At 33.5% G+C, this 72,089-nt stretch overlaps 1 protein-coding gene across 1 annotated transcript; it reads right to left on the minus strand.

The window, feature by feature from the left end:
• Positions 1–24,729: 24,729 nt before the first annotated feature.
• Positions 24,730–56,596, minus strand: LOC128983990 (uncharacterized). The gene is made up of 8 exons (XM_054403272.1): positions 56,524–56,596; positions 35,361–35,595; positions 35,032–35,168; positions 31,199–31,325; positions 28,878–28,995; positions 28,420–28,792; positions 27,156–27,179; positions 24,730–24,921 (listed from the first exon to the last, which is right to left on the minus strand). Exons 1-8 carry the CDS (start codon positions 56,582–56,584, stop codon positions 24,824–24,826), a joined length of 1,173 nt encoding a protein of 390 aa, XP_054259247.1. The 5' UTR covers positions 56,585–56,596; the 3' UTR covers positions 24,730–24,823.
• Between the last annotated feature and the right edge of the window lie 15,493 nt (positions 56,597–72,089).

Below are 72,089 nucleotides of genomic sequence, written 5' to 3' on the forward strand. Positions count from 1 at the left end.
TTTATATGTGTGCTAGTAGTTCTAGGGTATTTAAAATGTTGTACAAATCTTTAAATGAGCATAAATACATCTGCATAAGTAAGCTTAAAATTATTGGCAACGATTGTTTTTATAGACATTACAGTTTTGTTCTGATTGCCTTTTTTTATCAACCTTTGCTCCCCACTTTACAGAGCTGTAGATTTTAAATATGAGGGATTATCTGTTACATAAAAGCTTAAGGCCTTACACTTGTCAGTAAAATGTAATATTGCATTATTTATTGATTTTATTCAACAGTTCTGAAGTTACATGTTAACATATTTAAAAATCTTGACCTTGTATTAGCACTTTTATATCTTGTACAGCCACTTTTAAGGGGCAACAAGTATCAAGGTGTGACCACAAACAAACCTTATAGTATACTACGTGTATTTGTCGTGTATAATCATAAAAATGCTCTATAGAACTGTGTATAATATTATTTGCTTTTGAACGGTGGTACTATATGCATATATCATATTGTATGAAGATAACAATATAATGTATATACACTTAAGATGATAAAAAAAAAAACTTTAATGGTCGCGTTTTACAATTATTGATATTCTTTTAAGGCTATTTAAAATTTACTCGTCCTTACCTTGTCCTTCCCATGTTTATTTTTTTAATTGTGTTCAAGCAAATGTGTTTAAATAGTTTACATTTGTTAAGAGATGGAATAAAACTCTCTTAAATCCTCAACCATATCCTCTACGTATTACGCTGTAAGGGACAAAACTTGTTTCTGCACTTTTTCACCAACGTCAAAACTTTATCACTACACATTTTACCACTTTACCATAAATATGTAAACTAGTTTTAGAGGTCATTTTAACATGAATATCACACTATTGAAGAATCTTTATAAAATTCAAATTTAGTCCCTTGGTTTTTATGTTGGTACTGAAGCCTTGCGTCTGTTTCGTGTTTACACAGGGTTGGGTTTTCTGCACTTAGTAGATGTGCAATGTGCAATGTGCAATGGTTTTCATTGTGTATACAAAGCAAATAATAGTACGTTTCTATGTTAACAAAAAATAGATGGCAAAACTAAAACTTGAATAAGTTATCTTCTTCACTATCCTTTATTCCCTGTTTTTAGCATGTTTCACAATTAAGGAAGTCCCCAAAATCAGAAAACTATTTTTAAACTACCCTGTATACAGTTGCTAACGTTTCTCTTTATAAGCTAAATTGAATCTTTGGATTGGGGTGAACTAGCAGGGCGATAGTGTGTTATATTGATTCTCAAAAAAAAGCGGGAAGCTTGATTTTACCCGGTGTTGTAGCAAAATTAAATGTTCATACCGTAAAAAAAACTGCCAAATACAGTGATTACTTGGCATGAATTATAAACTTTAGTGTGGCTGAGAGGTTATGCTCTTTGGTATAAATCAAAATGAAGCTAGCTCCTCCGGTATAAATCAATTTAGATCAAAACTAGCTTATAGCACTCATAAGTCACAAGTTCTTTATTCCAAAATAACAAATAATAAATTGTATTGGAATAGTATATTACGTTACTAGTCCTGAAAATAAGTGTTTACCGGACGAGTGTGGTCGTTCCCGTGCGAGACGAAGTCGAGTACGGGATTACCATACGAGTCCGGTACACACATTTTGGACGAGTGACGTACGATAGTTTACGCCATACTACTAAATCTGTACAAATCCTTATATATTTCCACCAACTAAAGGACTAAAAATCACTAGTCATTGAGAGGTTATGTTTTTGTTTATAACCACTCATTGCCACCTAAATACTAAATACAGTACAATCAGTTGATTGGTGTCCGGTAAAACTCATTGCAGCACAGTAGTACGCAATGAAACCCCATTTGAATAAGCTGGTGGCAAACAGCTGTTTTCTGGACTAAATACTTGAGTGGGAAGTTCGTCAAAATAATGTAGTGTGGCGTAAAAGTCTTTACAATAAACAAAAGTGAAAACTGATCATTTCTTGATAAAGGTAAATAATATGTACAAAGACTATAACTAAACAATTTGAGTTTTGGACTCAGTGTCTCAAATGATTCATAAGCTGTATATTTACATGCCAAGTCTATAAAATCTTTAATAACGTTGGGTTTTCCATGTCACTAAAAATGCACACTAGATTAAAACATTAAAATAGTACACCTTTTAACTGTTGGACGTAATATTTAAAATATAATTTTAACAATGAAAATAATTCTAGGTATACCCTTTTTTTTATGTAAAATATAACAACAAATTAAGTAGTCTGCACGATTAAAACCCCCAAGTCTAATGAATTCCTGTTGTTAATTTATGTAAAACTCGCGTTTGTTTCAATTCAATTTCATAATGTAAACTAAGCATTTAAACCATTTCCTTTTTTAATTTCAAATCAGGTTTTCAGACAATAATACATTTTTATAAATTGCTAAATTCATTTTGATTTGGTATACAAATATTATTTTAAACCACCATTCTTTTCCGCCACGAGCAACTGAACCTACGCAGAGCTTACGACAATATCGGCCAAAAGGGAAATCTTTGCGAAATCTACTCTGTCGGTAAGGACAACAGTTCCATTTCCTACTAAATTAAAATTACTGTTTTATTTCTCAGGTGTATCAAGCACTCTCCTGATTGATTTGTAACTGGGGCAGTTATATGTTTTATATTATTTGCGCTTAATGTAAAACTTAGTTGTGTTTGACTTCTATAAGAATTATAAATTTGCATTACTTATATTAAAAATATTATTCAATCTAACGAATGTGTTGTATGAAAATACGAATTATTCTGTGTGGCTTAACAATATAATACTCGTTTGATATGAGCAATGCAATTAAATACTCCAGTAAATGGTTATCATATTATTATGCTTGTATTTTTTTTTCTGTACAAAAACTACTATTTTGGAGTTAATTTTACAATTTAACAAAGCTTTAATAATAACTGTTACAAAACTCCCAAGTGATACGCTAAATCATACATATCATAGGCCACAAAACTAACCAATGACAAATACTTTAACTTTGGTCTAAAAATCCTGTAGAAAGCATTTAGCATTGACTGTGTGAATTATCTTGCTGTGAGGTAGCTTCGATAACTTTCCTCCGAAATTGATCAGTAGAGTTTTGTTTGTTTTATTTAGTTGTTTTATTTAGTAATTTTGAACAAATTAGAAGGTGAATATTTTTATTATAACCAAGCATCTCTGAATTAGATTTTAGAAACATCTTAACACTTTGTTAAGTGCCCAGTTAGCCTGATGTTACATTTTATATTCATAAGGTGATATTATAATTTTCCGATTACTTTTATCAAATTTAGAGCTTGAAAACAAATCAATTTGAACTTTGAAACGTTGTTGTACAATGACAGAGGTTACGGAGAAATTTTAACAAGCTGTATATTCTTATGGAGAGTAAAAAACTCTTGACATTTTCTTGTTTATGTATAGATTTGGATAAAACTGCCAAATCTATATAACTTATCCTATGCTGTTTCATATTTCATCATAAAACATTTTACCTTCCCCTTAACAGAAAACCTAAGTACTCATTAAATCTAATGTTTTAATGGGGATAAATATGTTTTTTATGGAATTATGTTTGTTAAAATCCAAACAGACGAATGGAAATTCCTTTAAGTCTAAGGGTTTGCTGCGGCGGTGAAATTGATACTTCTTGTCTTACTATTACAACAAGTCAAAATTGTTTTACTGAAGTTACATATTTCTTTCTACTTAATTTTTCCCATTCGGTTTTGGTAATCATCTACATACAATGTCAGCATTTCAACAATACCCAGTTCACAACCAGGTAACAGCTGGAAGGCTGCACAGAACAGACGGTCAGCGATACTGCGTTACAACATTGATGACATACAACATTGTGTTTGAAAGTCAAACAACAATTGTCGCTTGAAAAGGGAATGCATCTCTAATAGCTAATGCATCCAAACTCTATACAAATCCAAACAATTTTAACTGGAATAATTTCTTTGGTTTTATTCTATATTAAAGTTTAAATGTTATTTTTAGTTGCTACATGTACTAAAAGTAAATATTCTGGAATAGTATAGAGAACCTTTGGTTGTACAGTTTTAGTTATTTGTAGTGATTTTAACAGTATACTTGGGCGGTAAAGTGAACTTTATGGTTTGTTGAGTTGTTTACAAATGATAAATTATTCAAATTAAGACGGCAAGTCTAAACGTAGGCAGATGAAAAATAATTATACTTGCCCTGAGTAACAAGCTGCCTTTATAGCGGTTTTCATTTATGTCAATTGTAATCCAACAGCCGTTTTTTTTTTAGTTTATAATGTCTAACCACAAATATTAGAACAGAAACTGTATGGACTTTGGATCATAATTATAAACATAAACATAAACAAATGATGTCACTGGCCCGGAAGTAAACATTATTTAACATTGCTTAAATAAAGCTGTCCAAAACATATGCAATGTTTTTACTGTAGGATTCATCTCAGTTACCGGTACGTCATTTGTTTATGATCCATACTGCTTATGTTTTATTATACGTGTGTTTAATCACATTTAGATTTTACACAAGAGACGAAATTGTTTATTAAAATGAATTTCAAAAAACTACTATTATGACTTGAAGCTGATTGATATGGATTTGTAAGCTTTTATGGTATACAACAAATTTAATTTACTGTAATTTAGTAATTTTCTTTGCCTAATAACTATTAAAAGCGAACATAATCTTTTAAATGTCAAAGGCAACTGTATTTTCTTGTTGCCTTGCAAACAGGTTTTGAACCGTATTGAAATGCGGAGTTTGTGCACGGGTCCCATCATGTCCTTGTCACATCCAACAAACAAAGAAATAGTTATTTGTGTAACTAGTGGTGAAAGTGGCACTTTGCTGCACACGAGAGCAATGTTTACGCACGAGCCGCAGGCGAGTGCGGAATGATCTCGAGTGCAGCAAAGGCCTTTTTCACTCGTGTTACACATTATATTTTTCCTACAGTCACTATAAAACATAAATAATTAGTCTTTCAAACACTATACAACACGTTTTTAGGTTCAGCTAGCAACACAATTACACAAATGGTGCCCTGGAGAAAGTAGTACCCGTGGTCCGTATCACTCCGCTATTTTTCCTCGGCAAGAAATGTGCTCCGTCTTTTGATAATATAGTTCCGTATGTTTTTGTAATTTGAAGTGGTTTCCGCGCCTAAAAAAAACGCTTAAAAGGTATTTTCTTGTTTATTAAGACCGTAGGAATGTTTTAAAAACGTTTAAAAGAAAAGTCCAGAAAGTTCAGAAATACCAAAACTATAAACACGAAATGACAGGTTAAATCGTAGTTATAATAGTCAATCAGCTGTTCGTTCATAGTATTATTATCTTTAAGTGTTGCCAACCTATTTCCAAGCGTACACGGATTACGTGCATAATAAAACCACGCTGTTTTGTGTTGTTTGGTTGGAATCCTGATGTGCGGCAAAGTATAAACCGTGCGGCAAAGTATAAACCGTGCGGCAAAGTATAAATATGCAGCAATTAGCAGCTTTCTGTACTATAAACAGTACAGGGAAGCCAACTTTGTCGGGTGACTGTAGGAAAAATAAATTTGCTGTGTTGTACCGAAATATGGCCACTTGAAGTAAATGTAAGTAAATACTAAGCTGTAAATAGAATGCATTATGATACAAACTTAAAATGTGAAAACCTTAATTATTTCCAGATTACAAAAACAAATACATCATTCTACCAAAACAACCAAATTACCCAACGACTTAAAAATCTTACGGCTTACGGCACCACCTTTGTAAAACATAAATTATTAGTAGGCCTAAATTGTACTTTTCTTGGTGGCCTAAACATTTAAGACCATACATCTACTATATACGTGTATATTTACATTAAATTAATACCTTAAAGATATTTACTTGAAGGAATCTACCTTAAGCAAGCTTTTCTTGCCTGCAACATTGGTTAAACCTAAAAGGTATAGTTGTCTGTGTTGAATATCGTCCTTCGGTCATGAGACTGGCGACTCACAATATTTAGCAACACACTTTGCCGGAAGCGTTCATGTTACTACAAGTAGCCTATAGATGTATACTGTATAAATAATCTAATAGCTATGGAAAAATCCTAGAAGTGGTTACGAATGCGAGGTGGATTTGTACAAGGGAAAGCTTTTAGTGGAAGTAAACAAGCACTGTTAAGAAGAGACAAACAGTAGTGATACAGGAGCTGTGTAAGTTACTGGTCACTGACTTACTTTATTGGCCAACTAACATTTAAACCGGAGAATAGGCAATATCCGATTCTGGGTCCTTCTCCTGATAATAACCATACAATAATCTATCATTAATTTCATTGTTAAGATATTTATGTTAAAGTTGTTTTATTCATGCCTAAATTACTTTTCTTAAATACGTAAATACCTGGCTAATATTTTTTTTATAAATATTCTTGCACAAGGAAATAGGAGGTTTGAAATTTAGTCATGTAGACTTTTGCACAGTGAACCCAAAATGACGATAACGACTTATTTTTTGAGCTTCCCTTCTGCCATTCAAATATGTATTGACGAATTATTTTTAAAAGCTTGTTTACACGATATATCCGAACAGAATATCTTATAAATAAAAGAATTATTAAACAACTGGTGCATGCTTTCCTCTCCAAGACTAAGCATCAAGTACAACGTTTCGATCGGGTAAGCCGTTTTTCTTGCTTCTTCTTGCTTCTTGTTGAACACGACATTTTAAAATTCTTATTCATACCATTGAAAGAAAATTATTAATTTGTCACGTAAAGATCGACTGGTTTGTTATTTGACATTTCCTATAGCCTATGTTTATTAATTTTCTGCTGTAATTTTTGTTTAGCAAATTTTCATTACTGGGAATAGGTCTCATGGCAATACCCATAAAGTAACACTCATGGTAACAACCCATAGTAACGTGGAAACAAAGGGCCAACCTTTTTGTTAATAGGTTCTAAGAGGAAAAAACTCCACCCATTCAAATTTATAAACACATTATGAATAAGCAACGTGTAAGCCAAAGTTTTCCAAACGAGTCCACGAACCAGCATGTCGGACTATGGAGGTACCAAACAGACCCACAAAAAGATGTTATCTTGTTTTTTTTTAGTTCATTGAGTACCAAAATAAATAAATCCACTAAAACCTTAAACTTGACAATGTTGATGAAAACGTATTTCATTTACCAAGTAGAAATAAAGTGAAAAACTAAATCAGATCTAAAAACATAATAAAATAAATTTAACTAGCATAAAAGTAAATATTATGCAAAACCTCCTATAAATTAATTTGCTGCGAATCTTACCGCAATTAACGTAAGTAGGAGTTATTTTGAAAAGTCAAAGCTGTATACTGCAGAAGGTTTTAATTTTAATCCCATTCAAGTATTGTTTTAATCTAATGTGATCTCTGACACTCGGATAGAGGTAAAGCTAAGCAAGGTTCAGAATATTACCTATAATCATATTGACTGATTTTAAAACAGTTACGAACGACACGTGGGTTTTTTCACGATATTTTTATACAACATATTTAAAACAAAAATTAACGTTAATTCAAATGGTTAATACACAATGAAATTCATTGTCTATGTTAGTAGGCATTTGTTAGTAGGCGCTTTGTCTTCAAAAAATAAATCAAAACAAATATTAATACTCCTGGTTATATACTATACGCCTATGAAATAAAAATTAACTTTATAACAACTCCTCCCAACGTAAAATAAAATAACTTTTAAAAAATATTTATATTGTAGTGCCTGACGACTACTTACCTGTATATAAATCTTTATTTTAACAGATGATATTTATTTGTTTACTAATTCATTCAATTATTATTGTTCACTTTAACTTTTTACTAAATACATGTATTTTTACTCTTGTCTAGCATTTGTGAGTTCACAACTTCAATATTTTTATTTTGCTTTTTGATTTAGATCTAATTTTGCTGGTACTCTCCGGGTTCTTTGAGAGCGTCGTAGTGTTATCTCTTTTGGGTGTGTATAGATTTCTGCATATATGGAGTTGAGTGGGACGGTGGTGTCGTCCTGTAATCCAGCTACTAGGAGGTCATGAATTGTGGATATTTATAGAACACTGTGGATGCGATACTCCCTGTTGTGGATTAATGTACACTCTAGTGAGTACTACGACTATCCGCATTACTACCCCGATAATTAGACTAATTAGTCAATACCAAGGCAAAAAAATGTGGTTCAGATTCCACTATAAACTGTAGGTCCCTTAGTTGTATGTGCTATTAATTACAGCTGTGTCTAAGGAATATGTCGGCCTTAGTCACTAACAAGACTAAGATTGTGCCACTCATCCACATTCATACTTGGCTTAAAATAACTGCTTTGTATGGTCATCATTTCAATAAAAAGTATTAAAGTAAAAGTATTGAAGTATTGAGTATTCTCAAGGAAATTGTACAGTTAAATCGTCTTCTTCTTCTCCAGTTTTTAAGTGACTTCGTCTAAGGTGGTCAGCATGCACAAAACTTATCCGGTATTTTACCTTCACCAAATATGTGACAGCACTTAGTATCTTAGTAACAACACTAGGATGACACCGTTCTATCTCCTTGCGTACCGAACGCACTAATACCTTTTCTCCCAAATCTAATTTTCCAGGCTTCCCTCAATTTTATTTTAGCCAACTCGGTGATACTACTCTATCTTGCTTCACTTCCATTTTAGACCGGGCCTTTAAGATCACCTATTCTTGCCTGATTGGGTTTTAGTAGGTCCAGTTGGGACTTAGGCTTGAATTTAGAGTTTGCAATGAATTGATTTATTACCCCGTGAAAATAATGCATTTAAGATTTTAAAAACTTTAGTGATAGTTTCTTTTTATTTTTTTCAATACAGTTGTTATGGAACAGTTAAATTTTACGATAATATACATTTTGATTTTAAACTCGAAGTGAACAGTGAAGAACAATTTATAAATCAAAGAATTTTTAAGTAACAACTTGTTTTGCCTCTACATTTATTATTATGGCCAATTAGTTGTGACAATAACTCAGAGATTTTGATCCAGACCAAAACGTGAAGGAGGATATCGAAGGAAATTTATATCGAAGAAAATATCAAACGCTGTGTTCCCTAGAGGGGAGGTTTGTAGAGTTGTGATTCGTAGCATGTTACCAGCTTTGGTTGAGAGATCTTCTACGGTTCATTACTGATCTTCTCCATCGCTCGTTAACCTCAACATGGAACAGAAATGTAATTTAACAGTGATGAAATAGTACAGATTTTACAAATAATTTTAGGGTGTCCTGGCTATTATATCTTAATACATTTTGCAGAAGGGATAACTATTAACTTTCTCGATTTATTACCAGTAGTACCACTTGAAGCTAGTACCTTACTCACATTTAAGGTAATTTCACGTATCTATTCATATTAATGATAGTGTTATTACACGATAGAAATTTTTTTTTTATTGATGGATGTTTCGCATATTTTATATTTATTAGTTTACAAATTTGTTCAGATTTAAAAACATTGGTTATTATTTCATAAAAACTGTTCAGTACTAAAATACAACCTTTTTAAAATATGTACGTTATTTGTTCTAATTTTAAATGTTTAATGTTTTGCTAATCTTTTTGTAAACGATAAAAAAACGTGCATATGCTATTTTACTATCTGTAGCTTACCTCCAAAATCACTATATGGAAATAACTAATTACTGTTTGTTCCACTTTGCCTTAGCTATCATAATTTTCAAGAACGGCCAGTCATTGTTGTCTAAATCTACCTTAAATTACAGTTAGAAGTATAACATGTTTATGGTTTGTGGATATCTTAAAATTAATGTTTCCTTCCTTTAGCGGGAACTTGCACTGAAAATAAATTGCGTTTCGGTTTTAGTGGAAGGAGTTCTCAAATACAAAGGAAATTCTACACTTACCTGAGGGACCTATGTTTTTTAGATAGGTGGACCTAGGATTTATGGGTAGGTGGACCTATGTTGTATAGATAGGTCTACCTATGTTTTATAGATAGGAAGACCTATGTTTCATGTACAGTGGACCTATGTTTCATAGATAAGTAAACATATGTTTTGAACCTTAAGGTGGACTCTATGGTATTATCTCATAGCTCAAGGTCATTTGTGGCAGGATTCGAACGCAGGTCTTCCAGTAAATAATCCCGGACTCCAGTCACAAGACCAGCCGTGCCCCAATTGTACATACAGTACGTGTTAGTGTAGCCAAGAGCTTGGATTACTCGCCTTCTTTGAAGGCCAAATACCAATAGGTCCAATCCCAAGTGCGTTTGATTTTACCCAAATGCAATTGTTCTTTAAAATATGAATAAATTATGTTATCTAACAAAATTACGACTTTAGACACAAAAGTAGTAAACCAGGGTTTGAACCGTTCATATAAAAATTGCATTAAATTATAAAGTTTCACGTTATAATGCTAGATGAACCTAGCAAATCTAGGTGTATGATCTATATATCTAATGATTATATTATGTACTCTATACGAGTTTAATTGAATACAAATTAGGCAAAAGTATGGACACCCCCCTCCCCACCATTAACTTTTTACTGGGTTACACCAGGAAAACCAAACTCTGCACTCTGCACACACCTCCATATGACATAAAAGTGCACTTTTCTGTTGGTATCCTATTTTTTTCTTGAAGCCCCTAAATGGGTAGTTTTTGGGGCAGCTCAAACATTTTTAATGTAAAGCCCATTTAAAGCCACATCAAGGGACACCTCTTAAGGCAATTAGTTTAAAAAAACGTCGGTGAAAACTAGAGGTCTCTATACCAACATATTTTTATTAATGGCTGCTTATTTGATTTGTTAAAAGCCCGAGAGGCCCCATGTAAAAATTACATCACTATCCCCTAGGGACGTTGACTTATGAATTGTGCCAGGAAAACTAAACTCAGCAAAACCATGATATGAAACCAAATACTACTTTTTGATTGGATTGACAATTTCACCCTGGATCTCATAATGGGTTATTTTTTAGGCAGCTCAATATTTTTAGATATAAAACCCATAAAGTCGCACCTCATTAGAAAGCCATCAGATGAAAAAATATTGGCGAAACCCAGAGGTCCCCTTATTAACTCAGTACAAAAAAACGGCAGTTTTTAGTTTTTAGGCATTACTTTTAACATTTTTGAGCTGCCGCAATATGCTTTATTTTATGTTCCCAGGGAAATTATGATATCAATAAAAATTACACTGTATTCCTAATAATTCCCCCTGCTGCAGCAAACCTACCTGCCGACTAAGCGAATTTCCATTTGCCAGAATTGATTTTCAATTAAATCTATTTAATTAACATTGGGAACGAGTACCTAGGTTTGCTGCTACAACGAAACTGATAAAGTGTGGTTTTTAGTCATATATTAATAGCTTAGTATAATATAAATAGATTAGCCAAGTCTGATCCAAATATATCCATAAACAAGCAAACTAAATTTTACAATATTCTCCATTAAAATAACATGGGAATTTTAAATTGAGTATTTTTTTATATGTAAAAATTTGAACCAATGGTGTTTTTGGCCTCTGGGGAGATCAAAATGAAAAAGTTAATCGGCTCCGGGCCTAGGTCTTACCGTGCCACCTACGGCACCTACTTCCCTATAGGGATATTCGCTAAAAATCTAAGGTTTATTTTGGGTTCTTGGTACAACCCAGTGAAATGTTAATAGTGGATATTAATATATATATTTTAAATGGAATCTTTGAGGTTGATGAAAAATCAAAACTGCCGCCATTTTGTATTGGGTTGTGATCGGAATCTCTAGTTTCCACCGATATTCTATTATACTAATGACCTTTAAAATGGATTGCCACTTGATGGGGCATTACTTTTAAGCTTTGAGCTGCCCACAAAATAACCCATTTTTTTCTTTTTTTAGCAAAATTAGGATATCGACAATAAAGTGCGTTTTTATGCCGTATAGAGGTGTACAGAGTTTGGTTTCCCTGGTGTAACCCATAAAAGGTTAATAGGAGGTGTCCGTCCATACTTTTGCCTAACCCTGTATGTATAATAAATTAAACATGAGAATGCTTGGACTATTTTGGTATGTAAATGGAGAGAGTTAAATCTAGTTAGTTTCATATAGTAAACATGAGTATAATCCAGCTACGGTTGTCTATTAAGTTGGGTTTTGTCGGCTTCATGTTAAGGGTGTATAATGGAAGGATGACCGCAGCACGACCGCAGCGACCTCTAGAACGGACATTAACATCAGGGATATTACCAAGGCACACTTTGCTGACCATACTCATACACACTTTACTACTAAACAAACCTCACAACTTACCCCTTATATGTGATTTGTTGAAACATTTCATGTAGATGCTGTAATGTTTGTAAAAAGGTTTTTGTGGAAGTTCAGATAATTTCAAATTTAGTAGTTTTTATCACTAGGAGCGAAAGTGGCCCTATTAGGTACGAAAAAGACACTTTTGTTTCTTGTGATGAACAACTATTATTTGTCATCAAATTATTGAAATAACCTTCTAATCCTTACAAAATTAGAACATTTATTAATTTTTAGGTTATACAAAATCGTCATCAATGTTTACTTTGCTGTTGTTCACACACATACGGTAACATAAAATATCGTGTGATTAGCAGCGTTATCATAATGTTTTTAAATAATAAACAACATTTTATAATGTGTCATAAAAATTTTCGAGGTTAGCAAACCTAAGATTTTATGATGTTATGATAGATTTTTTATGTTTTTATGTTCCCTATTATTTGAATGTAACCGAAAACTAAAAACGTTTGTTTTCCAGACAGCATGATTAACAATATATTTTCCTAATATTTCTTGTTTGATTGATTTAAGCTTTATAGTTTTTAACTGTTAAAATCATAATTTAATGACAGCACCTAGGTTCGTAGGGTATTTATATTTCTACAAAGATAAGTATTATTTGAATTCGGATTATGTTTTTTTTTTTATATAATCGAAAGCATACACAAATGAAAATACAATAACAATTTTTACTATAAAAGCATCGTAAATTGGTAAAATTTTGAAAGCAAGTGTAATTTTGTATACAAAAATACAGTAGGAAAAACGTAATTAACCAATAATAAAATAAATTTTATAACAAAAATTATAAAAATATTCTATTTATATTGTCAAAAACATTACTTTAAGTAAAGACAAGTTATAGGCAGTGAAATTGTCCTTATCGTGTTTACTTGAAAATATCGGTTTTTAGAAGTTTTCACCTGGAACTCCGTTAAGTGAGCTGAATCACTTAAAAGTCTAAAGAGATAAGTTTGTAAATTTCCATACTGTTTACCAAGTACTTGATAGAGTTTATTGTAAGAGTAAAGTCTATTGCGATGAAATGTAGTGTCTCCAAATAAGATGATCAGTTAATAGCTAGCTAATCATTACTCATAAATAGTTCATCACCAATACATATCTTTTAAACCGTGTGGTTACATTTTTCAAAACAAATTTTTTATCATTGTTGATATGACGAAATTTTGATTGTATTGGTTAGCATTTTAAAAACTCCAACCAAAGATTTTTTATATGACTTTATTTTATGATTCAGTTGATTTAAGAGTACTTTTTTGCCATCTATGAATGATTTTTTTCTATTTTTAAACCTACCATGTGAAATCCGTCAAAATCGACGGTTACTGTTGAGGTTTCAAACAACACTATTTAACTATCAATCGGTGATAATTACTAAATTTTTTGTAAACAATTTGCGTTCTTCGTGATTCAGCAGCGTGATTTAAACAGCAAGGTACGTCTGATTTTAATTATCAATAACTCAAATGAAAGCTGGCATTGAACCTAATGTTCTTGGATGAAAACATAAAGGATAACGTTATTAGAATTGAGTAAATAGGTCTAATATTGAAATCCATATCCGAGAAAAAATCAAATTTATGTTTTTTTTTATTGATCAATACAGTATCTTGAACTTAACTGATTCAAACGATAAATATCTCAAATTAAAACCTTTATATTTAAGAGTATTTTAAGACCAAGCCATACAAAATAACTCAAATAAAAATGGTATTACGTATCATTGATTGCAGATAAGTCCTAAAATAATAATATTTACTGTTGGTTCGTGATTCGGGTAGGTCCGATCTTAATGATCAATAGTTCAAATGAAAGATGGTATTTCACTGAAGGTTCTTAGAAAAAAATATATAGGACAATGTAATAACTGGACGAATATATCTTTAACTGAAGTAATATTTCGAAAAAAATCAAATTTATGTCTCTTGGTCTAGTAGTACAGTCGATAAATAAATAATGATGCTTGTTTGCAAATTTTTGTCTGCGTACCTTTTATTTCAAATCAAAATATTAAAATCGGTCGGATAGAAGAGCCCTAAATATATAAAATTAGGTCCATCTAAAAATACACATTTATAGTTTAAGGTAATATGTGTATTTAACTAAAATACACCCCCATATTTAGTTAAAATGTAGACGCGTAGTTTGGTGCAGTGTAAAGGATTCAGTAAAACTGTCTAATTTGAAGGGAGATTTAATGTGGATCTGAAAAAAGATGTATTTATTTGCATGCTGATCAAAGGAAAGTTTAAAGAAACGAAAAGCTTTGCATTCTCTTTGGTTCGGTCAGTTAATCCTTGCCCTTATGCCAATCCTGCTTTACGTTCCTTAAACGTGTGTTTTTACCGACCTGTTTTTATAAAACCTAGCCTTTCAATGTTACTTGCAAGGCCTTTTTTAATGAAAAGAACATCAATATTCTTAAAAGAAATTTTCGAACTGAACTTATTTTTATGTTCAGAATTTTTATGTATAGTATTCACAAATATATCTTTCGTAACATTAGTAGTAAGTATGAGCGCTTAAAATATAACCACTGCATGTATACAGACTGTCCCAAAAGTCCCGGACCGAAGAAGATCCCGAATAAGATTTGGTACATCAACACCATACCTAAAAATCTACGTTTTTATGGAACTATAAACTTTTTTCAATATTTTCTAAACGACAACAGATAAATCAGTAAGATTATTGGTACATCAACACCACACCTAAAAATCTACATTTTTAAGGAAATATAAATTTTCTGCCATATCATGGGGACGTCCCGCAAGGAGTCAGAAGTAAATCTTAAATAGAAGCATAGGTTGACATGTACATCAAATTAAATACCTTTACTAGCAGAATATAATGCCGCAAATTTGAACTCAAACAGATAACTGAGTAAAAAATGGCAGCTGTTCAAAGATTTCTTGAATCAGCCATTTTGAATCTTTGAATGACTGCCATTTTTTACTCAGGCGTTCTTTTGAGCTTGAATTTACGGCATTGTAATCTACTATTGAAGACCTTTGATGTGCATATTGACCTATGCTTACGTTAACAATTTTTCTTCCGAATCCTACTAAGGGCTGTGCTATGAGGAGTACGCGTATAATGGCAATGCAAATTAAATGAATCTTTGAACCACTGTCATTCTTGGCTCGGTTGTCCGTTAGAGTTCAAATTTGCGGCATTATATTCTGCTAGTAAAGACCTTTAATTTGATGCACATGTCAACCTATGCTTCTATTTAATATTTTTGTCTGACTCCTTGCGGGACGTCCCCATGATATGGCAGAAAATTTATATTTCCTTAAAAATGTAGATTTTTAGGTGTGGTGTTGGTGTACCAATAATCTTACTGATTTATCTGTTGTCGTTTAGAAAATATTGAACCGGTCCGGGACTTTTGGGACAGTCTGTATAATAACTAGATAGATAGAAGGATAGATAAGTATAGATATAGTATATGTACCACTACTTTCAAGGAGTATCTTTTGGCAATGTTTAGTTAACTGTCTGAGGTTTTCAAATTTGGTTTAACTATTTCCAGATAGTTTCTTGGATAAACATTTATAACACCTAATTTTAGCAAATTTCCCTATTAGTACAATAAAAATATGTTTTGACCGAAAAAAATTAGCACAAGCGAGGAATTTGGGACGGATGTTAGATTTCTCTTCCTTTTGAACATACTAAGGGTCCCCTAAAATTGAAGCTGTGCTACGGCAGCCATATTGGAAAATAGCGGCTTATATCTGTATTTTTGGCTATAGTGACTTTGTTATTAGAGATACAGGATAAACCCAAATACCTATATATGTATATAATATATGTACAATGTATATAAAATTCGGTCCATTTAAAAATACACATTTCTTATCATTTTTCTTCAAGCCCACCGGTTTTTGAGTAAATTGTGATTAAGTATAGTTATTATTTTATTTTAAAAAATAGATGAAACTCGTGGAAATCGACGGTTACTTTCAAGGTTTACGATAATTCATCCCATTTAGTTAAATAGTGTGATACTATAAAATCTAAACTTTATTTAATGAGTAAAACAACTCCACCACAGCTAACCTGCAGACTCAGCAAATTTCCATTTGACTGATTGGACGTTTTATTAAATGTATATAAATAAAAAAATAGATTTAAAAGGTACCTAGGTTTGCTGCTACAGGGGGGGGGGGTAATATAGTGTGTTTTTTTTTTGTGTGATCATAATAAATCTATAAACAAGCAAACTACAATAGTTTATTTCTTCAAATGAATAACTGGGAGTTTTAAATTTACAATTTACAACTTCAAATTTACAAGTTTTTGTTGTGTTTACTAAAAGTACGGTATAGCGATTCTTCGTCAAGATTCAAATACTAACCGAAGGGGTTTTCAAATATTTTTTTAACTATCAATATTTTACATAAAAACCACACTTCATTAGTTTTCCTGTAGCATCAAACCTAGTTACTCGTTAAACCTAATGTTATTTAAATGGAATTAATTTAAAATCGATTCAGGCAAATGGAAATTCGCTTAGATGGCAAAATTGCTGCAGTGGTGGTATTATGTATTAAATGTTCGTATAATGTAAACGTTCATCTATAGCTTAGTTAGATTTTTTATAGATATATTGACGATATCATATAACACTTCTTATAACACTTATTTTGGTAGGCCTACTATCTAAAAGGTGAAGCAAAAACTATTACGAAATAAACAATGATGTTTGAATCTTGGTTGGTCATCATAATTTCAAATAATAATAATGTATGGTGACAATGAAATATGATATTGTTCGTTTATGTATTCTTATATATTTTGAAATATAAATTTAGCACGTTTATATTGATCAGAGAGCGAAGCTGATTCTGTGCTTTGCTGATTCTGGACAGAGCTGAGAGCTGCTTTGTGCTCTCTCATTACACCGGACAACAATCCCATTAGCTGCTTTGTGAAAACTGAAAAAGGATTATCCTTTATCATTAGAAACTTGTGTCGCCTTGCTGACAAAAATGTTTGTGTATTTTCCACGTGTCTCTTTGGCTTCCGTTATGTTAAATGCGACATCCATGTTTATGGTTGTTTCCAGAATTGATGGCAGAAAAGTTCAATTTTGTAGTTTTCTCTGTTCAGATTGATCCACAAGTTTATGATTTAGCAATTCTTTTTAGGAAATCTCACATAAGCCTGTTTTACATTTAGTAGGTTGTTGTTTTAACCGCATGTCGAGATTTTGAAACCATTAAGACTGATGGCGTTATCAAAACGTGTTACTCTTAATATTAATAAATAACTTTTCAGAGTATTCTGATGTTCCTTTGACGTTTCCTTACCAACTATTACTTTGGCATTATTTTGGTATTACTTTGACAAAAAGCTTTCAAAGACCAAATGTTTTAAAATTATTTTTCCAAATGTTTAATACTATTTGCGCTCAGTGTATTGTTAAATGAAATGAAATGAAATGAAAATACTTTTTTATTGAGGCGAACATTAGGACCACATGGTCCTTTCTTACAGTTAACCTCTGTACTAAATATATACTAAACAATGTATTTTTACAAAACTTTTAAAACTATAAACAAAATAATAAGTAAAAACTAAAGTTATAAATCTTTGTCCCTAATATACGCATACACACACACATTCACTCTTTGCCATACCTAGGCCTAACGCACGCCATCCCACCAAGCCACGGTCATCCGATCGAGATAGTACGCCTTCAGCGCCGCCGTCAGTTGGGAACGGGATTCTATACTCCTGATAGTGAATGGTAGTGAGTTCCAAAGGCGACATGCTGTTACTGTAAATGATCTATTATAAACTGTTGTCTTATGGTGAGGAATTTGGAGAGTTGATGAGCCAGAGCGGGTATTTCTTGCACCTCTTTCATTTAAAAATCTAAAATTGATCGCGAGATAATTTGGAATTTTGAGATTGATGGCCGAATGAGTTATATTAATAATGCGTATTTCTCTAACGTCAGACAGTTTTAAAAGAGAAGAATTTACATAGTACGGTGTGACGTGATCATCTCGTCGAAGATCATACAAAAATCTTATACAGTAATTTTGAGCTCGTTGCAATTTTGTTGCCAAAGCCACGGTCATATCATTAACCACGGTATTACAGTAATTGAAGTGGGGAAACACTAGTGACTTGATCAGTAAAAGTCTAATGTGAAATGGTAAAAGTCTTTGCATCTTCTTCAGTGTGTGGACAGCGGCAAACACCCTTTTACAAGTGTTAACCACCGTGTCAGTCCAGTCTAGTGTGTTGTGTATCGTCAAACCAAGACTTTTAACTTTGTTTTGGTATGGCAATACAGTACCATTCACAGTGATGTGAGGTAAAAAGTTTTGGTCAAGTCGGTTTAGTTGTCGTGCGTGGCCAATAATGATTGGTTTGGTTTTGTCGGGGTTAAGTTTTAGTCCATTCTTTGCTGCCCACTCAACAATTCTGTTGATGTCGTCGTTCATTGATGTGATTGTTTCATTCACCACACTGACTTTGAAGTGAGCGTAAATTTGTAAGTCATCAGCGTAAGAATGAAACTTGGCGTGTTGTAAGACTGAACTGATGTCGTTTATGTAGATAGTAAAAAGTAAAGGGCCAAGTATTGATCCTTGAGGAACACCACAAGGCACCTGCCTCCAGTCAGACATAGTTTTGTCATGAGACACACACTGCTTTCGGCCATGAAGATATGATCTCATCCAGGATAATGAACTATTAGAAAAACCTATTATTTTGAGTTTTGTAAGAAGAATTTCATGATTGACTGTATCGAAAGCCTTGCTGAAATCAAATAAAGTTAAGATTGTACATTGGCTACGATCCATAGCAAGGCGTATGTCATCAGTTATCTTTAGCAAAGCCGTTTCAGTGCTATAGGATTGCCGGAAACCTGATTGAAATTCGTTTAAAATATTGTTTTGAGAGAGGAAATCGGATATTTGAGAGTGGGCAACTCTTTCGAGTGCCTTAGAGAGAGCTGGAAGAATACTAATCGGCCTATAATCTTGAGGAAGTTTAGGGGATGAGATCTTATTCAAAGGACGGACTATAGCAGACTTCCATTTTTCTGGGAAAATACCTGTTCTCAGAGAAGAATTAAAAATGAAAGTTACCGTAGGGAGGAGAGCAAACAAAACCCGTTTTATTAAAGAAATTGGGATATTGTCAGCACCATTAGCATCAGACGTAATTCGTCTTATAGCTTTCAAGACATCAGATTGCAAAATTGTACGGAAACGAAATTCAGGAAAATCATAGTTTAAATTGCATTGCAGTTTTAAATCATTTAAATGGTTCTGAATAACTGTGCTATTTAAATTTGTAGAGGCTGATAAAAAATAATCATTCAATACATTTAACGGGACAGATACAGTGTTCGACTGTTCTTGTTTTCCAAGACCAAACTTCTTTAAATTACGCCATAGCACAGAAGAAGCCTGTTTTCTATCTGAAAACAGCCTATGGAAGAAATGAAGGCGAGAGTTACGTAATTGTTGCTTAACTTGGTTTCTGAGCTGACGGTATTGGGCCATTAGCCCCACGTCTCTAGTTCTCCTGGCTCTGCGAAAGACTGAGTCCCGCTGAGCCATTAACCTGAGGATCTCATTTGTGATCCAAGGCACGGGATGCTTCTTATTAACCCTTCGGGTAATGATTGGAGCGTGCTTATCATATAACTGCAAAATCATTTCATTTAGGGAATTTACCATGTCATCAACAGACTCTAGATTATGTATAGATTGCCAAGGTATCAAATAAACATCAGCTAAAAAATTAGCTTCGTTGAAATTTCGAAAGTTTCTATACGTAATGATTTTTTGTTCGGGTTTTGGTGCTCTTATTGAGAGGGCGCAATAGATTAAATCGTGGCGAGATATGGCCGGGACTGGAAGCTGTCCGTGGTGGACTGAAGTTTCTGGATCATTTACAATAATGAGGTCTAATAGAGTTTCAGCTTCGGCAGTGTGATGCGTTGGGTCGACATTGTTAAAGGTCGACTGAGTCCATAACGAATATACTTACAAACCTTAAATTGGTTTAAACACCTTTTGTTTAAATATCTTTATTAAAAATAGGTTTACCAAAGAGGAGGTTATAGTAATCCTGTAAAAATGAAATTTGATCCACTGCCAATCCCAATTGCCAATCCAATTGACCAATTGTTTCCTTTACTCCGAGCTATGTTATTTTTATACTGCATTCACCATGCATGAAATGAAATTAAAAATCATTTATTTACACAGGAAAAGTTAGGGCCACATAGCCCTTTCTTACACTTGACCTGTAATGCATGGTGAATAGTGTTTTAGCGCCAGTGTGTGTGTAAATGTGTCTGTGTGTGTGGAAGTAATCCTGCAGACGTTGGAGGTAATCTGTACAGAAAGGTAATTACCTCAGGCTTTGAAGTGGAAACTTACCTTCAGCAATGACTCAACACCGAGTGACATAATATGGATAAAGATCTGGTCAGTCGCTTACACAGGTGGACAACTTAGGGGATGGTTTCAGCAATTAACTGCCAATAAATTACTGTCAAAATATGTAGTTCTGCATAAATTTTAACCATTTTCTGAACCACTTTTACATATTAGTGCACTTATTAGTAGTGAAATATCTCTTATTGTGCTAGAAATCATTAAGTTAATGATTTTCCATATTAATAGTATATGACCAACAATTAGGCAGCATTTGTTGACTGACCTTGGTTATTATAAAAACAGACTAGAGTGAGTACTTAAAATTACTGGCTGTTTTAGAACCAAGCTATCTTTCAAACCAGTAATTTATGGTAGTAACTAATGGAAATATAGAATAGAGATTCAAATATATAATTAATATTTTTTGAACTATTTAGACAATTTATGTGGGTAAGTACAGTACCAAATGGTGTTAATTAAACGAAAACTAACCTTGGAGATTATCTACTCGGAAAACAAAGAAAACGACGGAGTCAATTTCTCTTACAATCATTCCCTTATTTGTTTCTCTTGTCTTGATAATTTAATACTTACTATTTCCTGAAAAAACAGGACTATTCCGTTATAGTGTCTTCCGCAATTAAAAACGTTACATCCCACATAAAATTAACGTTTAAGGTTAATCAATACAACAATGCAGAAGTTATAAAATATGCATGACAATTAGTCATACGCTATTTTACCTGGGTAAAATATTTATTGAGTATTTCTATTCGAGTTTTATAGCTTATTTTTTTAATAAATTAAAAATTACAGGTTTTATTTGTTTACAGCACAAAGCCTCATACGTGGTAGAGTTTTAATCCGTAATACACAATATTTAAATAAGTACATGGTATTTACGTCCCTTGTGCTTTTGAAAAAATGTTCAAATAGAATTAAGATTTAATTAAGATCGTACGTGTTATTAAATTACCTGAATAAAAGCAAAAATATATACGTCTAATAACACTTGTATTAGTGTAAATTAAGTATTGAAACAAATCTGTATTTGTAAACCAGAAATAGATAGAAATATTCTGTTTGTGGCAATAATTGTTAACAAAGGTTACGCATTTTTTTACGTCAAAAATATTTTTTTACGCCCATAACAGGATAGGGGGTAGGGGGTGACTTGTTTCTTTCAAATAGCAACCCCTATTGAGTAACGCCATATTTTGAAGGATTCGTCAAATGAAACACAATGAAGCGAACCCGAGGTGGATATCTCACCCTTAGCCAAAATGGCAGATATTTCAAAATTTGATTTTCTGTATTTAAAAAAGCATCAACTAAAAAAATAATGGAAACAAATCTGTATTTTTGAAACCGAAATAGATGGAAATATCCTTTTTGTGGAATTGATTGTTGACATAGGTTCCGTAACTTTTTACATCAAAAATATTTTTCAACCCCTTTAACAGGGTGGGGGTGGGGGTAACTATTTTTTTTTTAAATAACAACCCCTATTGAGTGACCCCTCATTTTGAATGGTTTGTTAAAAGAAAGACAATGACGAAACCCCGATGAGGTAGATATTTCACCCCTAGCCTAAATAGAGGGTATTCCAAAATTTAATATATGTGAAAAAGCACCCATTTTAAATACCCGCCATTTTGGCTAGGGGTGAGATATTCACCTCAAATTTGCGTCATTGCGTTTCTTTTAACAAACCCTTTAAAATGAGGGGTCACTCAATATGGGTTGCTTTTTGAAAAAATAAGTCACCCCCTACCTCCTTCCATGTTAGGGGGGTTAAAAAATATTTTTGATGAAAAAAATTGCAGAACCGTTGTTAACAATTATTGCCACAGACAGAATATTTCTATCTTTTTCGGTTTTAAAAATACAGATTTGTTTCAATACTTAATTAACACACTGTATATTTACAATTATACTGTTGACTTACCAACTTTTATACAATGTGATTGATAAGTCCCGTAACGGTTAAATATTTTAAAAAATAATGCAGATAGAGCTAAAATACTTAGTACAAAGTTACAGGGCATAGAACTCTATTTTAACACATATTCAGTGATTCAATAATTCTTCAGGGGGACGGCCCACAAGGAGTCGGAAGAAAATCTTAAATGGAAGCATAGGTCAATATGCATCAAAATCATCAAATTAAAGGTCTTTTTTAGTAGAATACAATGCCGCAAACCGCACTTCAAAAGGTTGATCCTGCACAAAATGGCAGATGTTCAAAGATTTCTTGAATCCGCTATTTTGAATCTTTGAACGACTGCCATTTTTTACTCAGGCATTCTTTTGAGCTTGAATTTATGGCATCGTAATCTAAAAGTGAAGTCCTTTAATTTGATGTGCATATCGACCTATTCTTACGTTACCAATTTTCTTCCTCCTAGGGCTGTGCCCCCTGAGGAGAAAGCGTATAATAGCAATGTAAATTAAATGAATCTTTGAACAACTGTCATTTTGCGCAGGATCAACCTTTTGAAGTGCGGTTTGCGGCATTGTATTTTACTAAAAAAGACCTTTAATTTGATATGCATATTGACCTATGCTTCCATTTAAGATTTTCTTCTGACTCCTTGTCGGACGTCCCCCTGAAGAGTTATTGAGTCACTGAATATGTGTTAAAATAGAGTTTTATGCCCTGTAACTTTGTACCAAGTATTTTAGCTCTATCTGCATTATTTTTTTAAAATATTAAACCGTTCCGGGACTTTTCAATCACACTGTATGTATTTACCCTCTTGTAAGTCAACAGTATAAGTGTATATATATTATTACAAGTGTTATTAGACGTATATTTTAGATTTTCTTTTAAGGTAAAAGTGAGTTTTTACCCAAATATATTAAATCTGTAAAAAATTAAAAAGGAAAAAGGAAACTATGTAAAATGTATTTTTATCAAAAATATAATCGTAAATTTTGAAAAATAATAGTCTTATATATTTTAAGAAGAGTAGAGAAAATTGAAATCCTTTTTAAGATTTACTTAAATGTATTAATTTACAATGGAAACAACCAAGCTTTGTGCAATGGCTGTCAGTTTATTTTTTCAACAGATGTATTTAGATAAAAGCCCAACTTATTTAAAATACTAATTCAAAAAGTTAATTCAAGTTGTTGGTGCTCTTGACGTTTCGCGCTTGGACTCACTGAAGCATCTCTAACATTACGTCAGCTAGATTAAACCTCTCGTAAAAACTGAATAAAAACAAGTCTAATGAGAAAGTCATTTAGCCTGATATAATAAAACCATCCAGACTGGGAAATGAAGCGTTGTGATATTCGCATTACCGTTACGTCTTTGGATCTCACAGTTTATGGTAATATCTTATTCGTCAGTTTTCCATTTTTTTTATTTTTTTTATTTATAAATATTTGTCTTGGCATTTTCGGTGATTTAATATTTAAAATTGACACCAAACTACAAACTGGATGTTGAATGCATACCATTTATTTGTGTCTATTTAATCATAATTTGTGTAACCAGTACGGACGACCTTATAGCCACATCACATCATTTTACATCACTAATGTTATGTTTTTCCACTTTTGTAAATACGTAGGCCTATTGGTTTTATATTATGCATTGGATCAATAAGGGAGTATTTTTAATGGAAGTAAAACGCGTTTTTGTTCATAATGCAAATATCCTCAAATATTACATACTTCTATAACAACTTGTCGTATCTCACAAATCAGGGTGATTCGGCTTAATTTCTATCGTTCGTTTCATTTTTGTTAGTAAGAGACTGTTTTGTAAAGTTGGTATTATGTTAACATAAAAATGGCATACTTACAGCATTCTAATAAAAGTGTTGTTCTTTTCTATAACCTTTTTTGGTTTCTGTAAAAAACCTTTTAAACAATTAATTGTCAATATAACTGTGAGTTGGTTGATATAGCCACACGTTTGATTCTTACGAATAATACTCGTATATTTACATACAATACTGTAGAGTTACAAAATCAATAACTATAACTATACAAGACTTTATAACGTAACAACATTGTAGACTAAACTCTTTGGTGAACATACAAGGTGATGACGTAATACAAGAGAAGGTTCGCTGCGATGGACGGCGACAACGGAGGGCCTCCACTCTCAGCCATGGCTGGGAACAGAACGTATCATTTATATAGTACATGGGGGAAACACAATAAAATCAGTAAGGAAATAATAATGACATTTTCATACTAAGATTTCTTAATCCAAGTTCCATGCTTATCGTTTTCATTTTATATTATATTATTATATTATATGCATTGCAAGAACAGTAAGATTTTATACTGTATGAAATATCAGAAGATACTATTTAAAATAATCCTAATCTGGTTATGTGTAAAAATGATTCCTCAAGCTTATTTATTGGTTTTATAAATGAATTGTATGTTTTGTACTTAACATTTGTTAATTTAAATAGAACACAAACACTAAATTTCTTTTAATAATTAAAAGAAATTTAGTGTTTGTGTTCTATTTAAATTTTGGTCGTTTAAATCTGTTTTTATAAACTATTTATAAAAACAGATTCAAACGACCATTTGTTTATTGTTTTTAAATAAAATAGATAAACTTTGGAAAATGGTTTGTAACCCCCTTTAAAATCTGATTTTGAAATACTTGCATACGGTGTTTAATTCATACTAACCGTTTGTAACTAAATTATGAAAGTCATCAGCTTAGAGCCAAAGCACTGTACAGTGCCAGAAGAGGCAGTCATGGTGGTGCTGATCGCTCATCTAATGCTTCGACTTGCAGCTTTTAAGATAGTATTACCGTATCTCAGCTAAATCCCGATCATTATTTGGAATTTAGTATAGAATTATGTAAAAAAAAATCTTTTTTATACACAAAGCGTTTCAAGCCTTTGGGGTATAATTATTTACATCAAAGATCTGGTAGGGGTAAGGTCTAATTTATTTTGGTACAATACAGAATTATGCATTTTTATTTTCACAAATCTTTATTTTCCTCATCTCCCCTTATAGATTTTCTTGTGCTCAAACTGCTATTAGTTAATTGTATTTCTTACACAGCATAAAACGATATGTAATGTCTCTATGAAAATATTTAATGTGTTGTTGAATCAACTAGAAACATATACAGAAATGAACAACTATAATTTCTAAAGGTGCATTAAGAATTAAAATAGTTTTATATTTGTTGTTAAGTGAAACACTTTTAACAATAAGGTTATTTTAAAAACTTCAATAATGTTACTCTCTATATATGTTTATAAAATCACTCGTTGCTACGAAACAAATTGAACCCTGTTTTTTTCTTCTTGGAATGGAAGCACCAAATCCTTTTGCCTGTAATTGCTACTTTGGGTATAAAAGGAGAATGCATCATGTTGACCTCCAAAGGATTGGTAGAACTAATTGTTATTTAGCTATTATATTTTAAGTAAAATATTGTATTTTGTTCTTAATACTGATTGGTGACAAATGTTAGCCGATAAAATAATGAGGATTGCTATTTGTTGATTCAATAGATTTATCATAAATATTGCGTTGTTAAATTTTTCAAATATAATTTTAAATGTACTTTAATCTAAAAATAAATTAATATAATATTTTCCAAAAATATAGATAATTTGTTACTTTAATCACGGCTTGGTCGTTACTGTCTTCTCAATACGATCGCAGATGTTTAAAGAAAAATTGACCACAATTGTACTGTTTCGAATCTTATTAAATATTGAGAATAGTATTGATTCGTTACGACTATTTTTATTTGATATCGTATGTGAATTAACTTAAGGTTTTCCGTGACATTAAAAAAAAGTGTAGCCTATGCACTCACCTTTCTTATTTTAATACAGATTGGTTAATGAAGAATGGCGAGTTTTGTTTTGTCATAAAGGGTAACACTAAACCTATTCTACATGTAAAAATAGTAAACTAAACTCGCCCCTGACATTATTACATTTTTATACAAGTAACATGCTTCAGACATGAGTCCATTTTCAAACTTCATTAGTGAACACTTAACTTTTTGTTCCTTTTTTTTGTAATTATAATATGTTTTTTAGAGATGATTTTTTAAAGAGACAGGGTTTGGAACTTTTAATTATATATTGATTATCTATTTGTTAAGTTTTGACGAAGATTTGACTATTTAAAATATGACTTGGAATGTTCAGGTATTATTTGTATATGAAGTATTCTTCGCTTGAATCCATTAGTTTTCCTTTGCTTAGAATTTTAACATTAATTTTCAAATGTGTATAATTGTATTATGATATGACATCTGCATGATTAAGTTTATTTTTCAAATTTTGCTGACCAAATACAGAGAACGAAACATTGTTGTAATGGCTTTAGTACTCTTAAATTTACTTACCACTAGATATACTGTCCGTGCTTCCTATAAAATAAAATTTTAGTTAATACACCTAGTACAGACAGTCTATTTTACATTTACACTTTTTTTTAACAAATTTAAAATTGTAATAGCAGTATGTTATAAATAGGATAGATGTTACAAGTAACTTAGTTACATTGCTTATTATATTTAAAATATATTTCCACATTTAAATGAGTATTTTACGAAATTTATCATTCGCAATAGAGTGGTGAGTGCCAAGATCAGTTCACATATGCATTTACATTTTTATTTGAACTATAGAACACTAGGACATAAAGCAGAGAAATCATTATTCAACTGAATAACATTTTGTTTAGGACGTTACAAAGGTACAAACGTGACAATGGTATTTTGCCAGTCGTAACGGGTACAATGTCACATTATACGAATAAAGAGGGAAATGATATACACAAGGAAAACACTTTGACAGTTGTTGATATCTCCAGCGACTATATACAAAGATCTCTTTGTCTTGTAGGTAACGAACAATCGCCGCGCCCCGTCTCACTAGCGGTGCCAGCTCCCAACACACAGACCTTTTTGTTTCACTCTAAATGAGAAGCAAACATAGATCCTATACTCTGACTTTTTACACTGAATCAAAGCATTCGTCAACTTCATTACTACGTGATTTCCACTGATTCATTTTCTTCGTCTATCTTTCACATGACAAATTTGGATTTGTAGGATGTATTCAATAGCAACTGCAACGCAGGAAGGGAAATCAAAAAGTCGAGTGCTTCAAAGTATCGCACAAAGTATACGTACTATGGTATTTTTTTTTAACTAGGGCATTAACTAGAAATAACATTATGAATTATTTTGATATACTGTATAAAATATACATGCAATACAAAAAATATAAGTATAAATAGTAAGACACTCTTACAAGCATATAAATATTTTCATATTTTATGACTTAACTTATTTTCTTTGATATTCAATATACAGTACATAATCCTGGAGAAGATTATAAAGGGTAAGGGTGTAAGACAAGAGGACTTAAAAGACTCGTAATTTCTGAGACTCGCCGATATACGATCGCTGGGGTTATACGCATTATTCCTATTGTTATACACATTGAGGATATAGAAGTTTACTTGAGTTTTGAAACTAGTTTTGAAAGTTTATCGTGCTTATTTTGCCTCTCATTATATATCATTAAAGGGGAATATTAGTTGGGCCTTAACATAGACAGTGCATTCTGGAATACAAGGTTCTTGGTTATTGTAATCCTCACCTGGATAGTAGACAATAGTACTATTATTGTGGTACGATGTTTCAGGTATCCTCAACTCGCAGCAAAGTGTGGTGGGAGTATCCAGCCCCGTGTCTGACAGCAACACCTCTAGCTGTATATCGTACTCCCCGGACCTGGCAGTCGTCTCTACCCTCGTACCTGCCACCAGCGACCTACTGTACAGACAACACAGTAACAGCAACACCTCTAGCTGTATATCGTACTCCCCGGACCTGGCAGTCGTCTCTACCCTCGTACCTGCCACCAGCGACCTACTGTACAGACAACACAGTATAACAGCAACACCTCTAGCTGTATATCGTACTCCCCGGACCTGGCAGTCGTCTCTACCCTCGTACCTGCTACCAGCAACCTACTGTACAGACAACACAGTAACAGCAACACCTCTAGCTGTATATCGTACTCCCCGGACCTGGCAGTCGTCTCTACCCTCGTACCTGCCACCAGCGACCTACTGTACAGACACCACAGTATAACAGCAACACCTCTAGCTGTATATCGTACTCCCCGGACCTGGCAGTCGTCTCTACCCTCGTACCTGCCACCAGCAACCTACTGTACAGACAACACAGTATAACAGCAACACCTCTAGCTGTATATCGTACTCCCCGGACCTGGCAGTCGTCTCTACCCTCGTGCCTGCCACCAGTGACCTACTGTACAGACAACACAGTATAACAGCAACACCTCTAGCTGTACATCTTACTCCCCGGACCTGGCAGTCGTCTCTACCATCGTACCTGCCACCAGCAACCTACTGTACAGACAACACAGTATAACAGCAACACCTCTAGCTGTATATCGTACTCCCCGGACCTGGCAGTCGTCTCTACCCTCGTACCTGCCACCAGTGACCTACTGTACAGACAACACAGTTTAACAGCAACACCTCTAGCTGTATATCGTACTTCCCGGATCTGGCAGTCGTCTCTACCCTCGTACCTGCCACTAGCGATCTACTGTACATACAACACAGTATAACAGCAACACCTCTAGCTGTATATCGTACTTCCCGGATCTGGCAGTCGTCTCTACCCTCGTACCTGCCACCAGCGATCTACTGTACATACAACACAGTATAACAGCAACACCTCTGGCTGTATATCATACTCCCCGGACCTGGCAGTCGTCTCTACCCTCATGCCTGCCACCAGCGAGCTGCTGTACAGACAACACAGTAACAGCAACACCTCTAGCTGTATATCGTACTTCCCGGATCTGGCAGTCGTCTCTACCCTCGTACCTGCCACCAGCGAGCTGCTGTACAGACAACACAGTAACAGCAACACCTCTAGCTGTATATCGTACTCCCCGGATCTGGCAGTCGTCTCTACCCTCGTACCTGCCACCAGCGATCTACTGTACATACAACACAGTATAACAGCAACACCTCTGGCTGTATATCATACTCCCCGGACCTGGCAGTCGTCTCTACCCTCATGCCTGCCACCAGCGAGCTGCTGTACAGACAACACAGTAACAGCAACACCTCTAGCTGTATATCGTACTCCCCGGATCTGGCAGTCGTCTCTACCCTCGTACCTGCCACCAGCGAGCTGCTGTACAGACAACACAGTAACAGCAACACCTCTAGCTGTATATCGTACTCCCCGGATCTGGCAGTCGTCTCTACCCTCGTACCTGCCACCAGCGATCTACTGTACATACAACACAGTATAACAGCAACACCTCTGGCTGTATATCATACTCCCCGGACCTGGCAGTCGTCTCTACCCTCATGCCTGCCACCAGCGAGCTGCTGTACAGACAACACAGTAACAGCAACACCTCTAGCTGTATATCGTACTCCCCGGACCTGGCAGTCGTCTCTACCCTCGTACCTGCCACCAGCGACCTACTGTACAGACAACACAGTAACAGCAACACCTCTAGCTGTATATCGTTGTTTTTTCATTAGTACGTTTTTGCTTTCCGTCACAAAGTTTAAACACTGCATGTTTACTTAGGGGTAAAACACTTTTTTAATAATTAATACTGGAAACAGCCAAACCTCGCTTCCTATAATAATATTATTATATGCATAATATATTTAAGACCAGAGTATTAGGGAGAACGCGCTCATTGGGTCGAGAGAGTTCTCATTCTTTAAAAAAAGGGCAGTGCCAATTGAAACATATGAAAATTGCCAGGACCGTTGAGAACCAATTACGATTTGAATGTATGGGCTCTGAACAGTTAATTTTATTTAGGCAATGAAAAAACCGAGCAGGAGTTGGGTGTATTCCCGGTGTGTCTTTCGAAGTCACAACACTGAATTCAGAAGTGTGACGTGAATGTTATAAACCTAAAATAAATTTATAATTCCCATTGCAGTTAGGAACTTGACAAAAGCAATAAAAACATTTAACCAATTTATTTTAAATGGATGCTGTTAAGTGTTGTATTATAAGTATGACAGGTTGTTTGGTGCTCCAATAAAGTTATGTTGAAGGTTTTCTTGTTCAAGCATCACATACTTGCTTATCATGTATTTTCAGTTATTATTCCTATCCCATTAATCTCTACAACAGTATAAAGTCAATATTCGATCAATGATTATCATTTTAAATAATCTTTGTCAACTTTTTTTTATCAAAACCTTACTTTTGCCTCAGAAATTATTGTTTTAAAATCACAATATTGCACTTATTGCAATAATAAAAACAACCTTTAATTAGTAGTTTGCAGTTATTAAAACTGCAAGGCTTTAAAACTAGCATGTATTTGATTCTATAAGTCATTCAAGTGTAATGCTTACGTTTTGTTTTCAGCGACAATGTATAAAAATAACTTAGGCTCTGGGTAGACGCCGGTGGCCCGACATGACACGTTGACAGTCTCGTAGTCCGCGCGGCTAGACATCAACGTCAAGTCCTTCTCTGGCACTGCAAACATTTCATGATTTACTTAAACCAAGTGTTTATAGTCACAGAGAAGTGTTGTATTTTGAAACATATTTTTAATACACTATCAAAACCCAAACAAATGTTTTATGTATCCACCCACCACGAAAGATATAATTAGAATATTTTGTGTGGGGCTCGATATTAGGACTACATTTTTTGACTCTGTAAACAGTAGGCTATACAAGTTATGTCTATTCTAATCTAAAGTTCATATTTCAGACTTTGTCCTTAATAAATGGTTATTCACTCTCGAGTCAATATCAATTGTGAGCAGCCGTACCCGATGTACGCGACTGTTGGTTCAGGCTAACAGATGCTAATGTATTCACAAGGATCAGGAAATCGACAGAAGTTGCTCACTCTTTGTAAACAGATTTTGTTCCTTTTAATACTTCTTGTCTTCATAGTTGTTTCAAAGATTTATCTAGTTAAATCTTCGATTGCGTTTCCAAGAGATAAATCTCAACCTTACTCTGAAGTGCCCCTCCCACCGACATATTTAATCCTACAGTTTGGTTAGTAAATAATGACATAGCGAATTTAGTTAAATTTAAGCATCACATACTTAGTTAATGGAATCACTTCTTAGTTAATTTAGTCTTTAGTCACATTTTGCCGAAGTATTTTTTATGAAACAAGTGGAATAGATTATTAATGATGACTTGCACAATTAATACAAGGGGACTTACTTATCCAAAAAGGTTAGTGATTTTTAAATGATTTTTTTTTTTTATATAAGTTTTTACACTTTTATTGACCTTCTCAGAGGTATTTATCTAGATAATCTAAATAATGTTTGTACAGGTAACAGTCAATTGTTTTTTCATTGTTTAGAAATTTTTTTTTAATGGGGATTTTCCCATAAAACCCCATAAAAAACCGAAAAATATGATTTTCCGAAAAATGGCCCGAACGGTTTTGATAACAATTTTGTATGTTATAGTCCTTTATATTCTGAACAAAATTGTACAAATCCCATTTCTGTAAAAATTACGGTTCAAAAGTTATTGTAAATTATGTTATTTTCCCATAAAAACCCCATAAAATAACGGAAAAATCGGATTTTCCCAAATTGGCTCGAACAATTTTGATACAAATTTAGTATGTTATAGTCCTTTAAATTCTGAATAAAATTGTACAAATCCCATTTCCGTATATTTACTCTCACCGCTTACACATGATAAAGGTTGTTGACAAACTTATGGGAGAAAGTATGTGTCAGAATACTGATACCGTTTATTTTCTCTGCATTTAAATGTTCATTTCATAGATCCCAAAGAAAGTAATAAATAACATTAAAACATTTCATGTATAGCTCCTCATGTCAATCTCATATCAGATCAATGTTTTGGTGATGTGTGGCAGATATGAAGTTAAAGGCAGGTGCCTTTGAGCAGCCAACTACTGTAGAGACCCAGGGCAACACTGTCAACCTCATGTGGCCCTACTGAATCTCAGATGAGAAGGCCTTAGTAAACAAACCACCTTCATGTAATACAGCCCGAGGATATTTCTTATTAATCACTCATCATCTAGATTCGTTTATTACGCAAATAAGCCTAAAAATTTATGCTAGGTTTATTTATTGTACTCTGTATTTACACAGATCTTCTCACATCATTCTACATTCATCCTTCACTAATATTTTGGTTACAATACGCACCTAGGTCACGTACCCACCTCAATTGATTATTGATAGATAAAATATATAGTAAAAATATATCAATGCAAAATACTCTTAGAATTTTACAAAAAACAATCTAATAGATTGTCAATACAGGTGTTAAAGGTAATTAGTAGCAGTGGACACTGTATCGGACAATGTACAGCATGTGTACATATCATTAGAGCCGTGCAATCAGGAACAAACCTTTTCAAAATTTTGTAGGCTTATACTTTTAGAATAATTTTACCTAACCCGGTGATAATCTTTTGGTGAAGTTTAATGACAAAAACTGGCATTTTATCGATTGATTGACAAATACGTCATTTTTATTCTTTACGTAAAGTAATAAAATAGTTTATTTCATGTTCCCGAAATTGTTTTCAACTGTGGGTTAGACTAAATTAAAAACCTTAAATATTCACACGAACATTTCGTTTATGTTTGGGAACGCATTTCCGACTTTGAAACTTGTCAGTTAAGCCAAGCATTGTTAAATCTCTAGTTCAAAGACAAACTCTGTAAGTCAAACACTGGATCGCTGAACGTGTTTTCTTCGCGATAATACAATTCAGTATTGTTGGAATTAGCATAAAACTGGGGAGGATTCTTGACATCTGCATAATTTACATCAGGGAAACTTGGACTGCTCAGTGAGTTCCATCGACGCCCCGGGACATGCACGGAGTTGCAGCTCTCTCCTTGTGGGGTGATTTATAAACAATTTCCACAAAATATAGCCGTTAGCGAGGTCTGAGAGTTTTCTGGTAACTGACTTAAAGCGAGTGTAACCACATAGACCTAAGTATCACTGTGGTTTGTATAGAAGAACCTATGTTTGGTTCTGATGTACTTTAACTGTCACAAGTCTTCTTCGTTTTCAACAAAATGTTGCAATCAATGTAAATATTTCTATTTAATTAATCCGTGAAGCAGCCCAATTGTTTCACTGGTTTTGATTTTGGTATGTCCCCAAAGGTTTTTTTTATTTTTCAAAACAAATAAAAAATAAAAATAAACTTTCTTTTGCCATCCGAATAAATAAACAAACAAAACAAGTAACTGTAAGTTTAATTTTTATTTAACGCACATTAATTACCATATTACTAAAGAGTGCTAAACGTGATACTGTATGTTGACTTTTGTATTTAATTTTCTTTTCAGTGAAGGAATTTAAAATGTGGTAAGAACTACACTTTTCTATCCAGTGTAGCGGAAACCTAAACACTCGTTGAGTCAATGTACAATATTTGAGTTGAGGGTGGAACTAACCGTATTTTTTTATAATGAGCTTGTTTGAAAATTTAAAACTCCAAGTTGTTAGTGTATTTTAAATCGATTAAGTTTTATGTTGTATGACAACTTATGAGGCAATGTTATTAAGAACACAACTCGTTATAAACAATAATAAGATATTGATTTAAGGAAGTCCAATGACCCAAATAAAAGCTAAGACAATAAAATATTTTTTTTGTATATTTCGTAGTTTATTGCGTCTGTTGCAAACATGGACTGCTGTTTTGGTGTTGAAAATTCAGTCAAATATTTCTTCTTTTTTTTCGTATTCTCTGAAATTGGTGGTTGTACAGTGCCTATTTTAATTGTCAGGAGTTGTACTTTTTACGTACGTTTAACGGCTTAAAAATTGTAAGATTGTTGGTTACTATTTATATAAGTGAACGAATTATGAAGTCAATAGACTAATTGCAATATAATTTAATGTTTCCTGAACAACAGTAAATTTTCAGTTTTATTTATATAATGACTTTTAGTAAATATTTATTTATTAATAAATAATTTGTACTTTTTCATAGCTATATGTAATATTTCAACATAAAGAGTTGTCAATTCGTTACTTTAAACCTAAATTTATTAGTTAATTAAGCAATTACAATATAACTGAATTAGTTATTCAAGTTGTTTTCGGTTAAATATGATTCGGCTTTTTTATTCAAACGTTTAGTGCTTGTTTATGCCTTAGTCACTGAAATGTTCAAGTAATAACTTTTGCTTTTTACTCACCATAAACAATCATCTTTTTTATCATGAAATCTTCGTCCCAAAATGTGGAGACGGCGCACTTGTACTCCCCTGACAGTTTAGGAGTAGGGTTGGTGATGTAGAGAGCGCGGTGCATTGTGGCGTTGTGGTCACTTGCTCTGAGAACGATAACAATTATATAAGATAATTAAAATGTCAAAAATATCAAGACAAAATTTTAAAAATGATTAAAGTTCGTAAAGTAAAAAGTTGAATAAATTATCTTAAAAAACGTATAATATTTTATACACAAACTAGTTATCCTCATCATAAACGAATTTACTTTGACACACCATTAATTTTAAAGATACCTGTATCGGAGGTCAAGCCGGCCCTTAAGCATACCAAGGTCCTGAGGCCTCTGTCCTGGAATCCACTGATACACGGGAGCTGGAGAGTTGTTCCAGAACCACTTGATGACCAGACCAGAGCCTGGGGCCAGCTCAGAGGCAAGTAGATTGTACTCGCAGTCCAGGACGGCGGCTCCAGATCCATAGCGCACCTCTGGTGGCACCTCTAGTGACGTTATCTGGACACACTGGATACCTGGAAACATCAGACAGTGTCATCAGACCAGACCAGAGCCTGGGGCAGACTCAGAGGCGAGGAGATTGTACTCGCAGTCCAGGATGGTGGCTCCAGATCCATAGCGCACCTCTGGTGGCACCTCTAGTGACGTTATCTGGACACACTGGATACCTGCAAACATCAGGCATTGTCATCAGACCACACCAGAGCCTGGGGCCAGCTCAGAGGTGAGCAGATTGTATCGCAGTCCAGGACGGCGGCTCCAGATCCATAGCGCACCTCTAGTGACGTTATCTGGACACACTGGATACCTGCAAACATCAGGCATTGTCATCAGACCACACCAGAGCCTGGGGCCAGCTCAGAGGTGAGCAGATTGTATCGCAGTCCAGGACGGCGGCTCCAGATCCATAGCGCACCTCTAGTGACGTTATCTGGACACACTGGATACCTGCAAACATCAGGCATTGTCATCAGACCACACCAGAGCCTGGGGCCAGCTCAGAGGTGAGCAGATTGTATCGCAGTCCAGGACGGCGGCTCCAGATCCATAGCGCACCTCTAGTGACGTTATCTGGACACACTGGATACCTGCAAACATCAGGCATTGTCATCAGACCACACCAGAGCCTGGGGCCAGCTCAGAGGTGAGCAGATTGTATCGCAGTCCAGGACGGCGGCTCCAGATCCATAGCGCACCTCTAGTGACGTTATCTGGATTTCTGCAAACATCAGTAGTGTCGTCAGACCAGACCAGAGCCGTCACAATATTCCCAGAAGCCATCGTGCATTAAAAGAAGTTAACTTACTCAGCCTTTGCGTCTGCATTAAGTAGAATCGGTTTTTATTTTGCTCTTTCTTATAGTATTTTTTCATAGACTCCATTTTTATAGACTTAATATTTGCAATCATAAATTAATTTCAATTCGTCAAACAAGAAGTCTAGGAACTTTAATAATAAATTTTTAATTTTTATCCATGCTATTCATTATTTTTAAAAAAAACTTTAAATTTAAATAATAATGGTACCCAACCGTTTCCATTATTTTTCTATGAGGCACGCTTACTATGACTTGCATCATTATTATGTACCACCCCGTTAAACGAAGACAGGCAATCCACCTTACCTTACCTTGACCAGATTAGGCTAGTTGAGATAAGCAAGGGTTAATTTTGCCTAGTTTCAGTTCTGAAAGGCTAAGATGGAATAGGTAGGAAAAGGTAGGCTTCCCAACAAAGAAAGAAATAAAATCGTGCATGATTTTTACTGTTTTTTTTTATTTTTTATTAATACATACGGTTCTTCAACAATAATAAAATAACTCATAGCAGCCCTGCCACCAGACACTGTTTAGTTTATCCTCTCTTACAGAACAATGTAAGCTATTACTGATAAACCAAACAATTGATATTTACTGAACCTAGGGGGAATCGCACCTTAATCTTCCAAACCTTTAAATTGAAACCAAGAATTGTGAAAAAAAGTTGTGTCTGCTTACATGTTTATTCAGTAATATAGGCATACTATAGTTGTATTGAGCTTAATGTGATTTAAAACTATTTATTGATACATATTTAAAAAATATATGTTTAATGACAAAATGTTATTTTAATGTCAATGATAGTTTTTTTATATTTTGCTTTGTTTCATTTAACATGGTTGGGTTTTTAAGATACGATAAAAAGAAAGTATTACGACTGAACATGATTAATCCATTGTTTTAAGTGATTCGCACCATACGGCTTTGAAGTACCCTGTAGGATGTTAAGGCCAACTCAAATAGCGCTGATTGGATAAGTGGCTGACGGCGACAATGGTAAGAGGCTGCATCTCGCGTTGGCCGATTTATATCAGACTTTGGGCTATTGGATGCTCTTTCTCAAGCCTGTCACATTACCACAACTACCAAAAACTAATGATTTATTATATTTTACAATTCAAAACCCGAACTTATTTTAAACAACTCTACATGGATTATTGAAGGATGTAAGTTTTTATACGGGTAAAATCAAGTCGTCAATACAAGTACATTCTTATAAATTCTGTATAATTTTTGTTCTATAGTCATGCAGAAATTTTTGAAATAGTCATATTTAACTTAACTTACTGAAACAATTTAAGGACTTCTTCCGTTGATTCACAGTCCCTATTTATATCATGTATGTAACAAAGCACCAAGTTATAGGTAATGTCTCGGTTCTAACCAAACCTAACCCAAGCAAAATTGAAATAGGCCTAACACAACCCTAGACATTATCTGTAGATAAATATAACTGTTGAAAAGTAGTTTAGGTGAATATCATATTTTTACTATATCCCTTAAATATTTAAGAGTTATATTAAATTTAAAATGTTTTCATAGGTCTTTGCTTACATATTTAAATGTGAAATGGACGAGTTAGTTCAAAGTGTCACTTTTTCCACTTCAAGTGAGTACTCATTGCAAGAATAAAGAGAATAACGTGATAATGAGAATACATTGGAGAGGTCACACATTTCTCAGTGTCTGGATTCTCTTAGGACCTTGTGCGAGCTGTGGTCCTTCGGGTTCAATTATTCCAACTTTTTAAGACCTGACAATGGAGAACTTTACAATACATAAACTCGGAAATTTTACACTACAAAGATCGCTTAAATATTTATAGAGCTCAGCGTATTGCATGGCTGAAATATTCAAGAAGCCAAATTGTTTCTGGATCCAGCAGCATCTGTTACCTTGTATAATTGAATAACCAGCTGTTTATTATAGTCTGAATAGATTTGTGAAACTATAGTTATATTTAATGGCAGTAACAGTTTGTTGGTTTGCATACTGAAGATCTTATAAATTACTGCATTTACAAATACCCCCCCCCCCCAACAAAAAAACATTCAAAGTTTATTATTACTGTGACTAACTAAACAGTTATTGGTTAAAATACAAGTTTAAAAGTTATACAGAATCGGCGTAGTGTTAATTTTAAATCAAATGAATTATTTGCCTACAGGTAGATTAAACCGTTATAAGTCTGATGGCTCCAGATCGTGAAAATGTTTTGCGAGAGAGTTTAAATCTAATGTTTAATTCAAAATGGAAGGGTCTGTCTCAATGAACTCAAAGTAAATATCACATACAGTATAAAGTAATGCCACTGGTCTTATAACAGTGTTGATGTATTCATGATTATTTCTCTGTGGTATTAAATGTTTTGGGAGAAAATTTTGCATAAAACAAATAAATTAATAACTATAACAAAACATAATGTTATTTGTACGGTGAGCAGGATTGATAAGTATTAATTCTTAGATATTTATGTAATGATATTTTTGCACTACTAATCTTTCTCGCTAACGAAAGCTTAAAAAACAAATTATAATTCTGGTCACGTAAACAGTATATTTTGAATTTGTGTTGTAATAAATTAAACACTTGAGTAAAAAATAGTAGTTTACGCAACGATTGCACTACTTTACCTACGACCGTTTTTTAATTACTATCAATCTGGATTTAATTACCAACAATCACTACTGATAACTTTTTAGAGAGGTTATGTTTTCGTGTATTGTCATTGCCACTGAAAGTGATGCAACGACTTGTTGTATAATCAGCTGATTTCCTGTAATTACGTGTTTGTTAAATATTACATTGCTAGCAGCATTCTTACCATAAATAATATTGTATCAGGTACAATTCGGCAAATACTTCATTTATTTTTGGACTTCCACCAACTTAATTAGAATACGCGAGTATCAACATGAACAAGTCGGATCAACAATTAAATTGGTCAACTGATCAGCTGATCAGCTGATTAGTTGACGTTCGAAGCATTACAATTTTAATTCTTTTCTCTCAATACTTGAACCTCATTGGTCCGTTACCTGTGTGGATATGAGAAAAACTATGCTGATATGAAATGAAACTATGCTGATATGAAAGTAAACAGCTGTAAAGTGAAACTTTTTAATTCTAAGAACTGGACTGAAATGGCTACTTTAAAAAACTGTCGTAGGTAAAATACTTATAAGGCTTAGGCTGCTATGTTTTTGTTGACAAAAACTAAGCCATCCAACACTTATTCCTCACTTTATTATTTTGTGTGCAATTCAAAATACTAATAGTTTTGGGAACTAAAACTAACTAGTCTAGATATTTTTGATAATTCAATTACGCTATTTAATAAGTGATGAAAGGTTAGATCTAAATGTTTAACTGGAAACATTCCCATCAATTTCAACTGTTACAAAACCAACGTTGACATGTAACAGTTTCAATTGCCAAACACAGTTCTCGTTACACTTGACAATAGATATTTATAAATATTGAACTGTACAAAAGACTAGTTTACTAAATGAATTTTATGGGATTATTGGTATGTTTTTAGATATGTATTACTAAATTGTTTTATGCAAAACACCATTATTTTTAAGTACGGATTGCACTTGATAAACTGATTGAAATGCACAAGTTAATAGTTTGGCCATTCAAAAATGAAAATAGTCTAATTTCTACGTTATAAGATTCTGGCTAGAAATATAGTGCTTGCCTGTTTTGAGACGCAATACAACTTAATAGGTCTGTTTGATCACTGGGAACTTCCTGTGATCTGAAGAAGACTTGGTTGATTGAAACCGACTCAATATGTGGCAGGAAGCGCTCCCAGTCTCAGAATCTTGCCTCCAGCTGATATTGAGTTATTTCACAATTGAGTTTTTCACGTATCAAAACAACAATTAATGTCTTATTTACGTGATATTCCATTATGTTTCAGAGTAATTTAGCTTGAACTCTAAATGAAAAGACTATTAGGTACTTGTTTTACAAAGAAGCTACTCTTCACTCTTTAAAAAGAATTACTATGGTCTACTGTTTCATTAGTCTGATTTTGAGAAAAAAAATTCTCAGCGAAGTAAGTCCGGGCTTAAACGGATATTTTACTTTGGGGCCTTATTTGTTAATTGAGCGGAGCGAGCGAAGCTCTTATACGTTGACTCTTATGCATTTCGTAATACGCAAACTCCTCCTAGACGGCTGAATCAATCGTTTTCAAATTTTGCATGGTGATAAAGACCATATCGGTGAGTGCCAACATCTATATGGCGTTAAAAAAGTCTCTCAGGAATCCGCCCCACTGGGTCTCAAAGTTTCAATGTAATCCTTATGGAAGCAGTATTTGACACATAAACAAAGTCATATGATCAGCTGTTGACTTTTGAATGCAGTAGATAAAGAAATAGCTGATAGCATTATTCCACAGATATTAGAACAGAAACGGTATGGATCATAAATATAATCAAATGACGACACTAGCTTGAGGTTCGTGACGTAGAAAGTGGTGAAGGAAGTAGTAAAGGCTAGTTGTTTGGAGTGTGGGATCTGTTTATGACCAATAGATTAAGGTATTTGCAATCCAATAATGCTAAGGGAAGGGAGGGAAACAGGTCCAAGACGTAGGAAGTGGTGAAGAAAGTAGTCAAGGTGACCTGTCCGGAGTGTGGGAACTGTTTATGACGATTAGATTAAGGTATCTACAATCTTAAAATTCTATGGGAAGAGAGGGAAACAGGTCCGCGACGTAAGAAGAGGTGAAGGAAGTAGTAAGGTGAGCAGTGTGGAGTGTGGGAACTGGAAACCGTTTGTAGAAGTTAGTTTAATGTACCTGCAATGCTGAAATACTATGAGAAGGGATGGAAACATGTCCACGACATAGAAAATGGTGAAAGAAGAAATAAAGGCTAGCAGTGCAGAGTGTGGGCAATGTTTGTGGCAATTAGATTAACGTATCTAAAATATTAAAATGCTATGGGAAGTGATGAAAACAGGTACACGATGTAGGAAGTGGCTTAAGCTATGGTTCCACAGGATGCGGAATCTCCGCCATGCGGTGCGTAATTTTTCGCAGCGGAAAATTACGCAGCGAAAAATCAGAAGGGTGGTTCTACAGACTGCGAAAATAACGTTGCGAAGATTCAGTTCTATCCAAACTAGCGACGAGTATGGATAGAAAGAGGAAAGCCCTTTTGGCTTTGATGCTATATGATGACATTTAATGATGATGTTGTCGATCTTTTATCTTTGTTAGTGTCTAGTCGCAGTGACCGAAGTGACATATTTAAGAATCGGGACAGTGAAGGGGCGTATAACATTCTGGTTCGTAATAATTTAGTTGACAACGAAACTAAGTTTAAGCGGTACTTCCGTGTGTCAAAAGACCAATTTTTCTTTATGGTTGATCTCATCAAAGATTACTTAAGTTACCCACCAACACTACTAATCGAGACAAACAACCATTGATTGCCGAGATGAAACTAGCGGTAACACTAAGTTATGTACCAATATTTAGTATTTTTGCTATTTATTTAACGAAACTTAAGGGGTTTCAACCACGATCAGATCCCGTTCAACACTTGATACCCAAACATCTGCACGGTCACAATATTTGATGGCTCTTCTCCGCTGGCGGAATCCGCACTGCTACTGCTCTCAGACCAGTATGATTTCTCCGCCATGCGGAACGGAAATTTCGGGATGCGGAATCGCAAGTCAGTGGAACCGCACACATGGGAACTCCATTAAACCAGTGTCGTTTTAATTCCGCAGCGGAAAAAATCGCACCGCACGGCGGAGATTCCGCATCCTGTGGAACCAGGCCTTTAGGAAGTAGTAAAGTATGAGCATAGTGTGAGAACCGTCTGTGGCAGTTAGATTAATGTATCTTCAATCCTAAAATGCTATGAGAAGGGAAGGAAATAGTCCCTACGACGTAGGAAGTGGTGAAGGAAGTAGTAAAGGCTTGCAGTGCAGAGTAAGGGAACCGCGGCTGCCGCCCTCATATGTACAGGACGTATGACGTAGGAAATGGTGAAGGAAGTAGTAAGACTTGCAGTGCAGAGTGTTGGAACTGTCTTTGGCAATTACATTAATGTATCTGCAATCCTAAAATGCTATGGGAAGAGAGGGAAGCAGGTCCACGACGTAGGGGGTGGCGAAGGAAGTAGTAAAGGTGAGCAGTGTTGAGTGTGGGAATGGATTAATGTATCTGCAATGCTAAAATGCTATGGGAAGAGACTGTAGACTGTAGGTTAAAATAATTACGAAACACAAATCTATATATATTTCGATACATGCAATCGTTTACAATAGAAATTTACAACTGAGTTGACAACATCTGGTTTTTACTCCATAGAGGATTATAACGATTTTTACTCACAAAGAGTAAAAATACTACTTTAGACCCGCAACGCATGCATTAAAAACGACTGTTTTTACTGCAATATTACAAAAACAATATAATATGAACCCTTGATGACTCCGCTCAATTTTGTGGATGCCTCTGCGAACGCCACCTAGTTATATAAATGACACATTATAAGCATGTGTGTATACCTACATTTACTAATAAGATGTTCCACCATGGGGTTTTGATTAACTGACGTATATATTATTTATCAATTTTTATTACATTTTTACAGCCATTGTTCGAAGTTTGTACTTTGCGTTAGTACTGCTTAAAAATCTTGTTGAGATACTTTTATTGGTGTTTGTTAATACCAGCCATTCATTACAATCTTATTTTACTCAAAAAGAGCGAAAGACTAGTACATTCATTTATCAGCTGAAGACCCTTTAAATTTCGTAGTTAACTCTAGCCTACCCTAAAATGGTATAGTTATGAATTATTCCATGTTTGATAAAAATTTCTTTGGTTATTTTAAACTGAACTTAAAAGTCAAAAACAATCTAGCTATACACTAGTTAGTTACTGAAGGTCATTACTGGCACACTCATCCTATATGATTCTAAATGTGTAGTATTTAGACAAGATTGTTTTTATTCTTCACATAATTGTAATTTTGAATTTTTAAGAAATTACTACAAAACATATACTCAAATATTTCCAATCCTAGCTATTTAAAACGTTTAGACTGTAAGATATGTATAGGGTTATAGGGGAAATTTTAATAGGGGGGTTCTTTACTTCAGTTTCTATTCTGATGTTGCTGTTTATTTAACCCATCTTATTTAAAAATCAACAAGACTGTTGGATTTTAATTCACCCAGAACTTTTAAATCTCTATGGATAAAACATTTAAGTCCAAATAAATGGAGTCTTTAAACAAATTTGGAATTATAATAGTTAAAGTGTTTTCCTAAGTTAACCTTATCCGGGAATTTCAATTTTAAACGGAATTTGAAGATTAACCGTTAGGTAAACATTATACTAAGCTATACAACTTTGGAAAGGCTTTAAAGAGCGTAAGTACGTTAATATTTTAGTATTCTCCACTGAAACATTTAGTGTTTGTGTTTATTTGATGTCCACCCTTTTGATTCGACCACCAACAAGATTTTGATTGCATGCATTAGCACCACAGAAATCGATTTAGTCTGGCAAACATTTAAACCAATTATTTTGGCTTCGTAAATGAACATCGGCGTTTGCACACATGCGGGTAGCTATGTGTGTTTGCCAGATAAGGGGGGGGGAGAGAGACCCTACTCATTTCTCAATTAAACAAATGCTTGCAGAGCCACTTAGCAAGGACAAGCATATTATTTATGACTTCCCTCTGACCCCTGCCCTGTCGTAATACGAGGATTCAATTACTTCTCTGTATCACTCTCACAACAAACTCTATGTATTCGGACTCACGAGTTGTCACGAGTGCCGGAACCGTCGTCATCAAAACTGTGTTGGGTTTAGTAAAGCTCTATCTCTCACGGCTTTCCTGAAATCCTACAGTTTTGCAAAGGGATCTGAATTGTAAAATGATATGCTACGAAATCGTTCAAATCCAACAAGTTGTCACAACTAACGACTTAAATTATCTTAAAAATAAGTATATTTAAATATTTTATAAGTATATTTAAAAGTAAGCATAATTGGTAATTTAGTTTCATGTTTGATTTTGGTTTGTTTGCTATCAAGTGTTTACACAGACTAACATTAGTTTTTAAAAAGTTAATGTTTTTATATACTTACGACTTTTAAGTTCAACATCATGTTATAATATGACAATATTATTTGGGTTTCAGTTACCTTACCTATTATTTCTTTTCTTAATCGTGTCCCTTAATTATTCATCTAAATTAATCGAATCCCTTATAATGCAAAATGTAATCTAAAAAGCTCAAATTGTCAAAAGATTGTGCTTGTAGCTTGGCTTTAATAACTATCTGGTACCATCGTGATAGCAAAAATAGTACAAATCAAAACAGTTGCTATCCGGCATGCATATCGTTGATTAATTATACCGTAGTGCTGTTCGTTTATCAACAAATGTAATACTACCGATAGTATCAAGCACGAATACTAGAAAAATACCGGTATGGATCATAAACATAAACAAATTACGTTGTTGGCCCGAATCCTGTACTTCTTGCATTGAACATATGTTTTGGCAGTTCCATTAAGCAATGTTAAAAAAATTTTATTTTCGTGCCAAAAACGTCATTTGTTTATGTTAATGATCCATACCGGTATTTTTCTAGTATTCGTGGTATCAAGGTAGTGGTTAATATTACGAGTAAAGTTGTTGACAGTTTAGTGACCAGCCAGTACTCTATGCCCATTGATCGTTAGTAGGTTATCATATTGCCGCTAAGCTGCTAACACAGAAATCATGTTGAGGATGGCGTGTAGTTGATTGCCGGACTGTCCGATATCATCAATGACAAATGGTTTTATTGCGTTTAGGATTAATGAACCCCGATTGTCTTGTTGTCTGCACAGTGCACGTCATCCGTCCACCAACGTGTTCTTACAACATATTTTAGAGTTTCTCTAAAATTTGTTGTTACCTAAATCCATTAAGTGGAATAGCGGAAGAAACCATCATTTGCAGTAAAGGCAAAGTGACGTGAGAGGTACCATATTTTAAGGGTGGTAAAAACGTACAGTGAGTAAATAAATACCAGAACTTACCCATTTACATCCACAACAGGTCTACATCTACAACTGGGTCTATCTGTATGTTTTAGCCATTAGTTTGAACTATGTTCAAAAGGATGAAACCTACAATTTTATCAAATTAATATTTAAGGACATGAACGGCATAACCTCAAGAATGGGGTTTTTTGACATAGAACACAAACTAGACGAACAGATGAATTATTTTAGAATTTTCAGCTTTACAAGGTTAATTCGACACAATACAAGGTATGGTTCTCTGTAAAATGGTTCCGACTCCCGAAGAGTTCGATGCGTCTCACGCTTCTGGACACTTACGATAAGTCTACAATCTATACGCCAGTCATCGAAAATTAATATTCACGCCCATTTTCGTCAACTCACGTGTTCTTGTTCCGACACTATTATAGTTGCAGAATCCGATTTTAAATATTAAAAAAAAACTTAAATTTCACCGACTTTTAGACCCGCCAGTTTTTGTCTGCTAGTGACAAGTGGTGAGTATAGTCTAGTTTCATATAAATTAATCCTTTTGAAATTACAACCTTTTTCGTTTACCTAATAAATAATCACGTTTAAATTTACTACCCCTAGACTTGTCGTCAAAGTTCACCGTTGCGGGTGATAGACTTAGGTTTTGGGAGCATCTTGATTTGAACAATTGCCAAGGTTAACCTAAATTGATTTAACCGTATCACGATATATTCTTTGTAAGACATACCAATCAGGCTCCAATACTCTGTAGGGTGTTTCATATTATATTTTGATCAGTTAATTATCGCACAACATAATTTTATCAGAGCCCCTACCTAAACCATTTAAAGTGTAACACAAATGTGAAATTGGCCAAGGTAGAATACTCGTCGGACCCACAAGGTTGATCTGAGAGTTAGGACAATTTTTCGTAAACAATTTAACGGAGGCGAGGATTATATAGCGAATTACCTGGACATCTGTAGGATTTCCAAGCGTTTTTAGAGCTCTGAGTCTTCGATTAAAATTAAGATAATTAATCAGTTAAAACCATGAAACAGCCTTCATCAACCCCTGTATATTATCGGCTCTTTCTGAGCACTCTGTGAAAAAATCAAGTGTAACTGGCTCTGGCAGTAGGTCTAGCCTGATTTGTGAATGCAATTTTATTCCCCTTTCAGAATTTACGTCACGGATGTATATTTTCTTCCAAAATCTGTGATGGTAAGATAAAATAGTAAACGTTGTTCATTTAACCAATTAGACTGTATTGAAACAACTTTAACAAACAACTGTCTTTGATACTTAAATATATTATTTTATAAGGGTGTAATCTTTTTAATTTCTATGGTTAACCACGAAGAATCAATAATACAGTACATTTCAAATTATCATAACCAAAACCAACAGACTCTTCAGTTAAAATAACGTTTATGGGTACTTTGGTATTATACGGAGGCCACTGTTATACAGCGCACTGCAGCTGTTATGTTAGGTTGAGTTATCATAAATAAAAAGTATGACTCATCTGGTATCGTTCGATTAGTAACAAAACGAGATAAGTCCTACAAACATCTCTTTGATTACCTAACCTAACATAACTACCTCAACGCACTGTAAAACAAGTGGTCTCCGTATAATACCAAAGTACCCGTTTATATTATATATCGCTAGCACGCTCAAGGGGGGTTGTTGACCATGGATTTACTTAATATGGCAACTCATACGCCATACTATAACGCGTACTAATCACGCAGTACCCTCACTCATAATGTCAGTCGAGTTCGTTCACGTTCCTGTTACTACAGTTGTTATAAGAGGTGTATTGTTGAGCCCAAAATTAATACATTTAACTGAGTGTTCGACTGACAGAAACAGGCCCTATCCCACATTAACTTGTATGATATACTGTAAGACTACAGACTGTACAAGAGACTTATTTTATAAAACTGCAACTGACATTGAGAATGAATGGAACTTTTATAGAATTTCACTGTGAGATATCGTATGCTATTTATCTAACACAGATGGTTGATAGTGTGCGGAAGTTGACGTTGATGTGGAACCAAGGGCACACACATAAAGCATTTCCCGAGTCCGTTGTCCGTAACACTCCCCTGCATGGTCCGTCGCCCGTCCATGTACTGCCCGCATCACAACGACATAACACCGACAAGCGGGAGGCTAATTAGATTAAACTGATTCTACAGTCACTTTTATTGACTCTTTCTCACACTACACGCGTTTATGAGCAGGACAATTTAATTGAATTTCTCAGAATCACGGAATGGATTTTACCGGTAGATCTCGTGTGTAGAATTAATTTTATTATCATTTTGTTTATTCAGTTTATGATGTTGAATAAATAGGTTTTATTTAACCAGATTGAATGGTGAGCGTAGCATTAAACTAATGGTGTTTGAGAACAATGAATACTATTTTGTAGATTTTTTATGACCTAGTTTTAGATTAAATGGCTCCGAGACCATTTTTTTTTTTTTTTTTTTTTTTTTTTTTTATCAATAAGGAAAGGACATTTTAAATATTCACGCTTCATCAAATACTTATCGTACATTTCAATAAGATTCATTCGCCGAATGACATAATTTGTATTAGGAAATAAACATACCATAAGTGAACCAAGAGAGCTAAAATGATCTCCACCAACTGTTTATTACCAACATTATCATCTATATTATAAGATTCTTAGATTATGAGAACTTATGAATTTTTATCATTACCGTAATTTATATTATTGGGTTGGTAGAATATTAGTTTATTAGATAATTTTATAATTAGTTTTTTTGTATTCGTTTTCTAAAGAATTTTGTAGCGATGGCAAACAAATTTGATGACAATCTGTAATACAATATAGCTTGGTTTTAAGCAACACAATTTATTTTATATTGTGAGTAATCAGGAGGCCATACTAATATGAGCCTGTTCCGAGGCGAGAGGTTGTGAGTTAAATGTTTTAGTTTTAACTATAGACTTTATATTGATCGAGAATTTCTGAGGTAAGCCTGTTTTATGTCAACAAGAAATTCATAAATTGTTGCTAGTGACATAAGATTATATATACATATACTATTTGGCTTCAATATCCACACATTAAATAATCAGAACAATTGTTGTTAGTAATTATAGTAGTTCAAATATGTCAATGTTATCAAGTAATGAAACGCGAAATATTCGGAATCAAGAAAAAGCCACTGGAAAACCGTATTTTAGTTTATTCATACGAGCATACTAAATAATAGATTAACACCATTATATGTTTTAAGTTGGTGCGTTACTCAAGGACTATCCGCAGTACTATCCTGATAATTAGACCAATTCGTTAATACCAAGGCAAAATATTTGGTTTCGATTTCACTATAATGTAGGTCCCTTAGTTGCCATTAGCTGTATGGGCTATTAAATTAACAGCTGAGTCTAAGGAATATGTCGGCCTTGGTCACTAACAAGACTATAAGATCGCGCCACTCATCCTACACTCATCTCCATTCTTAAAATACCTACTTTGTATGGTCGCCATTTCAATGAAAAGTAAAGTATAAGAAAGAGGGCACAAAGCTGGTAACTAATAATTGGTACTGGTTTAAATCGTGTCCGTCCCCAATGACGTTTAGTTCCTAATAGTACCTTGACCAGTTAGTTTAATGTCCCCGATCTTGATAATAACAAGGGTCTACAAGGTGAGGATAGTTTTTACAGTACTGAAGAACCTGTTACACTAAAAGAATTGTGATGGTTATATTAATTAAAGAATGTAAAATGTTTACATCGCATTATCTACGATTGACACTTCTTCTGACAGACAGGACTCAATCACATATAAGGACGAAGATAATGTGGATGACAGAATTAGCGTACCTGTGTCCTCGGTACTGAAGATCATTTATCAGATACTCGAAGAGGCTGCTCCATATTAGCCACATAATCGGTAGAGTTACTGAACGTAATCCTAGGTAGACAAATCAGCCCCTAGTCGACTATTCCCCCTCCCACCGGCCTTGTCTTGTGATTTAGGAAGCCAGGATGAAACACGGTCAAAGGACATTACCTAATTTACCAAGAGCCCATATTTCATCGGCGCCATGTTTCATGTCCCGCTAATTTGCATTACCTGATTGAAAACCCTCTTCGTTCCTCTCTGCTTTATTACCAATTTTCTCCTTGACAGCTTAAATCCATTTTCACACTTTGTCCAAGATGAAATGCTTATGAAATTTTACGAGTTTGCTGGTCCAAAATCATTTTGTAATCTAAGATTCTAATATTTGCAGCAATATCTGTGTTGTGTTGTAATTAATAGACACAAATACAGAACTGTCTACAACTATGATATTAAGTATGGCTATTATACGGAGAACTATCAGACGCGCTTGTCACTTGGATTACGCTCAAGAGCGATCAAGCAGAGAAGACGAATTCACTTTGTTTTACAGAACATGCTTATACATCTTATTTATGGAGTTGATACTGTTTCAAAAACTGTTATGTGTATTGGAAGTTTTAAGGCATTTTTACTGTGTCACACTAAAACTCTATCGTGGATTCCATATTTGTGAGTGTTAATTCCCCCCAAAAACTATTCATTTTTAATTCCACAAACCACCTTTCATTTACTTCAGATAGTTGATACATTTCAGTTAACTAATACGATAAAAACATTTTAGTCATTCAAAAATACAAAGAATAAGCATATAGGCTACAAATTAGTATACAAAAGTATAGCAATATTTGCATGTATCGTGGCAATTAGTAACATTGTAGGTTATAAATCAGATTAAGTTTGTTTAAACATACTTTTATAATTATTTATTTTTCTACGATTCTATAAAACATCGATAATTTTTATGTACTACATTTTAGTATGATAATATACAAATTAGAAATGTCTACAACATCTAGCTGTTGATATGTCAGACAATGCAAGGACCAAAGCAAATAAAATCAATCAAATACATTATCAAGCAAATAAAATCAATCAAAGCAAATTAAATAAGAGGAATAAAATCTTTGAAGGTGTGGATTCACAATCTTAAAGAGTGGTGTCCAAGAGTTAGTTAAGCTTTTAATTTAAATTTGAAATATTTAAAATACACCGCACGCTAATATATGAGTTGATTAAATTGTTATTAATGAACAAAATCTAATATATTCTACCCGTTTCGACGCACAAGTAGAGCTTGTGTTGTCTATTACTACAATATTTTTTTTTTTCAAAATACATGAAAACGAATAGTACGACTAGCAATAATCACGAATACCTTATTGCTAAAACGACACGTATTACCAGAACATAAGGTAGATTTAATCCAAGTTTCGCGCTGTGTATATCTGCGGCTGACGTGTGATTGGTTGTGTCAAAATATAATTGCATCCATTTGGCGATCACAAGCATGGGAATGTAGATTTCATCTTGGGAATTCAAATTATGATTTACTTTTTAAATGCGTTCTTATAGATTAAAAATATGATTTTATCCACTCGGTGATCCAAAAGCTGTTAAACCTAGTTAGTTTTTATTTTGTGAAATTGTATTAAATAAGGATTTAAAGCTTGAACACGCACAGTACTTTAAAGGAATTTATTAAACTTATTGGCTTGGTTACAGTTATTTGAATACAAAGTAAATGAAAGAAATTACTTATTATTAGCATCTACATCTTAAGGTAGCGAATTTAACGGGACAGTAGCGAAATATATCAGTGTAAATGGCCGTTAACTTCTTTGGCTCTCGCCGTCTGTTGTTAATCATTCCATAAAGTTGCCCTGAAATATGATCAAAGTTTCTGTCAGTTATTGTAGTTTTAAGTTTTAATCTCTGTTGTAATATAGTAAAAATTAAATAAATATTTTCTAAAAAGTACGAGTATAAGGTTTATTCCACTTAGAAATAATGTAGAAATGTAAAAAACGTGACGTATTGGCAAAGTGTAGGTAATATGTAGAAGGCTACAAAAGTATATTGATCTATACTGTATTTGTTTCAGATGTTAAAAGAAATTTAATATTTTATTTATAAGCACACTAAATTAGTTGTATTGTCGAAGAAAACATATTCACTATCAACAAAACTGTACGTATTAATTGATTCAAAGAACTATTAATTGAGCTATAGATTGAATTCATTATTTGTTCTAGCTGCTATATCAGAACTCACAGCGTAAAAGTTATTCACTGTGTAATTAATTGAGTTATGATTATAATAGCCAACTCGTGTTTCGCTTTGCAATAGGTGTTTTTGAATGCATGTCTATAAAAAACATAGTTATGTTTATATCTATTTGTACATTTTTTAAATATCCCGTTAAGATTTTTCGTTTCTTAACCTAGAAATAATAACTTAAGTTCAATGGTAAAATATAAATCTTTGGTAATTATATCGACCTCCGGACCTCACGCGAAATTAAAAATTTCTTTTTTCAAAATGGTCGAAATTTCACGCTGATTTCAAAAATGATTGTCGTTTTTTTCGGAAACGTCCCGTTTTCCCGGAAAATGGGAAAAACGGGAAAAATATTTTTTGCTCAAAACCCATGTTGTGGGTACTCAAATTATGCGGAATTTCCTCCTGGACAAGAATATGTAAATTGTATTACGATCGGACCACTATTAAGTAAAATATCACCGAAAAACGGGAAAACGGGGAATTTTTTTTGCTGAAAACCCATGTTGTGGGTACTCAAATTGTGCGGAATTTCATCCTGAACAAGAATATGTAGTTTTTATTACGATCGCTTTTAAGTAAAACATCACCGGACAGGTTAACTAACCTAACCTAACTTAGGTTTAAATTAGGTTAGGTTAGGTTAGGATAGGTTAAGTTAGGTTAGGTTAAGTAAGGTTAGGTTAAGTTAGGTTAGGTTAGGTTAAGTTAGGTTAGGTCAGGTTAAGTTAGGTTAAGTTAGGTTAGGTTAGGTTGGTTTAGGTTAGGTTAGGTAAAGTTTGGTTAGGTTAGGTTAGCTTAGGTTAGTTTACTTACAATACTTACCTATTCTAACCTAATCTAAACTAACCTATCCTAACCTAACCTAAGTTCGTAAGTTAGGTTAGGCTGGGTTAGTTAATCAATAACACGAGTATTGGAAGTAAACTAACCTAACCTAACTAAACCTAACCTAACCTAACCAAACTTAACCTAACCTAACCTATCAAAACTCAACCTAACCTAAACCAACCTAACCTAACCTAACCTAACTTAACCCAACCTAACCTAACCTAACCTAAACTAACCTATCCTAACCTAATCTAAACCTAAGTTAGGTTATGTTAGGTTAGTTAACCTGTCCGGTGATATTTTACTTAAAAGCGATCGGTTAGGATAGGTTAGTTTAGGTTAGGTTAGAATAGGTGAGTATTGTAAGTAAACTAACCTAAGCTAACCTAACCTAACCAAACTTAACCTAACCTAACCTAAACCAACCTAACCTAACCTAACTTAACCTAACTTAACCTGACCTAACTTAACCTAACTTAACCTAACCTTACTTAACCTAACCTAACCTAAACTAACCTATCCTAACCTAACCTAACCTAACATAACCTAACTTAACCTAACCTTACTTAACCTAACCTAACCTAAACTAACCTATCCTAACCTAACCTAAACTAATTTAAACCTAAGTTAGGTTATGTTAGGTTAGTTAACCTGTCCGGTGATGTTTTACTTAAAAGCGATCGTAATAAAAACTACATATTCTTGTTCAGGATGAAATTCCGCACAATTTGAGTACCCACAACATGGGTTTGGAGGAAAAAAAATTACCCGTTTTCCCGTTTTTCGGTGATATTTTACTTAATAGTGGTCCGATCGTAATACAGTTTACATATTCTTGTCCAGGAGGAAATTCCGCATAATTTGAGTACCCACAACATGGGTTTTGAGCAAAAAATATTTTTCCCGTTTTCCCCATTTTCCGGGAAAACGGGACGTTTCCGAAAAAAACGACAATCATTTTTGAAATCAGCGTGAAATTTCGACCATTTTGAAAAAAGAAATTTTTAATTTCGCGTGAGGTCCGGAGGTCGATATAATTACCAAATCTTTTTGTGATAAACGAATAAATTTTTAAAGCCGTTTATTTATTTTTTTTTTTGCAAACAGTATTCATCCAGGCAAACGTGGAGCAAAGTGGAACACATCATTAGTTATTAAACAAGTACAATAATATAATATGCACGTGAGCTGCCGGAACAGCCCGTGTGTTGGACCATGACCAGTTCCTGTGTTGGCGTCATATGCACAGGAACAACAGTTGGGGTTCGCTATGGGAAATGGTTGTATTAATATGTCATGTAAAGGTAAATACTGAGCTTACAATAGATTACAAACTGTGTTCACATTTTGTTTTCTCTCTGTTTTCTTACTTAAATTTTATTTTTTTGTGTAAGGTAATTTAAATTCACGACTTTTAAATATATACATGAATAAATATGTACATGAATATCCCAGTTTCATAAAGAGTTAGCTTAGAAAGATTTTTACTATAGTACAAAATATAGGTACAATAAAAAAAACGCCTAAATTTATATTATTAATCAATATTAGTCCAACTGTTCGAAATATAAAAGTGCCCGTTACACCGAAATGAACCCCTTTATAAAGATTTTGCTCTCTTTAAACCAGATTCGGCTGAATTTACTACAACCTGACACGTAAGAGTGCGATCGTGGAAGATGGTTTGTTTGGTAGGAAGGTTAGTGGAGAATGAGTGATATGATGAGTGTTGCCATGGCAAATCTCAACTAAGTACCTGCAAATCATTTATGATTTATTTCCAATGATCTAAGTGGTTCCAAGCTGGGTGTAATTTTGAACTACCAAATCTTTTGTGACCTTCCTCAAAGTCGACGTGGTGATGTCCTTACTAAGTGAACGCCTTGCAGTGGATTTTTAATCGTAGGTAGCGTACATTTATTGTTTATTCTTATTCCGTATATAATAGTTTTTATTTTCTAAAGGAAATTAAAAATGTGCTAAAAGTGTATATTTTGCTTTAAAAATCTAAACTAGTTTTTCATATAGACCTAACCAAACGGAAACATCTTTTAATCTTTAAAATGTTTACAACAAACAATGCAAAGCGGTGTAAAGTATTGTTCTGTAAAAGAGAAGAATGTGTATAAACTAATATCCTTTTGGATGAATCTCAATATAAGGTATCTCTGTTACAAGGTATATGTCGTTGTGTATGTAAACTCGAAGAACCAAATACTTGGAACTAAATTTATTGAATGCGTTCCCAATATTATTATTTTGACTATGCACAATAGTTTCCATTTATTGCAATTAAACATCTGATAAATCTGAGTAAAACAATGAATACTAATTGAACGGATTTTAAACGCAATTCTAATTTGCAAACAGTGTAGCATCAGCAAAGTAAGAAGTTGGAGAAGTAAGTTTATCTTGTGTTAATTTTCTGATTTAATCTCACACCGAGATTGTTGTGAAGTATATACAAAGTACTTGTGCACAAACAACTTCAGACTTCTGCTTAGTTGTTTCAACTTTATACCTTTCTTGTTGAAAACCTGCAGTTCTCCATTTAATGAGTTTCTTCCGCCATAAAAATTAAATCTATTATGCAATATCAAACTTATATGATGTTTTAAAAGTTTGTGTATGTATTGAAGAAAAGTTTATATTATTATCAATTAGAAAACACTGTTTGATTGAAGATTTTACTAGATTTTGTATGCATTATTTTTGACAGATATGAAACTCGTTAACTTAATCAGATACAGTATGAAATAAACATACCTAAAAAATACCCAATGGACGAGTTTGTTATTGAATCCATTTTTAATAACGTTATACCACGTATTTAACTATTAGTTATTGGTATAGCTTCTACTTGCAAGTGTCATGCTTTTACAATTACGTTATTTTTAAATCATAGCTTTTCTGTGTCATCAATTGTTTGACTATGCACGAAGTCAAAAAACACACATTTATTTTGAACGGCCAAAGGACAATTCCTATTATTGCTGTATTTCAAAAGAAAAAATATTTTAACGCAACGATATAGATGTTAAATAATCGATAAATAATCGAATAATCTGTGCTAGACAATACCTCTTGTTATTGCAATATACAGCAGCTTTGGAACAAATGCGTAAAACAGAAGGATTTCTTTGTGTTGGCAAAATAAATTATAAATAGTCTTCCCTTGATAATACATTTTTCGAGATGAACACGGTTTACACTGCAATTAAATAACACAGTCAAAGAGAAGCGTGCATTTGATGTCTACAAATACAGTCTCACGATATGTACAGTCGAGTTTGTGACAATAATGTTACTATACACTACTAAACTCAAATTGATATTTTAAACTGATTTTTATTTCTCTCAGAGTACAACTTAGTCGTTTGAGGATTTAATATGTCTACAATGTTACTGAAATACATTTTTTTGTCACCTACGGCGGCATTTACAGGAGAAATCACACAGGAAGTTTTAGGGAAAGCTGTCGAAACCCGTGTGTTGTTAATGTGCCGGGAATCGAACCCGTACATCGCACACCTAGTCCAAGCCGCTAATCACAAGTCTAGCAACAGACTCTATTTTAGTTGCTAAATGTGCACTACAAATATTTCATACACTGTACTGGTATCCTACAAGCCTGTTTCGCTAATTTAATCTTCTTTAAAAGAATAGTAGCCTACACATATTCCATTAGACACTTTTAGTAAGAACTTTGTCCATTGTGGCAAGCTTATTTAATATTTGAGTAAAGAACTTGCTTTAAATTACATAAAACCAGAATTTTTTGTTCAACCTTTGGATTTTATAATTAAATTTTTTTTTACTATCAAGTTTTAATGTTATTTCTAAACTAAAAGCAAAATAACATATTACATTTGTATGAACAGCGTACTCAAGTTTTCATATTTCGTAAATTTAATGGTTACATTTAGTAAATAATATTAAAAACTAATAAGCGCAAGTATAAGTAAGCAAGTATACTATATATTTGACATTTTTGTAAGTGATTATTTTTTTAGAAATTGTGTCAATACATTTAGACACTATTCATAAGATGTATAAATATTGTAGACGTAACTCACGTGTGGTGGGAGCGAGCGCAGCGACGAGCAGAGCGAGGGAGAGGGAGACAGGGAGACTCATGCTACACGCGTGTCATCGCGACCGCCGCACGGGCCACACTGGCCGACTACGGGGTACTTGTTGCGGGGGGTGGCGGGGCGGCGCAACAGGTGCCACCCTACCATTGTTGATCAGCTGATCATGATCGATAGCAATATGGCCAGTACAAATATACAGCATCAAGTACATACAGTAATTGGAACATAATGTAACACAAATTCACAAATAACAAATAAGATTACAAGGATGCGAGCGAAATGTTATCTTTAATTAATTGATTTGTGTCCTATCGACTTTTAAAAATATATCTGGAATATTCGTGAAATGTTCAAATATTTTTACAATTAAATATGTATACATGTCATAATATTTACAAGTTTTAACTCCTGTTCCTTGAGACTATAGAGGGTGGTCAGAGATGTACATAAAATAAACTAATATACGCCTTGTATAAATATAGCTGGATTTCGAAACCCGTTCATTAAAAGGTTATAAAAATTAAAAATTATACCAAACCGCTAGATAAAAAACATTTCATAACAATTCGCCAAATTTGTATATAAATAATTTTCTGTTAATATACAGCAAAATAACCATTTTAAACTTTTACAGTACATCATGGGAGACTATTAATGAGAGATCGATCCGTACTTGAGAAATAAATCAAATATTAATTCCGTAGTGGACTGAAAGTAACCAAGGTCACAATAGATGTTGGCAAAGACTGTCTTAGAAGAATTGACAACGGTTCGTGATCTCCTTAATCGCTGAATACATTATATACTAAATCTTAGTACTGTATCGTATTGCTATTCATTAAAATAATGTGAAAACCCTTTACACAAATTGACGACTTATAAACTAATGAATGCCGTACAATTAACAAATATAGACACTCAAGCAAGCCCATTAGGCAACTAAAATCGTGACATCCCCACTTAGGAATGTTGTTTTACTAACGTGTCATTAATCACAGTCCTCATCATGAAGCCGCGAGGTCATATAGTCGTGTAGTGACAACATTGCCAGTTTACCAACCAACTCACAACAATCTGCCACTGTCGGTACAGAACAAGTTATGCGATATATGCAAGATCGTATGTTGAAAATAGCAACAACAGTATTAATAAATTCAGCTTGTACCTAGCCAAACTAAACATAACTAAAACTCCAAATATGATTAGGAAGGTAGTCTAAATATTAAGGAGTAATATTTACCCAAAATATAAAATATCCTTATAGCCTAATCATAATAATAACTCAGAGAAAGAAACACGTATAGAGGTGATTATTAACAAAACAATAATTGTGCTGTACTATTAAATTGCCTTTAAAATAAAGTTCTTTAACAATACAGGTTATAGGGAATTTTTTAGTTAATTACTTGCTAGACCTCAGTATAACGTAGGGTCTGCACTCGTATGGGCAACATGGTGATACGGGTATATCGATTCAATTTTAACATTTCTCAGAAGTATTATATACTGTACCTTACTCTTCTGTTCTAAAGTGAATAATACATATTTTTAAACCTGTTTATTTTAGCAACATCTGTAAATTAAATATGTTATTTTTAGTAACAATTTACTTGGAATATGCTGCGAATTCTTCAATTAAAAGATATAACCAAATGTGTATTAAACCTTTGTTTCGCGTATTTATTATATCTTCAAAACCCCGAAGGAATTAAATACTGTAACAACCTAAAATGATTGTACACCATTCAAAATTCAAATTCAAATATATTTATTTATGATAATACAACTTCTTGGTCTCGCCATGTTTACAAATTCCAATTTATACAAAAAAATAATAAACAAAATTTAATTTTTTTTTCTTTTGTCTTTCAAAAATAAATGTTTTAAGCGCTACTAACTCCATGGCGGTTTGTGGTAAGCACCTGTCTATACAGAATATAGGCAGCAGAAATACAAAATTATAAATATATTCTGAAAAAAATGCTTTATCATCTATCTGACTTATAATCAAGGCTAATGCCGGAAATATAATATAATTATAATTATTCCGGAAATATAATTATTCCGTTGTCTTTGTTTCCCTGGTTCATAGACCTGGTTCAATATTTTAAAATATTGAAGAGTCAGTGTCTAACTGGAAAAAAATTAGAATCGTTTGTTTCTAGTTTCTTGCTTGTTTGATGAATTAAAACATAAAAAAATCAAAAATCATAAATAACAATATAAATAAATAAATAAAAATAATAATATAATAATTATATAAATAATAATAATAATTTATAACTATATAAAAATGTAATAATAATTTAAATAATAATATATAATATGTTATTATAAATTTTATAATAATATAATATGAAAATAATAATATAAATAAAAATAACCAACCATCAGCGTACAATTCTGTTCTCTTAGCTCTAAGGATGACAAGGCCAGAGGGGAGGTCGTTGTACAGCTTTGGGCCGAAATAAATATCCTTTACAAAGTATAAAGTATTTCAAAATATAAACAATTTAATTGGTGTAAAACAATTAATTATTAAAAGGCACAAATACACAATTTTTATACAAAAGAGGTTTATTTTATGAGAGAAGATTAGTAGTAGGTGTTTTATAAGAGGGGATCCTCGATGAATTATGGAGATTTACATATTTAAATGCGATGGGACTGTTATGAACAAAGACATTTAAATTAATAATAATTTACAAAACAACTTGACTAAGCAATTGACAACGTTACTATATAATATGGTGTAATAAATTAGAGAAATTGTCTTGTCTCCTTTATTTATGCTTCTTGATTAACAATAACAACATCGAATATCATTAAGGGAAATTTTATGTGATACACCATTGCAACGTAAGTAAATCATTATTTCCCTTATTTAATATAAAATTCTTATCTTAATTGGTTTTTTATTACCAAATTTAACCTTATTTGGTATAAACACATCATGTAATTGCATACCATGTTATTAATTTCTTATTAATAATAATAAATTAAATTTATTTTTGACACAGTATTGTATGTATAGTTCGAGTGAATTCAACAGTAATTTCAGTCTTTTTTTAATATTAATTTAAAAGCTCACGATAAAGTTGGTAATAGATTTATTTTATGTATTGCACAACAACAATATAAACTGAGTGTAGTTCCTCTTTGGTAAACTAAGCTTGTTAGAACAACTGTATGTTTGTAACCCGAGTATATTTTGCCTAAGTGACCTACAAGACTACTTACTGTGTCTGACGTTTACATCGCATAATCAGGCGACAGAGCCACTTTGCCTGTTGTTGTCGGAGTTGCTGTCTTAATCACTGTTGTCTTGCCTTGCAACTTGTAGTTTGGTGTGACACTAACAACACTCCTTACTCGGTACGTGGCAACTCATAACATACTTGGCCACACTTACATAACTTACGACGGGAATAGCATGTCACGCATTAAGGATCTAAACATGGTATTTCAAGATGCTCAAGAAAGTGTTTTGAAAATTAATGGCGTGCCAAACTTTTTCCTCAACTGGTAATTTTTTAAATCTAGCAATGATAACAGAATTAATTAAGTGTATTAAAATTCAACTCAAACTCTAATTATTTTTTGTCGATAGCTTGAACTTAGTTTTTTTTTTTCATTTGTACTGTACTGCAACAATACTCATAAGTAGGTTCAGAATATCCACGGTTGCAATCCATATATTATTTTATGAAAGCCCAAACCGATAAGTGTGTGACAGTGTGAATCTTAGTCAAGAGTTGTGTTTTATCGATCCGATTCTTAAAACACTACTTTTGGTTGACGAAAACTAGTTAGAAACATCACTAAAAAGGTGGAAAAATAAGTAGGACTGTAAAAATTAAATGTAGTTAATTGTTATAGTTTGTCTTAAATTGTGTGTCATATAACCTACCTTCCTAGTTCAAGATAATGTGATGTTGAATCCCAATGGTAAGTAAAAACCCACTTAATTAAATATAAATAAATGTGTATAACATGCAGTTTATGTTCTTGATTGCAAATAAAAGTTTTAAGTAAACCGCCATATAGCGTGACATCGTGATAAACAACTTAACATTAGTAAAATAAACTCGATGAGATGCAATTCGTAGAATAAATTAATTCAATTTGCATCTCGTTGCAGATTCGATCTTTTTTGCTTGAGATTTTAATTGCTCACACATGTATTCTGAAAAACTGTTCCTAGAAACATAGTAATGAAGTGAAGTGTACACGTTAACAGCACATAAACTGCCTAACCTACTGTTAACGCCAGTTACAATCGCCTATAACGGATCCGTTGTTAACGTACATGCACTTGTCATCACAGCTTTGTCATCTAGCACTAATCAAATGTTGATTCTAAACAAACCAACCCTTTAATCACCCAGCCATCCATTGTGTTTATTGGTTCAATTTGTTGTAAGCATGATTACTAACGCTGGCCAAATTGTCAGCCCGGTCATTTAGTTTTCTAACATAAAGCTTCATTAATTAAATCTGCCCATTGAATGGCTGAAATGATTAGATCAAATACATTTAAAAGTAAAAGTATTATTATATATTTATATTATACAGTGTGCATATTAGGTCTTGAAACAAATCTGTATTTTTTAAACCAAAATAGATAGAAATATTCTGTTTGTGGCGTTGATTGTTAACAAAGGTTCCGTAAATTTTAGATCCAAAATATATTTTCCCCCAATAAAGGGGGTAGGGGGTGACTCATTTTTTCCAAAATAGCAACCCCTATTAAGTGACATACAGTAAATCCAATTTTGGAACACCTGCCATTTTGCCTAAGGGTGAGATATCAACCTCGGGTGTGCGTCATTGTGTTTCTTTTGACAAACCCTTCGAAATGGGGGGTCACTCAATAGAGATTACTATTTGAAAAAATAAGTCATCCCCTACCACCTACCCTTTTAGGGGGGTTAAAAAATATTTGTGATGTACAAAATTGCGGAATCTTTTTTAACAATTATTGCCACAAGCATAATATTTCTATCTACTTCGGTTTAAGAAATACAGATTAAGACTTAATTTACAAACTTTATTATATTTTACATTTTCTTATACTCAATATTATTAAGCTATTTAATTATATTAATTGCAATAATAAATATATTAAATGTTTTAAGTTAAATTTAAACTATACAAATTTATACCAAATATTAATGGTAGAGATCCAGTGTTTAAAATATGAAACCACAGTTCCAATGCTCACTAACAAATAAACCAAAATCTATACACAAACACTTCTTTAGATTACTAATATAGCAATTAAAATGTAATAAACATTGATAATGGCCAATAATTACATTTTCTTCACACTGAAAATTGATTCGTGATAATGATATTTGTACAGGAACAGGCAGTTTTGGCTTACTTATTTACTTGAATTGATCCCTACAACTTGTACATTCTTTTTAATTTTAAAACGTTAGCATACCAAATTATTATTATCTTAAACTGAAAATGATTTTATCGTTGGTGGGTTGAAATATTTAATAGAATGTTTTTTTAATTCACCAAACAAATGTTTTAAAGTCAGAGTTTGACGAAGTTTTAATCCAGATTCTAGTGGCATATTCAGGTGCGAAAGTTCCTTAACTTTAGTTTACCTAAGATTTTTACACATAATTTAGACGTCAATAGATAATCCAAACAATTCAAGTGTTACTAATTATACAAAATTTAAAAAAATCATAAAGAATATATTCCACACATAAAAGATATGAGTAAATTATAAATAAACAAAAATTAGGATGAAAAAAATCATCCCAAATTGGTTTACATAAAGTACACCTAACCAATTTTATGGTCAAAACTTGTTTTGTCACTACACCTTTTTCTTATAACCTCGCCATAACGTTTTTGCAACAGCGATCATTGTTTATTAATTCACTTTTCAATTTCCTTTATGATATTCTGGACACTGTTAAACGTCAAGGACAATATTAAACACTCGGACATGGATCTGATGGCCCAAGACGTGTGTCACTGCACATTTATAAAGCATCTCTTCTGTGTCAGGCTCAACAAACTTGAGGCGCTTGCAAGTCTTAAATAGAAAATCACTTGTTCTTGAATAGCTCTTCTACGTTTTGGCATATCGTGTTTGTACTTTTGTCACTAGTCTATTTTTTCAATAAGAGAGATATTACGTTTGAATGCATACAGTGCGTTGACCAACCACTTTAACCTTACACTTCCCTTTGAAATGCATTTTCATCATCCACAGATATCAAATATGTTTTTAAATAGATAAGATCAAGTGCTCTACTACATTTTCTCGGGTTTCAGAAAATGTTATTAACAATGTTTACTGGTATATTATTGCCTATTAAACCTATATTATTATTTTACTTTTTCGTATTTTAATATTTCTTAGATTTTTTTTTAGAAAATAATACAATAACAGCAAATAAATACTGTAAAAAGCCGTAATAAAGCTCCGTTTAAATTTGTTGTAGGCTATCACAATAGCCTTTTGGTATCTTTTCCTTTCTATAATTTCTAAGTAGCATGTATATGTCTAAATAAAGGTTAGTCCTTACAATGTTATTATTATAGACGGTTAGGATTCTCTCAATTTATTTCCTAGATTTTTTTAAATTGGAACTCTGTTTTAAACGATTACTATTGTGTTAATAATCGTACTATTACGTTATAATTATAGCTGATACTCATATTCAGTATCATGATGGACTGCATAGTAACATTACAATATTATACTGTTGTTAGTATAAGTGTTGTGATAATAGCCTAAGTATTCTCACTAAACAAAAGCCACTGAACACCCGCCGTTACCTCATATTATAAGGTTAAGGTTACGCCATCATTACTACCTGTTAGTGCTGTTAGCGTGTCCTTAGTCAATACAAGAGGGTAGAGTAGGACTCCGTTTTCTTTTAGATTGGGTCTAATAACGTACCATGTATACATTTTCTTTTTTTATACATAAAGGAAGTTTTTTTATATGTATTAGAGGATTTTTTTAGTATTTTTTATTTAGGTTAAACAAATTAAGATAAAACCACCGTTATACTGTTTCTAACAGAACAATTGTTTATTACTTTAAAGGATAGTACTGTAGTTTATTAAAAAAAGTTACAGTGGATTGTCATGACATTAGTTTGTTGTAGCATCCAAAAAGTATTAATAAAATCATTACTACCGAAACTCGACGTATCATAATGAATTATATCTAAGATTTCTAATGTCCTATATCCTGGGATAGTATTTAGCACAATGTGCAATAATTTAATTAGTCTTCATTGATATGTATAATCAAAATATCAAGAAAACAGACGGATTAAAAGTTTGATGTAGCTGTGTTCAATATAGTTTCATTTAGTTAAATTGACCATATAAACAGATATTTAAACGACGGTAAATTGAGGTATAAAAATATAACTATATAATTATGTTTAATTTTTTCCCAATCACAAATTATATTATGAAATTTTAATTTCAAGAATAAAACTTCCTTAGTTAAAGTAAATTATTATTCTGAAAGGTTTTAACATATTTTACTATATATTTCTCATTACACATTTACAAGTTTTTACACATCTTTCGCAAACACAGCTGTATTCATATATTTTTATATAATTTGCCCTTCAATACAAATACGAATATGATCATTACACTTATTTGGGTGAAGTAAAAAGACGCAAACATAAAGTGTAAATATTCAAACAGGTACATCCTCCATACATATTGGGTGGTATTTGGATATTATTGCGTTTTATGACATGAAGTAAATTATATTTACACTATAAAATGTCTAAATCCATTCTTTAGTTAGGCGACATACTCAGCTAAAAGGACGTTCCGCTACGTTTATTTTGCCATTGCAGACAATTACTGAGTTGGTTCGTTGTTTTTAACAACTAATGAATGTGCTGTTTTCATTTTCTGTTTTTAAACTAATTTTTTCTAACAAGTGATTCTTTCAGTAGACTTCCGAAATTATTTATTTACTTAGGCATCGTAAATGTAACGTAAAAATCAACTGTTATTACAAATCTATTATATTATCAAAGTGATACAATCAAATTGTATGTAAACGGTTAAGGCCATTTACCAAATAAAAATGTAGGCATATGGCACATCAAAATAAAGCTTAGAGTGTGTAGGTTTGCCGAAAAGTATTGATATGGACAAATTTCCAAAAGGGCTCTGCCCCACAGGCTGATTTCAAAAGGGCTGCTCCTGGCATGCTTCCAATGTTTACATGATTTAATTTAATTTAGTTAATGAAACAGCTGGTCAGTACAATGAACTGGCGTTTGTTTATTTACTCGAATAAGATGTTTGTGACGCTTTATGTAGATTGAGATGGGTTATGTTTGGTTTGGTTGTATACGTTTTGTAAAGTAGCCTATTGCTCAAAGTTCCATTTTTTAATTTATATGGTAATCTACATTTTAAGAAGCTTGGATAAAATTGAAGAAAATGGTAAAACATGTCATTCATAAAGCATCAATATGAAGCAATAATTGATGCTATTGCTACACTAAGGTATGTTGTCATATTCTTAGGGATCTCTATTAACATCAAAAGTAGGGGTTTGAAAGTAAGTAGGTTTACGCTTTTAAATCAGCTTATATTTTCAAACTAAATCATTTTTGCTGTATGTATTTTGAAACACACATCAGTACCGCTTTAATAGCTCTCTGGGTCACATGTTCTTCCCGTTGCAAAGCACGGGTATAGCAGCTTGTAGTAAATTTAATGTCACTACGTTGTGTATAAACAATATAAATAAACATTTAACGATTTAAAATTTAAGAACCGCTCAAATAAACAGTACTGAAATTGAAAGATTTAATTCAATTTCAGGGTTGTTTTTTCAGGTTATTTTTGATTTATCAGGATATTAATGATTGCATATAACTTTTCAAACAATGTAATTACAGTACTTATTTACGACTAGCTTCCGAAACCCGCGATTTGCAACGGAGCATAGATAGTTTATTACAATAAATTAGTTACTTGAATTACTTATATTTGATAGTGTTTTAACAAAACTGCAATCCTATTATTTTTAATATTCATTTTCTTCTATGGCAATATCCTCTATATTAGTTTAAGGGCTATTTTATATTTGGCTTATTTTAGTTAAGCAATATGTTATAGCAGTTCAGGGGGTTTCAACTGAATTTTTCTATATAAAACATTTTAAACCCATGTCTATAACGCCTCTTCAGTACTTTCAGAAAATATTTTACCACTTAATGGGATTTTCAGCGAAGATTTGCGACTTCTTAGAGGCTGTGCTTCAATAATTACCACAACCACTAGGCCTAGTACATCCAGAGCGTTTATGATGGGTCCGTGAGCTTGTAATTGTGAGACAATAGGAAAAGGAGATTGATTAAACTTTTTTTGTATTTAGGTTTAAATTTTTTTTATTTTAAATCCATATTTGTATGATGTACTAGTTCCAGTAGGCTATGCTTATTTTTCAATGTACATAGTAAAATAAGAGGACGTATGAATATATTTAATTATAGTGCACTGTTCTTAAATAATTGGCATTTTGTAGTTTTTTTTTCTTTTACAATAACTAACTAAAACGTACACTTCTTTACCAAAAACCTAGATTCAAAGCGTATTTTGCTTTTTAAATAAGTCAGGCAATTACCCTCATTTGTACATACAAAAATATGGTAAAGTATTTTACTTGTGACCTTGGTTGGATTTTACTTCTTGATTTATTATATTCACGATATAAAGACCATACGTAGGAATTAATTATTAAAGTTTGTTTTCTTTTTTATTGATGGCACACGACTACATGGTCCAAATATAGGCAAAAAACCAATTTGACGTTGCTTAAGCACGCAAATGCGTTTGAAAAAATATAATTGTAATACAAAAGGAGATTGAGAATGGCCGATAATCATTTGATTATTTATTGTTCTATTATTGGATTAAATATTCTTACATGCAAATAGTGCGTTATCATAAACTACATAAAGCTCAAACAAGAAGTTTTCAACTGTTATTATATTTCTGTTTAGTTATTTTTATCCGTTATTACATTCTTATTAGGCATAAAGCTGTACAATAATTATTTTAAATTGGGTTTCTAATTGTTGTTATAATATTTGCACATTGTTTGACTGAGTATTTAACGATTTAAAGCTGTTGATATGTAGTTGTTATATATTACATGTATATTTTATTTATAACAATTACGATTGTCCATCGGTTGTTAAATTAAATGTCACCCAGCTAATCCGTTGACACAACTAAAACAGATGCCTGGATCAGAAGGCTTTCATCGGAAATGCAATTAATTAAAATGGATATTGAAACTATCTCGGTGTTATCAGTATGTACATTATACTGCTGTTAAACCTAGGTTGAAACCCTATTTACTTGTATAAATATTTAAGTTTCATTTCAAATTTGTACTGTATAATATTTATATTTATATATTTTTCCCGTATATTTTTATTTATCTTAGATAACTAATTTACATTTTTACTGATATGCGTGTATATGAATACCATCCTAGAGAAGGCTATGCTATAAGTCAGTATATTATGAAAACAGTATTTTTTTTTTTTTAATTCTTGTTTGTAAATTTATATTAGTAGAGAAGAAATATAAACAAGGCTAACATCAAAGCTTGGATGAAATATAAATCTTCCTACTTTTTGTTGTGTGTTCTTTGTAGATACTGTAGTTACATTTAAGTTAGAGTAAAGGGTGAAATTCCGGCGACCAATTACTTTATGCAAACTATAATATTTTGAAGTCATTATAAATATATATTATCCTGAGGGATATAAAGTTTGTTGGTGGGTGAAATTTGGCCACCCTCTATACGGAAGTCTAATGACAGATCGTGATAGTTTTGATTTTCAATAACAGTTAGCATTTCTAATGGTCAAAACACTTTAGATGTACGGCCCAATGTTGTAAGCAGCATTAATTTTGTACGTTTGGGGCTTTTTTCGAGAAATACCTTTAAAAACATTTTTTATCAGATAATCTCATGAAATTACATCTCAGTCTTAAATGACAACGTGATTCCCGTACGTAGGACGAGCCAACAACTCGTTTAAAATATTTTACAACTTGAAACAACGTCCATCCGGTCATAGTATGTAATCCATGAGAGAGAGGACGGTTAGAACAGCGTTCAGCTCTATGGCTAGTCTCTGGCGAAAAGTGTTTACCTCAATAGGACTTATACCTCTGATCACCCCGATGAGGAACATCAACTAATGAAGTTCATAGCCTATCCACGAGAAAAGACTCCAACGATAGTAACGAGACCGGGGTTTGGGCCGTTCCCAAACAAATACGTAAAACCTACCGATGGTGTTCAACCAATCAAAATTTAACACATCACTATTGCTTAGCATACGTATCAAACTAAACTTTATTTCCAACTTTTAGCGGGCGTCATTAAGTATTTAACGTTCGTCTGTTTGGTAAACAACGATATAATTTAGCGATGACGCACAACCTCGTACACTAAAACCAACCTTTAACATCACTTATCCACCTCCAGCTAAGCTACTTACGATGGCTTAACACCAGGGCGGGAAAGACTCAAGAGAAGAAGATTTTCGCTATTACATTTTCACACACTCTACAGTTTAAAAGTGTTGACAATAATTACTTTTAAATAACAAAGTAATAACTAGGTGTACAATGCAGTTGTCTGCTTACAATATTGAGCGGAGCTAGCATATTATTCAATATTTTCTTAAGTGAATGCTACATATGTTTCTCGTAAATGAGATAAATACTGTTTCACTGGTTCGCATAAAGGGAATGACTATTTGTAGTATCCATAGTCAATTATAACTCTGGTTCACGTAAATTAATTGTCTACTTGCATGAACCAAAGTCTATATTTCATCTGGTTCTCATAAATTAAATGTCTACTTGCAGTATCCAATATCAATGATATATTTGGTTCGCATAAATAGAATGCATATTTGCAGTATCCTAAGTCAATAGTACGCCTGGTTCTCTGAATGGAATGTCTATTTAAAGGTTCTAAAGTCATTGGTACGTCTAGTATGTTTTCTGTGGACTGGTCCACGTAAAATAATTGTTTACTCGCGGTATAAAAAAATGGTACATTTAGTTCATGTAAATGATTTGTCTCCTTGCAGTATACTAAATCAATTGTACACCTGCTCCACATAAATAAGAAATCTACTTGAAGTATCCAAAGTCAATGATCCATTTGGTTCACATATATAAGATGCCTGTTTGCTGTATCCATAGTCGATGGTAGGGTTACTTCTGGTTAACTTAAATGGAATGTCTATTTGCAGTATTCTAAGTCAATGATGCGTCGGGTTCACGTAAACGAATTGTTTACTTGCAGTATCTAAACTCAATGGCACATTTGGTTAACGTAAATGAATTGTTTACTTGCAGCATCCAAACTCAATGGTGCATTTGGTATGGATAATTTCTTTTTGGTGCATTTGGTGCAAATCCATTAAAAACTTTAAACCTGTCACATCAACTTATAAATGTATGAAAACTCTTTTTTTCAATCATTGCCATTTTGAGTTCCACCAAGGGACGACCCATTAGGAGTAGGTACATTATCTTTAATGCAAGCCTAGGTTGATATGCACATCATTTTAAAGGGGTGTCAAGTGGAGTGCATCGCCGGAAACAGTGGCTCAAATGGTTCATCCGTCACAAAATTCAAAATTCAAAACAAATTAACCAGGTTTCAGCTATTTAGCTAATGTTGACTACGAGTATATACCAATTCTAAGGCCTGTGCAGGTAATTTCCGCAAGAACTTTGGACAGCCACCATTTTTGTAACGGATGAACCTTTTGAGACGCGGTTTCCGGTCAATAACTCCACTTGACCAGCATGGGTCGTCCCCCTGGTGGAAGTCAAAAAGTTTTAATGCTTGCAAAAAGTAGTTTTCATAAATATAAGTTGATGTGAAAGGTTTGAACTTTCCAAATGTTTGTTTCGCTGATTCGTGATCTAATAATTACGAACAATTTAATAGAAAGGTAAACTTAAATCGGCAACAGGACATTTCATATACAAATCCCAAATTTCAACATTAAACTTTTTGTAATTCATCGTACTTTTGGTCCTATGTCGTTTTTATAAATATAAATCTCAATTAATTCTTAAACATTAATATTACATTTGCATTGCAATGATTCAATATGCAGGATCTGATGATTGGTGCAATCACCTGTAACCAAAGTCCCGATGTTTAATTTCAGTTTACTGTTTCACTCCACAATCAACCAGTTTGTTTGCAGTCAATAGTGCGTTACGTTGCCACAGTTTATCATAACGTCAACACAACACGGATAATACACTGTAAGCTCCTGCCAAACATGATAATAAGTAAACAGTGTTTTGTTAATCAACCTATTGTTTACACTCACCTTTTACCTACTGTTTTTATCCAAATAATTATTTTAATATTGTAATATTCAAATACAGTAAAAATCATTTTAATCACTTTCTTCTACTTGACTAATTCTTAAGTTTGTAAAAGTGAATTGAGGTGGAGTATTTGTACGAAATATACAATTCACATAATTAAAAGGCGATATCGTTAAAGCCTTGACATCAAATTATTAATAACTAGAACCTAGACAATATTAGTGATTATAGGCCCTTAAATGGGTTTTTTTCTTAGCCTAATAAAGGTTCCGATTAAACATATTTGTACATCAATTATGGATGGCAGATCACGGTCTCTCACTCGCGCTGAACAAAACCGAGATCGTGATTCTGACCAAAAAGCGGATTGACACCATTGTGCCGTTGAGGGTGGGGGACGTCGAAGTCCAGTCCGTTCGTGCCGCCAAGTATCTTGGTGTCATGGTGGACTCTAAGCTTAGCTGGCGGGACCAGATATTCCGAACGGCGGACAAGGCCGCTAAGGTGATCTCTTCTCTTAGCCGGTTAATGGCCAATGTCGGAGGTCCTCGTTCCAGTCGCAGAAGGCTGTTGATGTCTACAGTTCAGTCTGTGCTCCTGTATGGTGCGGAGGTGTGGGCAGACGCGCTCAATAAGGAGGTGTATAGGATGCGGCTTGCCAGAGTGCAGCGTCAGGCAGCACTCAGGGTAGCATCCGCCTACCGAACAGTGTCTGAACCTGCCATCTTGGTGGTTGCTGGAGTAATCCCCGTCAAACTTTTGGCGGCGGAGAGGAAAGCGATTTATCAGCGGCGTGGAGAGGACCACGCAAAAATGGAGGAGCGCAACCGCACCTACCAGCTCTGGCAGGAGAGCTGGGAACAGGAGTCGCGGGGACGCTGGACCAGGAGACTGATTCAGCAAGTCCAACCATGGGTTGACCGACGGTATGGTGAGGTGGACTATTACCTGACCCAGTTTCTGACAGGTCACGGGTTTTTTCGGTCGTACCTGTTCAGGATGGGCAAAGCCGTGTCACCCGATTGCATCTACTGCCCAGGCACTCCCGACGACGCGGAGCACACCTTCTTCCGCTGCCAGCGTTGGGAAGGTTCCCGCCTGGAGGCTGAACAACATGTAGGGCAGTTGTTGGTGGACACGGTCATTCCGATGATGACGGAGGGTGAGGACAATTGGACCTGTATGTCACATTTCGTCCAGGATATTCTCCGCACAAAGAAGCTAGAGCTTGACCGAGATGCAGTCTAGGTCATAAAGATATTGAATGCCAGAAACGGCGCGAGCCCTGAGGGCTTAGGTCACACGTTGACCTGACCTGAAGTAATGTGACAAACAATCCCAGGTCTGTGTCCAACAGAGTAGAGGGGGTTTTTTAGTGAGTAGTCTGACAAGCTCAGGAGTCTCACACTACAGGCTGGCTACCTGTGTGCGTAAAAGCATTTTTACCTCCTCTCCCTTAAATCATTTTAATCACTTTCTTCTACTTGACTGATTCTTAAGTTTGTAAAAGTGAATTGAGGTGGAGTATTTGTACGAAATATACAATTCACATAATTAAAAGGCGATATCGTTAAAGCCTTGACATCAAATTATTAATAACTAGGACCTAGACAATATTAGTGATTATAGGCCCTTAAATGGGTTTTTTTTCTTAGCCTAATAAAGGTTCCGATTAAACATATTTGTACATCAATTATATTTAGACCCGAAAATCTAATACAAGTCATTCATAATTACAGCAACGTTTACTACCTTTTGTTTGTATGAATATTAAATTTCTGCGACATCGTATAAACTTTGGCGAGTCGAAACCATGGCAGCGATGTTGGTAGTTCGCGTCCTAGCGCACTAGTAGTGTACCGACTCACCCCTTGCTTTGCTAGATATGTTCCACTCACAGGCCGATACAGTATGGACAGATAAAAGGTTAAGAACATTAATTTTAAATAAATAAATATTGTTCAATGTAATATTACCTCTATTCAAGTTTGTACATACGGTATATGATTCGTTCAAAATACAAAATATACTTTATAACTGTGCTTTTAAATCTGTTTAAAAATGTAATAATTCCAAAAACTAACGACTCACCCCTTGCTTTGCTAGATATGTTCCACTCACAGGCCGATACA

The sequence above is a fragment of the Macrosteles quadrilineatus genome, unplaced genomic scaffold (genome assembly GCF_028750875.1).
Source record: "Macrosteles quadrilineatus isolate MER2022 unplaced genomic scaffold, UCM_ALF_1.0 Scaffold_2__2_contigs__length_208266976, whole genome shotgun sequence".
In the NCBI taxonomy this organism is placed as follows: Eukaryota; Metazoa; Arthropoda; class Insecta; order Hemiptera; family Cicadellidae; genus Macrosteles; species Macrosteles quadrilineatus.

What these genes read in the sequence shown, in the direction of transcription:
- LOC128983990 (XM_054403272.1), bottom strand. Translation starts at nt 56,584, where the DNA reads ATGAGTCTCCCTGTCTCCCTCTCCCTCGCTCTGCTCGTCGCTGCGCTC. An exon ending in TGCGCTCGCTCCCACCACAC is followed by an intron (nt 35,596 to 56,523) that starts GTGAGTTACGTC and finishes TGATGTTTCCAG; the next exon opens with GTATCCAGTGTGTCCAGATA. An exon ending in CAGTAGGTCGCTGGTGGCAG is followed by an intron (nt 28,793 to 28,877) that starts GTACGAGGGTAG and finishes TCTGTACAGTAG; the next exon opens with GTTGCTGGTAGCAGGTACGA.